This window comes from Corythoichthys intestinalis, chromosome 7 (assembly GCF_030265065.1).
Source record: "Corythoichthys intestinalis isolate RoL2023-P3 chromosome 7, ASM3026506v1, whole genome shotgun sequence".
In the NCBI taxonomy this organism is placed as follows: Eukaryota; Metazoa; Chordata; class Actinopteri; order Syngnathiformes; family Syngnathidae; genus Corythoichthys; species Corythoichthys intestinalis.
Window position 1 is genome coordinate 28,272,169 of NC_080401.1, and position 72,089 is coordinate 28,344,257.

The following is a 72,089-nucleotide window of genomic DNA, read 5'->3' on the forward strand; positions in this document are numbered from 1 at the left end:
TGTTTGAAAAACCATGTTTTAAGCATCCAACTTCCATTTGCTTGTAACCTCTCTTTCTGTCTCTCTTCCTTTCCCTTTCTTGTATTTTTTTTTTATACCTGATTTTTGTTCTGCTGCTCCTAAATAACATTGGAGGGTTCATCTCTGTAAAACTCATGCCCCTGGTCAGTGATGGGCTGGAAAAGGATAAAGACAGAGTATGAGGCCATTGGAGGCAAAAAATGCTGATGCAGCACTTTTGGCAGCAAAAAGAAAGAGGGAAGTAGATAAAGAGATACGCTAGGGGGTTTAAGGAATAGGCTGGAAGCTGAGGTCCTATGGCTGAAATGGGAGGAGTCTCATTTATGACTAAATGATAGACCCGATAACCCTGCAAGCCAGGCTCATCACTCTACTTTAAAGTGACGTTCTAATGGCACCGGGGAGGAGGGGAGGCCAGGGCATCATTAAACCAAACCTTAAAGCTATAATTTGTGTGAATCTGAACAAGCTAGTACCTCATATTCTGCCTCCCAAGTTACTAATAAAGTTGGGGTATTGACACTTATTAAGGAAAGTAGGTAATGCTACATTTTGGAGCATGAGACGGAAGGCAAAACCCTACATGTCTTCGTATCTGTTCCAAGCCTCATCTTTGGCTGGAAGCCTAGAACCTTTAGGTTAAGGTTGACAGGATGATACTGTGGACAGAACTGGCTGGGGTGACTTTACTGGGGTTACTCCGTGTTTCATCAACACAGTACGGTGCTTAAGGGAGAGGACATTAACTTTGCGGAGGGGGTCTATAAGGATACCCAAATATGCAGTTGAGTGCATCAGTGTCTCTATCATTGTCACATCTGTCTTCAACATGACACTTCTAATGGGTGGTGATTAACAATAATGTGTTTCATTATTTCATACACATAATGGCACTGATACAAAGAGCGCTGCTGATCTACAGAAACTATCAAAGTTGCTTCAATGAAATAAAATTAAAAGACAGCAAGAATTAACTGCTTTGTTTTATGCAATTTCCTTTCTGCTTACTCGGAATTTTATGTTGTTAAGGTTTTACTGGCTACTGTGTTTGAAATGAATCAACATGGCAAAAGGCGCAAAACACATTCTTAAAAAGTGTTTTACATTTTATTGAGGCAGCTCATTTTCTTTCTGTGCTCTAGCTCCTGTAAATTTGTAGTCATCTTCTATTTATGTTAGACAGCTAATGGCGGTGTTTTAAGGGACTGCAGCCCAGGTCATAAAAGCTGAGAAATGCTAACAGTTTGTGAAGAAAGCCAGAGTCTCTCAGGTGCCAGCTATCAGGGCAGTCAAGTATGCTGAAACCAACACCATGAATATTTCTATTCCTCCTATTGACATATCAGTGTCTTTATAGTTAGAAATCATCCATATTTTTCCAGTTGCTTCCATAACTCTTGTTTTGCTAGGTCTCATGCTACATATCTGGAGCTGCTTGGTATGTTGAGTGTGAAAGAAGATACACACAAGAGAGTGAAATCTCAGGAGGAGGCACTTGCTACGGCATTCTTATGACCTACTGCACTTTCTATTTTGATGAATGGTCACCTTTTTAGGATCGAATTTTTGTTCAAATCATGTGGGCTTTTTTAATAAAGAATAGGTATGTCACATATTGAAGCAAATAAATACATGTATTTCACCTCATTTCATCTTTAAAAGCAAAATAAAAATCTATTTCAAATGTGATGAAAAAAAATTAAGAAATGTGGTGCACGCATTAACACATTTCAAAATTTAGCATAGAACCCCCTGCCATAAATATTAGTATCAGGTGCTGTATATCAGTCTACTAAAGCATGAGATGAGATCAATTTAATGAAATTCTAACCACAAAAATGATAAAGACCCCTCCTCCAGCCGTCTGTCTGCAAGTTCGTCCATCCATCTATCCTGTTCTGGAGACAATACCAGCTGTCTGCTGACAGAAGCTCCAAGCCCAGGTTCAAACTCAGAACTTGTTTGCTGGAGTTGTGTTATGTATCACAGAGAGAAAGACATACTAGGGTAGGGTAGCAAGTGCAGACTCAACATGACAGTCATGTGAAAAAAAAATCACCCCATTAAATTTTCAGTTCTTTATTAAGAAATGTTCACATATCAATGTCTGATCTTGTTTTTCCTATATCTCTGGAAAAGAAAGTGATTTAATTGCAGGTAAACAACAAAAACTATGATTATTTTACTCATTAAACCAAATATATCAACAAAAATGCATATTCCAACTGAAGAAAAAGGACACCCTACCAACTAATCGCTAGTGTTACCCCCTTTGGCTGAAATAACTTAACAACGCCTTTTGTAGCCATCTACAAGTCTTTGACATCGGTCTGAAGTAAGTTTGCTCAACATCCAAAGCAGAATACTTTCAACAGTGACTCACTGTTGAAATGAGAGAAAACAGCATGGTGAGATCAAAAGAATTGTCTGAGGCCTTCAGAAAGATGATTGTTGACACTTATGAGTCTGGTAAGGGATTTCAAAAGATCTCAAAAGTATATAAAATCTGCCATTATACAGTCCGGAAAATAGTCTACAAGTGGAGGACATTCAAAACAACTGCCAACATGCCCATGTTTCACCTCGAAAGCAGACCCCAAGATCCCAAAAGAAGTCTCCAAAAACCCTAAAATGTAATCACGGGACCTACAGTAGGCTCTTGCTATGGTTGATGTGAAAGTGAATGCCTCTACAATCAGAAAGAAACTACAAAATTTAACATTCATGGAAGGTGTGCGAGGAGGAAACCTTTGCTCTTCTTGGAGAATGAAAGCCAGAAGTTTGCCAGAGTGAATGTAGACAAAGACCAGGACTTTTGGAATGATGTTCTTTGGACAGATGAATCTGAAATTGAATTATTTTAAAGGCGCTCCAAAAGAGGAATGAGTCAGGATGACTTGGATCAAAAAGTTCAAACCCAAAGCACTCCAAAAGGGAGGAAAGCTAAAAACGTGAAACGCTCCAAAAGGAGGAAAAAGTCAGGATTACTAGGATCAAAATGTACAAACACAAAGCGCTCCAAATGGAGGATAATATACAGGATAACTATGAAAGCTATGACGAGAGGCTGACGTGACTAACCTGAGTAGAAAAACAGTTCTGCACAAGACAAGGGAAACTAAGGCAATATATACACATGCGGTAATGGGGAACAGGTGGAAACAATAAGTGATTAAGTGACAAGAGGAAGGGCAAGTGCACAGACACCAGGAGGGTGAAGCCTTTAAAATAATACAGGAAATGACATGACATGACATTGGGGAAGATTTGCTGCAGCAGGACCTGGCCAGCTCAACTTCATAGAATTCACCATGAATTATATAGTGTATCAGAGGGTGCTTGTGGAACATGTGAACATATCTGTGAAAAAAATTAAAAGCTGCAGGGAAACTGGCCCTTGCAACATGACAATGACCCAGCATACTAGTAAATCCACCAAGGATTGGCCGAAAAGAAATGGCGAGTCCTGGAATGGATGAGTCAAAGCACATATCTTAATCCCATTGAGATGCTGTGGGGTGACTTCAGGCAGGCTATACATGCAAGAAACCCCTCAAACATCTCATTGTTGAAATTATTCTGCGTTGAGGAGTGGGGCAAACTTTCTTCAGACCAATGTCAAAGACTTGTAGATGGCTACAAAAAGCGTTGTTAAGTTATTTCAGCCAAAGGGGGTAACACTAGCTATTAGGTGGTAAGGTATCCTAACTTTTTCCTCAGTTAGAATATGCATTTTTGTTGATATATTTGGTTTAATGAGTAAAACAATGATAATTTATGTTGTTTACCTGCAATTAAATCACTTTCTTTTCCAGTGATAAAGAAAAACAAGATCAGACATTGATATGTGAACATTTCTTAATAAAGAACTGAATATTTAATGGGGTGTCCTAATTTTTTCACTTGACTGTATACTGTATATCAAACAACAATGAGGAACAACTATGATAAAAAGTAACAAAGCAAAAAAACTGAGGATGAGGATGACTGAATCTGTTATATTTCGTGGGTTGAAGGATCCTAAAAGTGGACATAAGATGAGATATGAATGCAGACGTATGCAGGTTTATTTGACAGAGTTCATGTGCCTGGGGTGTGCAGGTGGGCCAGCTCGACTTGGTGAGCTGCAGGCATCCAGAAAGCAATCAGGTGGGCGATCGGTCAAATGGGTCAAGAAAGAGTGAGGTCAAGAAAGCCGGGAACCTTAGTGGAGCACACAGGGCAAAGGCAAAGGTCGTTGAATCAGCTAGTAAAGAGGTACTCGGACAAGAGCAAAGGTAGGTTTACCATTGGTCCTAACACAAAAAGAACGAGAAGTACACAATACAACTAACAGACTCAGCCAAATAGTCGATCCAGTGACGAGGTGGAGTTGGTGACTGGTTTAAATAGTGATTAGTTATTGCCAACACATGTTACTGCTCCACCCATCTAACACCGGACATGTATTCAGCATTGACACACAACCATATACACACGATACGCGTAGATTTTGCCTCAGCGAGGTTGGGCAGTGGGCAGGAGACCTAACAGATTGAGTAGAAAGAACACGACAACATGACATCACAGACCTTACCATGAACCAACCAAAGCTCAAAGAAAGTAGGGAACTAATTACAAGCAAAATTACAAGCAACCAGGAAGACCTGGACAGTACACGAGTGACTGGGGGAAGATGATTGGTTAACACAAGGGAAGGATCTAACGAAAGCAGGTGAAAAAAAAAATAATTAAAAGACAAGAAAAAAAATCAAGGAAAACAAGATAAAGCAAGGAGAAAATTAAATATTAAATAAACACAATCTCCATGTCACAGATGTTCTCTATTTGAGGGAGGTGGTCTATAGAACGTATTCCTCATCATGGACAGGGGTTCCCTATAAATGGAACAACTGGAATGAAAGATTTTTTTAATCACAATACTTTTAGAGGGTGTTAACACTTCTTATTGCGCTAGCATGACAACACAAATGACTCCCTATTACAGTAATGTACATGCTTAAACAAACATGGCTCAGCACTTGTATGGAGCTGATTCTAACAGGCTACAGAAGGAGGAGTATTTGTATTTGTGGGTGGGTGTTGACAGCGAGATAAAACCTTTTTACCACGTTAATAAAATCAGCATTTAGTGTCGTCATAACAACTGTTTAGGAAAAGCCAAGCCTTCATCAAACGAGGGCAATGATGCACTGCAAAGTCACAACCCTTCAGTAAAGCAGTGTGCATAACTTACTGGCTGCTGTCTTGTATACAGTTCAGAGTGCACAGCTGCGTTCGCGACTCCTTCTGAGTGATTTTCAGTGTGAAGTTATGGTGTTGATTAGAGCAGTGACAGGTGCCATGATTAAAATGCCAGATAGTAATAGTGCAGCATTCATGCATTGACAACTTTGCTCTGCATGGCATTGTGAGTGGTGATGTACGACACCATTAGGGTAACCTCAGGGCCCCGGAGGACACTTATCTCCCTCGTCACGTCCTTCACACTTCCCATTCTGCCTCTGACAAAAGGACGCCTGTTCACTTGTCTGCATGCTTATGAATTGTGTGTCCGTGTGCATGTATGTATTTACTGGATATATTCATTCACTGTCCAGTTTAGATATAGACAATTGGATACTTGTTAGGTTTATCTGGAACATTAACTGTTCTTTGTTGACAAAATAATTAAAGGCTGGACTTTGGTGCTTTGATTACAATGAATTCATTACAGTGTATCACAAAAGTGAGTACACCCCTCGCATTTCTGCAGATATTTAAATATATCTTTTCATGTTGAGTTGATTTATTTTCCCCTCAAAATAACTCAAAATAGCCATTAATATCTAAATCCCTGGCAACAAAAGGGAGTACACCGCATGGGAACTACGTGCATCCCAAATTGTCCAAATTGAGTACATCTTGTCATTTTCCCTCTAAAATGTCATGTGACTCGTTACAGGAGTGCTGTCAGTATTGCTGCAGAGATTGAAGAGGTGGTGGGTCAGCCTGTTAAGTGCTCAGACCATACGCCTCACTCTCCATCAAATTGGTTAGCATGGCTGTCACCCCAGGAGGAAGCCTCTTCTGAAGACGGTACACATGAAAGCCCGCAAACAGTTTGCTGAAGACATGTCAACAAAGCACATGGATTACTGGAACCATGTCCTATGGTCTGATGAGACGATTAATTGTTTGGTTCCGATGGTCTCAAGTATGTGTGGCGGCGACAAGGTGAGGAGTACAAAGATAAGTGTGTCATGCCTATAGTCAAGCATGGTGGTGGGAATGACACCCCCCCCCCCGCCCCACCACCACCTCTGCAATCTCTTCAGCAATGCTGACGGCACTCCTGTTATGAGTCACGTGACATTTTGGAGGGAAAATGACAAGCAGTACTCAATTTGGACATTTAAGAATGTACACTATGTAGTTCCAATGCGGTGTACTCACTTTTTTGCCAGGGCTTTAGATATTAATGGCAATATTTTGAGTAATTTTAGGGGAAAATAAATTACCTCTATTATATAAGCTGCACACATACTAATTTTCATTGTTTCAAGGTGTCATTTTGTCAGTTTTGTCCTATGAAAAGATATACTTAAATATATGCAGAAATGCGAGGGGTGTACTCACTTTTGTGATACACTGTACTGTACAGTCTTTTGAATAATTAATGTTATTTTTTGTTTTGTTTTGCATTTTTATTGCAGATTGTGTTCCAAACACAGATCTTTGTGCACAATCAGTGCAAATATGTACATCTGTTTCCTCAAATACAATAATAACATTTAATAAAAAAGTGAAAGAGGAAGATGCTCTTTTTATCATTATGTTTTCTAACCTGATCTATGAGACATACATCGCACTACCCTATTGAACACAAGATGAGACTGGACAACTTAGTGAAAAGGTCCATCAAATATATCTTCTCAAGAAATCAGTTCCTGGCAAAAAAAAAAAAAAAAAAAAAAAAACCTAACAAAAAAAGCAACAACAATAACAAAAAATTAAAAAATTAAAAAAATAACAGTAACATAAAGTACACAACAATTTTTGCTAGGGTTACCTGGAGTTTTAGGCCTTTCAAATGTACACTATAAAAAATATTTTTGTTTTGCATTTTTATTGCAGATTGTGTTCCAAACACAGATCTTTGTGCACAATCAGTGCAAATATGTACATCTGTTTCCTCAAATACAATAATAACATTTAATAAAAAAGTGAAAGAGGAAGACGCTCTTTTTATCATTATGTTTTCTAACCTGATCTATGAGACATACATCGCACTACCCTATTGAACACAAGATGAGACTGGACAACTTAGTGAAAAGGTCCATCAAATATATCTTCTCAAGAAATCAGTTCCTGGCAAAAAAAAAAAAAAAAAAAAAAACCTAACAAAAAAAGCAACAACAATAACAAAAAATAAAAAAATTAAAAAAATAACAGTAACATAAAGTACACAACAATTTTTGCTAGGGTTACCTGGAGTTTTAGGCCTTTCAAATGTACACTATAAAAAATATTTTTGTTTTGCATTTTTATTGCAGATTGTGTTCCAAACACAGATCTTTGTGCACAATCAGTGCAAATATGTACATCTGTTTCCTCAAATACAATAATAACATTTAATAAAAAAGTGAAAGAGGAAGATGCTCTTTTTATCATTATGTTTTCTAACCTGATCTATGAGACATACATCGCACTACCCTATTGAACACAAGATGAGACTGGACAACTTAGTGAAAAGGTCCATCAAATATATCTTCTCAAGAAATCAGTTCCTGGCAAAAAAAAAAAAAAAAAAAAAAACCTAACAAAAAAAGCAACAACAATAACAAAAAATTAAAAAATTAAAAAAATAACAGTAACATAAAGTACACAACAATTTTTGCTAGGGTTACCTGGAGTTTTAGGCCTTTCAAATGTACACTATAAAAAATATTTTTGTTTTGCATTTTTATTGCAGATTGTGTTCCAAACACAGATCCTTGTGCACAATCAGTGCAAATATGTACATCTGTTTCCTCAAATACAATAATAACATATTTATTAAAAAAGTGAAAGAGGAAGATGCTCTTTTTATTATTATGTTTTCTAACCTGACCTACGAGACATGCATCGCACTACCCTACTGAACATAAGATGAGACTGGACAACATAGTGAAAAAGTCCATCAAATATATCTTCTCAAGAAATCAGTTCCTGGCAAAAAAAAAACAAAACAAAAAAAAAACCTAACAAAAACAGCAACAACAATTAAAAAAAAAAAAAAAAAGTACACTAGAAAAAAACGATATTTGTTTGTAGTAATTATGATCCATAAAAATTGTATGAATTATACTAAAAGTATTTAGGTGAGCAAGTGAACTGTATTAAATTGGTTAAAATTAACTCTCTTTACCGAATTTTAATCAGTATAAACTTCAACTTGAACAAACAACACATCTTCCTTGAAACTGAAACGAGGATCGTTTCATTTGGTGAGACACTCCAACTTGGATGGCATTGTACAGTAATGTGTAAATTTGAACTTACTGTTTCTTTTAAAATTGACACTGTGAAAACATTAACAGGCCTGCTATGCTGCATGTTAGATTAAGAAGCCCCAAGAGTAAAAATATTTTTATATTTTATTCCTGGCTTCCGACAGTCATGCCTGATAGCAAGCTAAAAGCAAGCTGTTTTTCCAGAGCATAGCAACATGAGTTGCTCGTAATAATGGACTTAATTTGAAACATTAACCTTATTGTCTAATTAACTTTTCAGTTACGGTGTACAGTATTGTCTAATGTTTTGCCCCTCAGTGTGTTGGAGGAGGGAGATGTGGAAAACAGACTGGATAGGTGCCCTCGAGGACTGGAGTTGTGTAGTGCATTTTTGTATAGAATGTGTTTATGTATTACATTTACATTTATTCCTTACATTTATTTGCACACTAATTTCATCAGAGTATTTTGCATTGTAGTTTAACATGCTACAACATAGCACTCATGAGGGGTTCAAACATCTATGTTACAGGATTTTTGCCTCATTTGCATCTCATACTGAAAGACGCTTGATACACTCGTGTTGTTTACTGTTTATTTAAAACTGTTCTTAAACTCATGTTGTTTGCATATTACTTATTTTGGACTGTTGCCCTGTTGTTCTTCACCCAACAGTTAATACTGTACTTGAACTCGTATTATGAGGAAAAAATGTTTGCATGCAATTTATGTTGAGCAGACAATTTCGCAAATGTTTAATGAGCAAATTGTGAATAAAAAAACAGTTGACAATCAAATTTTTTCTTGTGTACAATGCCTTCAATGTAAAACAAACCTAATCTACAATAGTAATAATTAAGTTGATATTTGATTTAATACTTATTAAAAACATTCAGTAAAATATATAATACAATAAACTACAACCATGAGTAAATAGTACTCAATTTTAATAGGTATTAAGTGATATAATCTGTGTCAAAAGGTTAAGTAAACCTTACCCAAATTATTTGAGTATATTATTGTTGATGCATTTAGGTAAAATTTACGAAGTAAAATTGGCTAAGCTTTACACTATCAAACTGAGTGCAAAATGTTACCTTAATTTTATTGAGTAAATTCTATAGGTTGTTTTTTACAGTATACTCTTCCCATTGTCATATGTCTTGTGAATGACTTGGGAGACATGCTATACTTGTAAAAACACTCAACACAACAATTGGTCGCCTCCAATATTTGCATCTGGCTTTAATGTAAATTTTAGGTCACATTCTCATTCTGTTTCTGGATGCCATTGAAATATTGAAATATTGAATATGTTTAGCCTTTGCAAACTTTGATAAAAGGGGGCAATCAGGTTCAAAATTGGTCCAATTATTGGTATGCTACGGTTTGTGTAGACACTCTAATCTAATTTAGCACCCAGGACAATGCCAATGCAAGTAAAACGCAGCAAAATTGTTGCAGCTAACAGAACTCTAATTTTAAATATGCAATAATTTGAAAAAGAAACTACCTCTAAAACAATATTTCGCTGGTATGGAACGTTCTGCTTCTGATTAAAATATGTTTTAATTATAATCTTGGTGTATTTTTACTCAAATATCCAAACACTGATTAGATGGATGGCTTTGAACTTCAGCGCAGACATTTATGATGCCCTGAGGACAAACTACAATCATTTCACTGATCATTTTAATGTCATCCAATGTCATCACCAGGTCGTGTCATCAGGTATTTTGTGTTGGTAATTAGCTAAGGTTGCTAACAGTCTAGACCAAAATATGTTTTGGTCAAAATACTACTAAATGAATAATAGTAGTAGCATTATTAATAAAACCTGATAGCCAAACTAAATTATTCATGTGGAGAGATGATCCTGAGTCTTTACATTCAAAAAATGTTGTTGCCAGTGCCCAGCACAAGTCCAAACCATTTTTGCTGTATGTACACACATAGAATCCACCACCAGATATGATAGTGAAGTCTATGGTACACACTTTTAAAAGCTCCTGATAAATTATTCAATGTGTCATATGTGTTTTCTGTTTATTGGTTTCACCCATTGCCATATTTAATAGCACTATGTGTACACAAAGTGAACTCTGCTGCTGTAAACACCTCTTCATGGCCACTATTCTAGCCTGTCGCACTGCACTAGGCAAATGTTTGTGCGAACAACTCTGTAAACATGCCCATCCTGAGGGGGTCAGCCAAGCCAACTAAACTGACACCTCTGCAAATGATACGGCAGTCATGTCATCGGAAGTGTAAAGCAAAACTCAGTTTTCCTAACGAGTTGAACCCAGCCAGAAGGACCATGGTATCCCCTCTTCAAAAATACACCGGCATGTAACCCCTTAATTATTTCAGTGGGCTGAATTTGAGACCATTGGGTTCTTAAGGTTTTGCATAGGGCATGAAGTCGTGATGCTGAGGAATAGCAGGATAGAAACATGAGAAGTGGTGGGGCACAGTGGGAGAAGGGGAGTCAAATTTTACAGGATAGACACACACATTTGCAAAAACTGCTGTCTCTGTCTCTCCTGGTGTTCCCATTATTTTCCAATGTTGACAGTAAAACTTCTCACAGAACCTGGATGAAAAGAAAAGTATGGAAAAGTAGATATCATAGTGTACATTTCTGGCTCTGTCCAGTCCAAAACTGCTGCGATTTTGTGATTCATTTGTTGCGTTGGCCTTATTGGGTCAGAGGTTGCTACAGTATTAACAAACATCTGAATAAATTATCTGATGAGCAAAAGAACCCTAACCATAAAAGAAAAATGCATTGTTTTCATATACCAACTATTGGTATAGGTTCTTGAGAGTGAGTTTGATCAATAGCATTGAGTTACAGGGACACCACTACTGGGTTGAAAAATAATTTATCACTCTATAAAACTCACCATTTCTGTTTGGATATTCAAGATAAAAAAGGTGACACCAATGTCATAATATTCCCCCTCCCCCCAGATTATGACATTGGTGTCTCCTTTTTTATCTTGAATATCCAAACAGAAATGGTGAGTTTTATCGAATGGTAAATTCTTTTACACACATATGTATGTATATGTATATATATCTATTTATATATACATTTGGTGGAAAACACAGAACACAGGCTGAAAAAGCAGTTTCTGCTCTTGCACCCCTCTTTAGCTGATGTATTTTAAGCAAAAAGAACTGTTGTGTTTGATAGAACAATATGCTTATATGCCATCATAGCGGTTTCATGGCGCATTAAGCCCCCGAACTATTTTTAATTTGTCAGTTTTACCCTGGAGACCCCTATTTACAGACACAGCGCAACCACTTTTGTTTCAACCCAGCCATAAAGATAAGGTAACATTCATTTATTATTTGAAATGTCTATCATTTTTAGCTTAGGATCATTAATTGATGTCTAATATTTAATTTTAAAAAAAGAAAAAAAAAAAAAAACTTTAACAAAAATTATTCACTCGCATATTTTAAACTTTTGAACAAATTACGTCACAATGAAAAAAATAGTGTCTTTAAATAGTTCACAGATATCTACCTCATAACTGTCGCTTAATTGTATTTTTTTTTTTGTTACTGTCGTATTTTCCCCGATATTTTAGATGATGAATAATCGATCCAAACAAACAAAAATTGGGAAAAAAAAAAAAAAAAAAACAGTTAAAGTGGTAAATATTTGAAAAAGAATATCTCGACCATTCCTTGATGTCTGCGATTTCTTGTTAATAACCATGTTTCACCCATAAAATCCGACAATAGTCTGGCTGTGGCCATTCACAGCTGTGGGTTGACACTCGGTGATACATGGAGTTTTTGGATTGAAATAAGGTAAGTACGCGATAATATCTCATTAAAATAATGGTATCTTTAATTATGCTCCCTCATGCTCTCACCTCGAGTTAGGGTTTAGAGGTTTAATTTTTCTTTCTTTTTTTTTAATATAAGCTTTCCAATGATGTATCACACATGCATTTAGGATAATTTTGAAATTGGGCCAAATTGGGGGTCTCAGAGCGGAACTTCAAGTCACTTGAGTGTTTTCCGCCATATATGTATATGTATTGTCGTATCTCAAACAGGATTTTCCCATAAGAATACATTATAATTCCATTAATTCGTTCCACAGCCCGAAAACCTAAACTAAATCCTTAATATATACTGCTGGTACTATTTCAAATAGCAGAAGAGCAAAACAAATAAATTATGAATAAAATAGGAATAATAATATAATAATAGTAATAATAATAATAATAATAATACCTGTAATAATGTAACGAATCGTGGTCTAATCAGGTGAATGTGTTTTGCGAGGTGTACCTGAATGCACCGTGTGGCTGACGTAACCGAGTGAGAGAGGACTTTTTATTTTAACTTTCATGTTCAACCGCGGTGGACAGTAAGTATGTTGTGTTGCACAAGTTCCGAAATAAATTATTAAAAGCCTGATGAAGTTGGCGATTTTTTTGGCGCTCAAACGATCATATTAATTGTCACCTTAACTTACATAGACTGGCAAAAGGAGGTCAGAGGTGGACCGTCGAGATCGTAGACATTCTATGGCCGTATTGTCAAACCAGTTCACGGACACACACACCACGTTAATATTTTTCTATCATTTCCATCTTCATTTCAATGGTAAGCCTCACCTTTTTCTTTTTTTCACCACCCGCAGTAACATCCTTGGAACCCATGTTGAAATCTCCTGTGCGTCCGTCTTGTTTGTGGGAAAACAAAGTAACTGCGGCCCTGTCCTAAATCGTCGTATTTCGAGCATGTCATTGGATGTAGAAACAAATGGCGAGTCAAATTTTACGTCGGATGTCGAAAAGATTGTGTGTCGAAGCGGTCGTATGTTGAGGTACCACTGTATGTATATGATACAATGAAAAGTTGTTCTGAAAGTGAAATGTGAAAATATTACAGGAGAAATTATAAATGTGCCTTTTTAGCATTATCGGAAAATAAGAGAGGTACCGTATTTTTCGGACTGTAAGCCGCACTTGAGTATAAGTCGCACCAGCCAAAAAATGCCCAATGAAGAGGAAAAAAACATATATGAGTCACATCGGAGTATAAGACTAATTTATGGGGGAAATTTACTTGATAAAACCCAACACATGGAACAGATATGTCATCTTGAAAGGCAATTGAGAATAAAAATACAATAGAGAACTAAATTCGAACGTGGCCAGTATGTTAACGTAACATAACAATGAAAAGTTATTATTGATATAACTATAACATAAAGAACATGCTAACAAGTTTACCAAATGATCAGTGTCACTCCAAAACACCAAAATAACATGTGAAATGATATAATAATGTGTTAATAATTTCACACATAAGTCGCTCCACAGTATAAGTCGCACCCCCAGCCAAACGATGAAAAAAAACTGTGATTTATAGTCCGAAAAATCTGGTACATGTAACAATCAATCAGTTAATAATCTAGTTCCAATGTTAGTTTTCTGAACATAAACATGCGTGAAGTAATAAACTATTCCTTCATTATGAGAGATTGATAATTAAAATAAACTTATCAGATTGGTGTTGTTTCTCTAAACATTTTATTTAACAAATGTAATCCGAAAAATACAAATCAATAAAGACAATATTGACTTAATGAATGACACTTACCGTTCTTATTATTTCCTTATTATATTAATTCTAACCCCTGAAAAACAAATATTGCTTGTAAAATATAAACATCCAAACTGAATAGTCTTTTTTTTGGTCAAAAATGAAACCTCTGAGAAAAGGATATTTTAAATGTAACATCTTTTCTTCTTCCTTGCATCCTACTTAGTGTGGTATTAAAAGTGAAATATTAAATGACCCACAGTGACTGCGGATTCCAAATGGTGTGTCCAAAAGGAACATCTCCGATAAATCATACAGCGAAACCTGAGTCAAAGGCTGTTGTCAGAGATTTATTGGCAGCTGTATTTTTCTAGTGTCACCTGATGTCCCCTAAGACTTAGTCAACGTCTTACATTGCTTCTACTCATACCAACTGCACACACACGCACACATTTCTATTCCATCAACTTTTAACGTGTGAGTTATTCGATTGAGATCAGTTTAAATATATGGACATCAGCACACATATCTTGTTAGCAAGGCAGTACTGACACGTGATACACAGTTAGCCCACCCATTCCTCCTCCCAGCTAACGCTGCAGTTGGTTTCGGGAAAGCAGTTTTGTCTTTAAGACCAGATCTGGCGTCCTGGTGGCTCAGCATGCTGAGACATTAGTACAAAGATGTCAGTTTAGATTCACTCTGACAGTTGCTAGACTTCCTCAGTTTCCACTGACCACGCAATGTCAACTATTTGAGGAACAACGGACAAGTGAGTAGGGTAAGGGTCCAGCGAGAATGAAAGGGAGTCGTCAAGATTGTAACATAATTTGAATAACATGCATTTTGGGAAGGATTACTATCAACTATCTTGAAAAGTGGATAGCAAATTCACTGTTACCTAAAAAACATACATCTTTGTTTATTGAGCGCTGATCTCCTTAGAAACTGTAGAGGAGTACTCTGAGCGAGTAGACCACCAAGCAGCCAAATTTAACTCTCATCATCACCATGCTGCCCAACTGTCATGTGCATTCACGACCTCTTTCATGCCTCAAAATGCCGTCACTCTTTCTCTTCTCATCATACCATTTCCCCTGCAAATTTGTGTTAAATAGGCTAATACGTTATCGAGTTGTCACAGAATTTGTTTTCTGACCTCGGTGAACTTTGACATCATTACCCCTAAATGAAATCACCTATTCCGTTTCATATCCTGAAATTTGTTAATAATCACTTGACTTGTTCTTGAGTTATCTTCAACACAAACATACAAAGAGACAGGCATATGGAAAAATATACACAAAATACTCACCGTCCACAGGTTTCACCTACTTGTGGAAGTAATTACAGCACGCCATAAGAGTAATCGGGATTCAGGATAACCTACTTTCTGTACTCAATGTGTCTTGAAAAAGTTTACTGTTTTCAATCAGGACCAAAAAAATTAATGTCCACCCATCCCTTTCCCCTCAGGGGTCACCTCAGCTAAAGAGACAATTGGCATGATATATTGGGCATACAAGTTTTTACGCTGGATGCCCTCCATAGCACAACAAGTGGTAATGGAACTCAGGCCTCCAGGATGGCAGCTGGGTGCTCGGACACCCGAGTGCCAAAAGGTGAAAGTAAATGTATTTTCTTAAATTAGAAAGGTCAATTGTTTGAGGAATGAGAATTCTTGATTTTACCACCGAAATGTCGCAGTTACTGTGATTTGAATCATCAACAGGCAAACAATGACAGCTGGAAACCTTCAGCTAACCATCATTTATGTCACAGCAGCCTAAGAAAAAAAAAAACAAAAAAAAAACCTGTAAACTCGTTGACAGTCAGCATTTTTTAAGCTACCCATATAGCAAAATATACCGTATTGGCCGGAATATAAGACAGTGTTTTTTGCATTGAAATGAGACTGAAAAAGGGAGAGTCGTCTTATATTCGGGGTCTAGACATTATACCCATTCACGACGCTAAATGGCGCCAGATATCATTGAAGCGAATGCTGAACTTGAGGAGTAATGTTCTGTCATGACAGATCTCAGCTACTCTCAAGTTTAACCAGTTTGCATTATTTTATTGCAATGTTTTTCCTTATTCAGATTTGTTTCAAGACTACAGTTACTGTTAGACCTCACATTGATGGTTAATGCAGTTATTGCAATTTTGTTGTTTTATCACAATAGATTGGTTTATTTAAATTTCAAAAACCAGAAGCCATTCATTTACGAATGTGATTGCACTTTAGTTTACATATTTAAATGTTTAGATATTAAGATTTGAATGAGGCAAATTGCATGCTTTTTCTCTCAAATACATTGTTATAATCATTTGTTTCAGATGTACTGTAATGATTTTCTGTATAAAAATTAATTTGGTGTTCAAAAAGTCTTTTTTTCAAACTTGAGTCTTGAAAAAGAGGGGGTTGTCTTATAATCAGGGCCGTCTAATATTCGGGCCAATACGGTAACTGGAGCGGACATGGGCCCGGATGTGGCACACAATACCCAATCTGGGCCAGATTTGCATCAAAACCGTTTTTAGTATTAAATTTGGGGTCCATTTAGTTCAATGTATAATACTGTATTGTGTTTAAACAGGATTTTTTTTTTTTTCTATTAAAAGCAATAATAACAACACACATTGTTTTTCACACCATTTATTAATGCTTACATATTAATGCACCATAACAATACATTGTTATTTTCACATAATATTTTAACTGGAATATGCAACTCCACATTAAAGATGACATATTTTTAGACTGTAAACATATTGTATTTGTTAAGGTTCTGAGGTAATGGGGGACCTAAGCACAGAGACAGAGGCAAACTGGCAGTGGTAACAAGAGTTCATTGACGATGAGAGGGAGTGGCAGATAGTGTCTGAAGAATCCAATTGGCAGTTTGTGACAGAACAGGTGAACGGGCAAGCAGGCGTTCTGGCAGGCAAGAACTTGTTTAATAATCAAGCAGTGACTTCAAAATGCGATTATGACTTTGAATAATGCTAAAGATACACGATAATATCGGTTAACGATAATTATCGGCCGATAATGGCAATTATGACGTCACACAGATAATACAGATTTTTTAAAAATCAACCGATAATGCAATCCGATAATTATATACTTGATTTAGCCTCCAAATGTGCGCAACCAAGCAGTTTTCTCCACTTCTCCACCGCCGCCTGCTCAACCCCTCCCCTCTCTGAAGCCCCTGTGAGAGGAGGGGTTCATGAGTACTGCGTCATAGAGGAGGCGGTGTTAGACATCAGTGTTGAGGCACTCTCACTAGCGTGCGTTGCTTTTCCCGTGTGTGAAATGAAATAAACGACGCTCTCGCCATCTACAAAACAGTTCCACGAGGCGTAAAGAAAGCGTCCTCATTGAACACCACTAACACTAACCCAGCAGCCATTTAAAACTGCATCACAAAGATTTTTGGAACGAATACGAGGCTGCTGCTAGCGCGAATGCTAAAGCTATTGTAAACACAAACTATAAAGGAACCTACGGGGCTTGTGACGATACAGAGACGCTGCTGTCCTCCCAGAGTCGGGTTGTTTGGGAATGCAGCCCAAAGCGGGTGGTAAACTCCCATCTATGGCTAAACACCTCACAAGACCGATAGTCGACAAGTAGCTGTCTTCCTGTCTGCCCTAGGCGGGCAGAGCAGAGCCCTGCAATGAATATGCCGCAGCGAGCCGGCCGGGGCGGGCGGATATCCAGTACGAACTTAGCTGCCGCCGCCGCCACTCCAGTTCAAGACAGAGGCCTGGCGCGGGTGCTAATTTGGCAGCCGGGCGGACTGAAGGGCACATGCGGGAGGAAATTCCCGAAATGACCCGATAGCCAAACCCCTGGATGAAAAAATAATGCATTTTATACGACCACGATTCATCGTGAAAGACATGCCAATCACATCAGTTTTACTACGGACATTTACACAAGTGATGTCAAGAAAGCATGTTTATCATGACGGCACAGTGGTTAGTTGATCATTATAACATGCACCAAACCACACAAAGAAGTCCTCCAGTCAGTAATGCATTCAGTACGCTTTAAATTTATGGCGTCTTAATCAGATCATTCTTCTTAAATCTAGTGAAATAATTTTCCCCATCTTGTTTGAGTGTTGAAGACTAGTTAACAGATGAATGCGCCAGATTATTCCACTTACTTGAACTAAATATTGCCATTTGTTCTTATTAAGCCCAAACATATAAAAAAAATGTCATTTTTCACCTAAATCAATTCTTCTTAAATCTAGTGAAATAATTTTCCCCATCTTGTTTGAGTGTTGAAGACTAGTTAACAGATGAATGCGCCAGATTATTCCACTTACTTGAACTAAATATTGCCATTTGTTCTTATTAAGCCCAAACATATAAAAAAAATGTCATTTTTCACCTAAATCAGGAAAAAAAATGCTTTCAAATAATGTTTTGGACCATACATATTCTTGAATAAAGAACATTTCTGACATGTTTTTTTTTTTTTTTTTTTTTTTTTTAGGATTATGTATAATAATGTATTACTTAAAATAAGGCTGTTAAGCTTATTTTCAGCTGGCTATTTTTCTTCAAGAAATCTGAGTGAAATATACTTGAAGTGCTGGCAGTTAATTTCACTTGTTTCCAATAGATTTACACTGAAAACAAGAGAATTTAACTAGTTTTAAGGAGTTGTGTTTTTTCTGCGTAGTAATGTTATACGTTAGGAATGGCTTACTTTTAAAGGCATTTTTGTGCAACTTATGTATTTACTCTAAGTAATTGTTGCCAAAAGTTTACCATTACACAATGTCGGACAATCTGTCTTTATTTAGATGTTGGAATTTACTACTTGTTCACATTTGATGTTGGAAAAAAGAGCAATAATATTTTTGCACAGTAATATTTTCTCTTGTGTATACTTTAAAATTTTACATAAATCTTTTAATAAAATTATCGGCTTGACATTATCGGTTATCGGTTGGAACGAGGAGGAAATTATCGGTTATCGGTATCGGCTGAAAAATGCATTATCGTGCATCACTAAATAATGCATTTACCATACGAATTTGCCGTCGCTGATGTGTCGTGACTCCTGGCTGCTCTTCTGTTTAGTTGCCTTTCAGGTGCCGTCACACGTCGACTGTTAAATTTCAGATTTTGAGTTCGTCCAGTCTGCACGGTCTGCCCCAGAACAGTGCGTAACCTATCATTTGGACTGTCATAGTGCTGATCCGGGCCGCATCTAGTGCACTGATGTTAAGCGGGCGTGATTGCTATACGGATGTGGTGAGCTGAGGCCGAATTCGGCACACAGTCGTCTGATATTGGGTTATGGCTACAGAGCTCAGAATAGTTGATAGGCCAATTTGTTTGAAAAAGAAAAAAACCCTGTCATTTGTATGCGTATTGGTAAACATACTGCCCCCAAAATTGTAGCCCAAATAAAATACAGTATTTTTTATAAACATTATTCAAAAATAGAGTTCATATTCACATAAAATGTTTGGATGACGGAATATGACAAGGTCTTAACAAAAAAAAAAAACAAAAAAAAAAAAGCACCCTGATATGAATTAGGAGATACAAATATTACCTCTATACATATATATATATATATATATATATATATATATATATATATATATTTTTTTTTTTTTTTTTTTTTTTTTTCTAAATGCATGGCACAAAAAATATAAAGACTTTTTTTTTTTTTTTTTTTTTTTTTTTTTTACAAACAATGAATTTCATCATTGGAATATTAAATATTAATCCTAAAATAAAATTATGATGCAGGAGCAATTATGGTAACACCACAGAATTACTATTTTGCCATGTTTGTTGTTTGTCTATCTATCTATCTATCTATCTATCTATCTATCTATCTATCTATCTATCTATCTATCTATCTATCTAGCTAGCTATCTAGCTAGCTAGCTATCTAGCTAGCTATCTAGCTATCTAGCTATCAGTTTTCGCATTTAATTTTTTTTCATCATTTTAATTATTTAAAATATTCTTTTTAATAAAACACAAATTTAACCACATTACTTCAGTCAGAAACCATTGTTAGTTGCTAGCTCCCCTCCTACTATGCAGTATAACAAGGAATGCCTATTAAATGTTATGCATCTCACTTTGAGATGACCCGTTTCATTAGAGGAGGTTGATTGACAAGTGAGTGCTGTAGTGGTAATGATACGGCGTAAAGCAGTCTGTGTGTGTTACTGTAAGTAGCAACACATAAGTTTAACCTTTAGCTGCTTGCTGAAAATTGAGCTGAGAGAACAGCTTTGGTGAAACATACACATGTAAACACACAGTTGCAACTAGGCTGAACACACATACACTACTTTGCAAGCTAGTGTAAAGTAAGCTGAAAAGCGATCTTCCCTGCTAATTCTCATGAGTGACAAAAAGCAGCCCCAACGGTCTTTCTTCTCAGATAGCATGAGGGAAAATCTTTAGATTCTGGGTATGTCAATTTATCATTGCAATCCATTGTCAGTCCATTTCAGGCATTTTACTCATTTTACAAAAATATATAGAAAATTGTGTTTTATGACTATGTAAACATCAAATGAAAATTGTATTCCTTCTTCATCTGAAAATAAAGTTACTTAATGTCTTTTTTCATTTATTCAGTAATAGACAGTAGAGCATAAGTTTTTTCAGTCCCAAAACTAGCTAAAACTAGAGAAACACTGAGTGTGCAGACCTCCGTCTAAGCAGCCAAATTCAATGTGGCCCTGTGACCTTTGACCATATGACCTCAACATTTAATCACCTATTCTGTTTCATATTGCAAACATATATATATATATATTATCTTTATTCCGGAATCTCACAGTGGGTCCATAGCACACACACACCAACAAAGAAAAAAAAAAAAAAAAAAAAAAGAATACCGTACATACGGAGACATAATAATAAAGTGACTTGAAAGGAAAAAAAAAAAAAACAGAACAACGAGGAAGCACTGGCAATCAGTGCACAACAAACAGGCTTTTGTGCCAATGGCACCACAGGCTCGAACTAAATCTAAAGCTCATTGTAGGGTCTGTTAAATTCATTATAATATTATTTCCAGACTCATTTAGCCGACACATGAAGCTGTACATCAATTTTCTTAAAAGCGCTTTAAATGTGGGTAATCCAGAGCTAACAAATAATTGACTGGCGCTGTACCATCTAGGCACACGCAGTAACAGCCTCAGGGCATCATTGTAGGCTACATTTAGCCTCTGCATGGATTTAGCTGTGTACCTTGACCACAGGTGAGCTGTGTAAAATGGTGTGCAGTATGCCTTAAACAGCGAGGTCTTAATGTGGGGGGAGCACATAGAAAATCTTCTTTTGAGCATATTTGCCTGTGCATAAAGTTTACAACATTGACGATGAATATCCCTGTCATCCGACAAGTCTTCAGATATGAAGTGGCCGAGGTATTTGGCTTCATTGCAAATATTCATAGCTATTTTGCCAAGAAAGAACTGAGGGAATATAGCCGCCCTATCTTCTTTAGAACGGACAATCATGATATTACTTTTCTCTGCGTTATATTTGATGTCAAAATGATCACCAAATTCGGAACATATCGAGAGTAACTCCTGCAAGCCAGCACTGCATGGGGAGAGCACCACCACATCATCTGCGTACATAAGATGGTTAATGACAGTGTCTCCTACAACACCTCCCGTATTACACTTATTGAGTCGGCTGGATAAGTCGTCCATGAAAACATTAAACAAATATGGAGAGAGAATTCCTCCCTGTCTTACACCATTACCTACTTTAAAGCAAGCAGAGACCGAGCCACCCCATTTTATGCGAACAAGTTGATTTGCATACCAGAAGGCCAGAATACGGATTATGTATTTGGGCACCCCTCTTTTTGCTAACATAAGAAAAAGTTTGCTGTGATTGATCCGGTCAAAGGCTTTCGATGAGTCAATGAAGCATAAAAACATTGTTGAGTTTAGGCTTCGATATTTAAATAATAGCTCCTTCAGAGCAAATATACACATGTCGGTTCCATGTTTCCTTTTAAACCCGAACTGATTGTCGCTTGTCGAAATAAATGAAACAATTCTGCCCAGTATGATTGACTCTAGAACTTTAGAGAGCACACTGGCCAGGGCAATAGGTCTGTAATTATCTTTACTATTGATTTTACCAGCCTTGTCTTTTAAGATAGGCACGAGTTGTACTGCCATCATAGAGTCAGGTAAGATGCCATGCTTAAAAAACCCGTAAAAACACAAGGCAAGAAGAGGGATTATTTTCTGACTGGCATGTTTTAAATGCTCAGCTGTAATACAATCGGCACCACCAGCCTTATTGTTTTCTAGTTCAGTAATAGCTTTGTGGATTTCATCCGGGGTTATCACTAAAATCTCACTGAGGTCAACATTATCCGGTATGTATATATCACTCTTAATACAGTTAAACAGCTCATAGTAGTGCTGTCTCCATAATTCCGCAATGTTATTCGAGCCACATACTCCGTTAATGTTAAAAGGTAAGGGAGCTTTACACTTATTCAATATTTTCACCTCTTTCCAAAAGTCACAGTATCTATGATTACTAAGTTTGCCAGCAAGGGAGTCTGCCCTCATACTGGCCTCATTCCTACTAATAAAACGTACAGCAAGCTTAAACCTTGCATTTGTGCGCTTTTTATTCTCAAAAAGAGGCCCACATCTAATTCTGCCAGATGCCGCCCATTCTTTAAAGGCTTGCCTAGCTGCTGAGTGAAGTTCAACCACATAAGAATTCCATCCAGGCTTGGCATGAGGAATTTGCCCATTATTGTTATTATGTAAAGTTTTACCAGAGTCATATAGGCATTTAACGATGAAATCATACAAGCTGCACAAATCTTTGCGATGCTGTATGTTTTTGCAGTTTATATCGCAACATAGTAGAGTTTGCTTTGGTAATAACACGGAATCTAACAACATATCCGTTTTTAAGGTGTACTTGCTGATTGTCTCATTTGTTAGGGCTGACCAGTTAAGTTTACTAAAGCTGGCTCTGCTTTCGTCTGCGCTTATCATTGGTATTTTCTCCACTTTGACACACATTAATAACGGAATATGGTCAGATGTAGCTAGATCGTAGCAAATTTTCATACTCATCAGTGAGGCATGGGCATCTGCCGTGGATACGCAGTGATCAAGCCAAGATACAGTATGCCACACATCACTAATGTACGTGTAGCTGTTTGCAGGCAATAACAGTTTGCTGGAGATAAGCAGGCTATTATCATTGCAGAAGTGTAGCAAAAGTTTCGCAAAATTGGAAGACCCATCAGAGATGTCTGCATTATAATCCCCTACCAAGAACACGCTGGTTGAGCCACATCTGTCAATAAAAGCATTAATACACGCCAGTCTGTTACAGTATTCGTCCACATTGCTATATGACTCATAAGGCGTGTAGATATTAATAATAATAAATGATCTCTCCGTACTTTTAAACTCAATGGCTATCGCCCAGTCAACATCAAGTCTTAACACTGACACAACTGGGTCAAGTGTGCAACTCCACAGTATTGCTACGCCCCCAGGTATTCTCCCACGCACGAACTTGTCCCTGAGATCGGTCGTTGATTCTCCAGCTCCGTGGAAGTTTGGATGCAGCGCATTTAGCCCATCAAGTTCTTGTTTGGCTAACCATGTCTCCTGTAAGCAGAGAATATCACACTCCTCTAATAGCTTGTCTACAACAATACGTCGCGATTTGTCCGCTGCACTTTGCCCAACGCGCAGGCCACGCGCATTATAGGACACAATCCGTATCATAGTTACGCGGATACGAGCGCTGGGGCAGCTATACCCGGCATCCGATCATCCTCGGCTGGAGAGACTATGGGCTTTCTAGGCTCAAAGTAGCGGCGTATAAACGTCCCAGCTGGCCATAGCCCCGGATCATACATATCAGCCACTTCCGTACACTCCGCAGTTACCTGAAAGGAGCTGAATCTGGTCTGGGCGGTCGCGATCTTCCGGCAGATGACCACTCGAACCTTTTTCTCAGCCAAGTAATCCTTAAGTGTATTGGCGTCAAGTTCAGGGTCAAACCTAGTGGCGAAGATGTTCACCAACTTAGTTTTGACCACCGCGATGGTAGAGCACGCACCGGTGCCGACGATCCCCAGCTTCCTCCTCTCCCGTCTGGCAGGCGCCCCACCGGTCCGAGCCTCGGGTCTGGCGGCTCCTCCAAGTTCGGGAGTTTCTGTTGGTCTCTGCCGCCGTCTTCTTACCACCTCGGACCATTGTGGACGTGAAGTGTCGGTGTCCGCTTGCTCCTGCACGTCGATGGTATTCGTTGTTGTTGCCACAACGGCATCCGGTTGTGGGTAGCCATTCTGGCTAACGTTATGCACGGCTTCAATCGCAGATACCCGACTGGCAAGTGATACAGTCACATCTCGCAGCTTTTCACAAGCGCTCGTTTGAGCCTCGATGGCACTTTTCACCCCGGTCATGTCCGAGTTCAGCTGTTGTATCCGTCCCAGTAGTGAAGAGACGTCAATGTGATCGTAGCCAATAGGCGGTAGCTCGTCCAGGTGATATGACACAAAGCGTGGTATGTTGTCCCCATATTCGTTTAGTAACCTCAGACAGGCTTTAATATTGTTCGAGTCTTTTTGCGGTCCTTTGTGTGAGACACAGCGTTGCGTGGTGGAAGGGCACAGCTCAAACAAAAGTTTCTTGGAAGACTCGATCCACTCCGTGCTGAAATAGCTTGTGGCCAACATGACAATATCATCATGGCCCAGAGTTCTCATTTTTATGACGAGGAAGTTTAACAGTTCGTCCTCTACTATAGTTTTACCGCTGGTTGTTCGGTAGATTTCAGGTTTAGCTCGCGGCGAGACTGCAGCGGAACGGCCTGCCGGCGGCACCATCTTGCTTCAATGCTAAATCCAGCTGAAGGCCCACATCGTTCAAGTTTGAAAATAATCAGTTTATTTGTTCTTGAGTTAGACAGACACACAGACATATGGAACCAAATACATAAACTCGGCTCCCATAGGTTTCACCCACTGGCGTATGTTTCATAATAATCCATTTCTTCGTCCTAGAGTTCTTTTGAACATAAACATATGGACAAAAAAAACCAAACAAACAAACAAAAAAAAAAACAACAGACATACTACCGAATTAAAACAAAAACCTCTATTAGTAGAGGTGCAGTAATTAGTTTTTTGTTAAAAGATATTTTTAGATCGACACTGATCTTGAGGCTAATACTCCATCATACTCCATGGCCCTGTTCAGCAGTGTATGACACCAACAAAAACAATGAAAACACTCATTTGATGGCAAACTGAAACTATTTACAAAAAAAACAATCTGCGGTGTGTCATTGGTGTGTAATTTTCACATTTGACACGGCAAGCACTCATTAAGCTGCATTCTCAACGGCCGCGAAATAAAGCGAGTCAACGCGTGATGCGCGCGTTGCCGTCGCCAGACGCATTCACACCGACGTAGCGAGAAGTCAAAGCCAGCGAAACTGAACAACTGAACAACTTTCGGTTCAGCCCTTGTTGTGTATCCGGTGGAACCATTCAGACACATAGTATTGAAAAGATGTCGATGGTCGTGTGACTCGCTGCTGTAGCGAGTGTTAACACATGCACACATGTTAAATAAACAACGCGGTTTAGCGCCTTTGTTTGATACTCCGCCTGCGACTCCTTTCCTAACTCGCCACAGTGGTGACCCCCGACGCTCATCTCGCCGAAGTTTCCGAGGCTGAACTTTTCATTGACTTTAACAACATGGCGAACGCTTCCGTTCTGAAGCTACCGGAGTTTTGGGAGTCGGCCGCGGCCACTTGGTTCGCTCAAGCAGAGGCTCAGTTCGCCCTCCGCGGAATTACTGACGACGCCACGCGTTATTACCACGTTGTGTCTGCACTTAGTAGTTCTACTGCCGCCAGAGCTGAGTTTTATCACATCCCCGCCTGAACTGGATAAATATGCTGGCCTCAAGACATACCTGCTCAAGATTTTTGAACTGTCACGGTCCGAATGTGCTCGGCGCCTCCTCACTATTCCGGGCCTTGGGGACAGTAAACCATCCGAGCTCATGGAGAGGATGCTCAACCTGCTTGGTTCGGAAGAACCAAACTTCCTTTTCATTGAGTTGTTCCTTCGTCATTTGCCGCCGCACGTCCAAACAGCTCTCGCTAATACACCTATTACTGAGCCTCGGGCTCTGGCGGAGGAGGCTGACCGGTTCTTCCTGGCCACACATCGTTTCGCTCATGAGGTGTTGGCCCCGACTCGCACCTTCTCCACACCAGCTGCCTTACCTCAATCTAATAGTGTGCGTGCTGCCACTGACGGCCGGTCAAGAGCGGGTTGGTGTTACTTCCATGCACGTTTTGGTCCGAAAGCTAAAAAGTGCCACTCCCCTTGCACTTACGTGTCGGAAAACCCCAGTGCCTGCGCTCAGTTGCGGCCGTGAGTGCAGGCGCGAGGAGTAGGCTGCTGTTCATCCAAGACGCCCTCTCGGGACGCAAATTCCTTTGTGACACCGGCGCCCAGAGGAGTGTCTTGCCGGCCACTGCGGACGACGCTGCCGGCGGGGTGTACGGCCCACCCTTGTCTTCTGCCAACGGCACCCCCATCCGGACGTAAGGCACCAAGTCCGTGGAGTTGTGTTTTGGGGTCAACGATTCTCGTGGGACTTTGTGACTGCTGACATCTCCTTTCCCCTTCTTGGTGCTGATTTCCTGTGTGCTCATGGATTGCTCGTCGACGTTAAATATGGCCGCCTGGTGGACGCTTTGAATTTTTCCTCATTCCCATGTGTTCGCGACGTGGGGACATTTAAGGGTCTCAGCGGCTCGCTTTCTGAGGACGTTTATCAACAGCTCCTCCGTGAGTTCCCCGGCCTGACGAAACCCACCTTTTCAGCCTCCACGACCAAGCACGGGGTTGAGCACCATATCGAGACCCATGGGCCCCCCATCCACGCAAGAGCCCGACGTCTCAACCCAGATAGATTGGCAGCCGCCAAATCTGAATTTGACAACATGGAACGTCTCGGCATCATTCGCCGTTCGGACAGCCCCTGGGCCTCACCACTCCACATGGTCCCGAAACCTGACGGTGGCTGGCGTCCGTGCGGGGACTATAAGCGCCTCAATGATGCAACCACACCTGACCGCTACCCAGTCCCACACATTCAGGACTTCTCTGCTCACCTAGCTGGTAAAGTGTTTTTTTCCAAAGTGGACCTTGTGCGGGGCTACCATCAAGTCCCTGTGCTACCTGTGGATGTTCCTAAGACGGCCGTGATTACTCCTTTCGGACTGTTCGAGTTCCTCAGGATGCCGTTCGGCCTGAAAAATGCTGCCCAGTCGTTCCAACGGCTGATGGACTCGGTGCTCAGAAACTTAGCTTTCGTCTTTGTGTATTTGGACGACGTCCTCGTCGCCAGCTCCTCCGAGGCGGAGCACCTGCTGCACCTGCGCGAGCTCTTCACGCGCCTCAGCCATCACGGCCTGATCATTAACCCGTCTAAATGCGTTTTTGGTGTGCCTTCGATCCAGTTCCTTGGCCACCTCATCACCAAGGACGGCGCCGCCCCCCTTTTGTCGAAGGTGGAGGCTGTTTCCGCATTCCCTCGACCTCGTACCGTCCGTGGTCTCAGAGAGTTCCTCGGGATGGTGACCTTCTACCACAGATTCATCCGCCGCGCTGCCCACATCATGCACCCTTCGTATGCGGCCCTCAAAAATGTGGCCCCTGACCACGCGATCGACTGGTCGTCTGAGAGAATTGCGGCCTTTGAGGACACGAAGGCAGCTCTGTGCCAGGCGGCCATGCTGGTTCATCCACGCCCTGGGGCTCCAGTCGCCCTCACTACCGACGCATCCGACTTTGCCGTTGGCGCCGTTTTGGAGCACCAGGTCGGCAGCGAGTGGCAACCTCTCGCCTTTTTCAGCCGGCAGCTCGTCCCCCGGGAACGCAAGTACAGCACGTTTGACAGGGAGCTGTTAGCTGTTTGGTTGGCAATCCGCCATTTTCGGTTCCTCCTGGAAGGGCGTGCTTTCACGGTTTTCGTCGACCACAAGCCGCTCACGTTCTCCTTGTCTAAGGTCGCCGAGCCCTGGTCTGCCCGCCAGCAACGCCAGCTGTCATTCATCTCGGAGTTCACTACAAACATTCGCCACATCGCAGGTAAATCAAATGTGGTTGCTGACTGTCTCTCCAGGGCCGCCGTCAACACTGTGCAGCTGGGACTGGATTTCGCTGGCATGGGTGCGGATCAGGCCTCCGACCGTGACACACAGGTCCTCAGAGACTCTGACAACGGCCTGCATCTGGAGGAGGTTGCGGTCGGTGACTCAGGCGCCAGACTGTGGTGTAACACCTCTATGGGCAGGCCGAGACCTTTGGTCCCGCTTGGCTGGCGCCAGGCCGTTTTTGACGCTGTCCACAGCCTCTCACACCCCGGCAGGAAGGCTTTTGTGTGGTTGGTGGCTCAGAAGTTCGTGTGGAGGGGGTTGAAGAAGGACGTGCGTGTTTGGGTCGACTCTTGTGTGGCCTGTCAACGTGCTAAGGTGCACCGCCACACCAAGGCCCCGTTGGCGCCTTTTGTCGTTCCGCTGAGGAAATTCGACCACGTAAACATCGACCTGGTGGGTCCGCTTCCCCCGTCGCAGGGATTCTGCTACCTTCTGACGATGGTGGATAGAACGACTCGCTGGCCTGAAGCAGTCCCCCTAGTTTCCACGTCATCGTCCGAAGTGGCCCGAGCGTTCATTAGCACGTGGGTTGCTCGTTTTGGCCCCCCTGCTAACCTCTCTTCTGACAGGGGTTCCCAGTTCACCTCAGAGCTCTGGAACTCTGTTGCACCTGGCCTTGGGGTCAAACTACACCGTACGACGGCGTACCACCCACAAGCTAACCGGCTGTGCGAGAGGTTTCACCGCTTGATGAAGGCCGCTTTGCGCGCGGCTTTGACTGACTGTAATTGGGTCGACAAGCTTCCCTGGGTCATGCTGGGGCTTAGGACGGCCCCCAAGGAGGATCTGCAATGCACTTCTGCTGAGCTCGTTTACGGCCAGGTGCTGAAGGTGCCTGGGGAGTTCATCCCGGAGCCTAGTGTTCCCTGGTCTCCTGCCAAACTGCGCTCTTCGTTGCAGGACGCTGCCAGGTCGTTCGCCCCCGTTCCCACGTCCCAGCACGGTTCTCCTGTTTCTCACGTGCCGTCCAAGTTTGACGCCCATCGTGGACCCTTGCGCCCTCCGTACGACGGGCCTTTTTCGGGTGCTTCGTTTTGATGACAAGACGTTGGTCGTGGACGTGGGCGGCAGACCGGAGTCTGTGTCCGTGGACAGAGTTAAGCCTGCGCCCGTGGACGTGGCCGGTCCGGTGGAGTTGGGCCGGGCCCCTCGACGTGGCCGTCCGCCGGGGTCCCGCCCTGCTGCGTCCTCTTTTGACATTTCTGGGGACTGTTCGGTCTCGGGTTCCTTGCCTTCCTCTGCCCCTTTTTCTTGTTCTCGTAGGGGTCGGCGTATCATTCCTCCCCGTCGGTCGGATTTTGTCTATGGGTGAATTCTGCGGGGGCATATGTAGCGAGTGTTAACAGAATTCACCGGCGGAACTTATGTTGGTGCGTTGCGTGGTTTCTGTGTGGACTTATTTTGTTGAGGGAACAGCCGGAAGTAGTGGTTCTCCCGCGGCTTGCATGTCACAGATATACAGCTAATATTTGTTGCTGCACACATGTTAAATAAACAACGCAGTTTAGCGCCTTTATTTGATACTCCGCCTGCGACTTCTTTCCTAACTCGCCACACTGCTATATATTTGCTGTTAAAACTTTGCCGAAGGAGAAGGCAAAGCCAGCGCAGGATTTGGGTTCACAGCACAATTCGAGAGCGCCACCAGCTCGGTGAATACCACCGGCTGTTCAGCGAATTGCGCCAGGATGAAAGCAGCTTTCAGCGGTACACCAGACTGACCGTGGCCCAATATGACAACCTATTGTCTCGTGTGGGTGACCACATTTACCGGCAAGACACCAACTACAGGCTCGCCATCTCTGCTGGTGAACGCCTTGCAATATTCCTTCGGTGAGTGGAACCTGTGAAACAATATTTGCCATTTCCAAACGTTCTGTTTGAAATAGGTCAACAATTAACCCATTGACGCCATAATTTAAGAATAAAATGGTTTACTTTTGGTTCTTGCTTTCATTATGTGCCAAATCAAGTTGAAATAGTACATTAAGATACATTAAAATACTACTAATAAATACTTTTTTAAAAATTAAAAGAAATATGTTTAATTTTATATATGCAAATGGAATATGAATGTTTATTTTGTTGTCCTTTAGTCTGGCATCTTTATTTCCTTTGTGCTGTAGCTGTTAAGTAATTTAAATTTATAGTTTACAGTATTTTTAATTCACTTATCTTTCCAATGTTTGGATCAGTTAGGTTGGCTTTGTTCCAGTTTTCTTTGTTTTATTATTGAAATATTCCTTGTATTAAATCTGTGTGAAGTTGTCTTGTGAAGTCATTCTTATGTACAGTAAATAGTGTGGCATTCTAATCGCTTCTCATTTTATGTGTTGCAGGTTTGTGGCGACTGGGGACTCGTACAGGTCTATTGCAAACAGTTTCCGTGTTGGGGTGTCCACGGTCTCAAATATTGTGCCGCAAATTGCAGCAGCAATTTGAGAGTACCTGGTGGGAGAGTTCATGGCTGTGCCCAACACTGAGGGATGGAGGTCCAACGCCGTAGAGTTCGAGCAGCGCTGGGGTTTCCCAAACTGCTGTGGAGCCATAGATGGAAAACATGTCATCATAAAGGCACCTGACAACTCTGGATCACAATTTTTCAATACCAGTTGAGATTTCTTGTCTAATGTTGAGCTGGACAGTCACGAGGAGCTACATCAGCATGTACAGTAACCCAGAGATTGCTTTGTCATCTAATGGATGGGTGAATATGAGCCAATGTCAAATGCTTTGAGCACCTTAACCGTGTAGTTAAAAGTGATATATTAAAGTCCTCTCTAAGAGTGGCGTGATTTCTTCTTCAACATACGGTGGCCAAGAAGGGTCAGGCAAAATGCCAAAGTTCAAATACTTTGCAAATAGAAAAAAGTACGAACTCCAATTGCAAACACTTTCCAAAAGAAAAAAGAGCACAGATGCAAACTGCCACAACACGATCCCCAAGTCCTAAAGCGTGATTACAAATTGGCGAAAGCATAAACCCCAATTGCCACAACATGACAGCAAATGACTCGCAATACGACTAGAAATGGCTCACAAGACAAATGCAAAAAATAAAATAAATTAAAAAAATAAAATAAAAAAAAGGACGACACTTTCAATATTGCTATATGTGCTTTGTGACCATCTCTACGGCCCTCTGTGAAGTTGGCCCCTCCCCTCATCAGACGCTTATTTATATGAAAATGATTTTACAGAGCAAATCTCACTCATCAAGTCTGAAATGTATTAAAAAAAATAAAAAAAATAAAAATCAGAAACATCTGATCGTTAAATCAGTTTGTATTTCATCATAATATACGTGTGTGTGTGTAAGGTAGAGAATGACAGCAAACGCACCTCTATTCCAGGGAATGTAAAGAACCTCATTCACTGGTGCCAAGGAGTCAGCAGTGTTTATACATTTTACTAGTGCATTCTGCCTTTTTTCCCAAAGTGTGCTTGCACTTGGCCATGAAATTACAAAAACCTGGCCTAAAACGGCCTTTTGCGCAGACTCTCACTGGTCTGGGTTTTATATGGTATGAGAAAATACGGGTCTCAAGTCTTGAAATAAATCAAAAGACACCTTTGCCATCATTCAGTGGCCACTGTTCATTCACAAGTTTTACCATAAAAATAATTATAGGCGAAGACTCTTCCCCACTTGTCCCCAGAGATCACATACTTGACAGAAAATGTCGTTGCTAGTACTTCATGTTTGGATTAAGGCTGGGACTTTACCGCGTTAATTTCGATTAATTAATTATAAAGCTTTTGACACGTTAAAAATTTTAACGCAATGAATTGTTTCAATTCCATTTGTCCACATGCGGAACCTTCCTACTCACGTGTTTCTGGTACGCCAGTAAATCTGACGCACACAAACAAACGCTAACAGTAGCAATGATGGGAGGGACGTTTGGACAGTTAGGGGCTAGTTATTCCCTATGAAACGCGTTCTGATGGGACAATGGACAAGAGCATCATTTTGTGCAAGCTGCCGACGCAGCCGCGCCCCTTCTTCGTCCCCCTCTTCTCACCCGCCCTTTAACCAGGGCGCGGTGGCGGCGAGGCACCCGGCGGGGTCGGCTTGGCGGTCGCGGTTTCACCCAGCGGGCTGCCTCGGCCGGTGTTCTGTCAAAATTTGCTCCCTTATAAAATTTTGCTCCCAAAGCTTTTGTGGCGCTGAAAACCCCCTCTTTTACATTCAGTTGGACTCTCAATGTTATCCAAAGTGCTAACTAAACTACTGGACTGTCTCAGGAAATTAGAATACACAATATTCTAATTTTTTGAGACAGTCCTGTGTATATATACAGGACTGTCTCAGGAAATTAGAATACACAATATTCTAATTTCCTGAGACAGTCAGGAAATTAGAATATTGTGTATTCTAATTCCTGAGACAGTCAGGAAATTAGAATATTGTGTATTCTAATTTCCTGAGACAGTCCTGTATATATACACAGGACTGTCTCAAAAAATTAGAATATTGTGTATTCTAATTTTCTGAGACAGTCCAGTAGATACATCATAAACATACATGCGCAACACGAAAATGGCTTAAATTAATACTTAACGACGCGGCAAAGTTATTAACAGTGAGAGCGCGGAGTGCAGTTACTGTGTGCAGCTAACATGGTAGGATGTGTCTGAGAACTTTTGTACATGTCTTTACGTGATGAAAATTAAGTAAATATTCCTTTCTTTATGAAAGTTTGTAGTGTTTACTTTGGAATCGCCGCATTCGCGGCCATTTTTAATGTTACGCGCATGCGCAAAACCCGCAAGGTAGCAATTTTTGATGGGTTGCAAATTTTGTCAGAACACCTGTTCTAAATTTTGTCAGAACACCAGCGCTTGTGCAAGCTGCTATACGATGACGAAAAGCAGACCAAAGAAGACCTATTGAAGTCTGTCGAGTATGTCGGTTTGACACGGGACCACTGGACTTTCTTGAGCAATTCTAATTATCTCGGCGTGACCGCACATACAATGCAAGTCGTCAACAATGAATGGCATTGGCGTCTTTCGTCCTGACTGTGCAAAAAGCCAACGACAGACACTAAACAGTAAACTGTGCAGACCAGTTGTTTTTTTTTTTTTTTTTTGGTAGCTGCATCCTGGGAGATTGAATCAAAAGTCACAACAATTGGTACGGATTGTTAAAAAAAATTATGTTGAAGTGTTGCACTTTACTTGTTATTTTCTTGCAGTTTAATGATCAGTGTTTACATTTCACTATTTGAAAGAAAATGTTTGGCAATATTTTATGCCTCATAGTTTTATCTTGTAACTACTGAAAAGTAGTTAGTTACTGTTTTTTAACTGTTTACTTATCTAAAGAAAAATGTTTTCAAAGAACATGAATAATCCGGGTGCCTGAAACACTTGAAACCTGAATAGCTGTATGAGCACTTTGACCAATTGTTTGCTGATGACATTACATATTAACAGTAATAAATTTGTTAAGCTCAAAAAGGCCTTTTTATTGAGAACATGATTTGTTTTTTAAATTTATGGTTTTCAATTAGAATGCGATTAATTAAAGACCCTGTAATTAACTCGATTAAAAATTTTAATCGAGTCCCACCACTAGTTTGGATATGACGGCGGATTTTCAAATCATTGGCAAAGATAGAGTTTTAAGTTGCTCAAGCTGCAAATCAAAACACACTCCTTATAATTAAAGCATTTTTTTCTAACCATTCTGCAAAATTGCCTACCATCCGTCTTTGCGACTGTCAACATGCTGGGTGGTCGAGAAAGTCCTCACTGATCACTTGCCTTTATTTAGCACACACTTCACACTTTCTACCTAATGCTCATCTCCCCCCTTTCACTTTCTTTTTTAACACACATATACACACACACTGAGACACATGTCACCATAAACCAGGTTTTGCTGTCAAGTTGCCTGTCACCATGCTTGTTCCCGGGTGCCATATATGAGCACTCTCAGCTGTTGAACCACAATTAACCTTGCACACGTTGTGTTCTTCATGGTTGTACACAGACACCCACACATGCACTTCTACACATAGTTTGCACTTTTGGTCTTACTCCTTGTCACTGCTGTTGCCTTTTCACTATCAGCTCACTGCAACCTAATCTGTGCATCAGGGTTTCATTCATTCTGTGTGTCAGTGTGAAATGTCACCAAGTTAGTTTACAACATTTGAATGAATGCTTGCATCTGCCATTCTTTTCATATCGCATGCTTATGTTTCACCTCTGGTAAACAATAAAACCAAAGTATTTTTAAAGAGCATTCTAATACTTTTTAACATTCCAAAGATTTGTTTCAATTTTAAATTTCATTCTATTGGAAATACAAATTTTATACTGTATGTTAGGTTGACCATATTTTGATTTCCAAAAAGAGGACATTTGGCTCCGCTTCAAGGTACTTAAATTTTACTAAAAGTTCACTCAAAGGTGCCTTATATAACTTAATATATTTAAAGTGTGCCTCCTCCGTTTTATAGCCATATGGTACATAACCAAAGAACAATTCAAATTCTCAGAGGTTACCCAACAGACTTTATTCTTCCAAAATAATAAGCAAACAATAAAAACGCAAAAAAAATAAAAATAATAATAATAATAATAGTAATAAAAAAAAAAAAAACGAATTAAATAATTATAAAAAATAATAATACGTATTATGCAGACCCATGGAAATGTAATCTGGTCAATGCGCACACAGTAGGCTATGTGCCAACTAGACATTTTTTAAATTACTATCACGACAATTGTCGTTGACAAATTGTTGTTCACACTCAATTGTTGTTTTCATTTAATGTTCTAGATTTCACGCAAACAATAATCGAAATAAATTGACAAACTATTCAACAGCACGTTTCCAAACGCAGTCGTTCAATACTACATTTCCTATAATGCCTTGCGCAGCTCAGGTCAGTGATAGCCGAGGCAAAATCAAACATTGCTATAAAACGTTACAATCATCGGCAGCGCAACGATGCAACACTAAACGGGATTTTACAGATCACGCCAGTACAAATCTCCCACAGAAGTCCACAGTTGCCAAAAAGTAAGTTTAACAAGTGTACCTGTAGCCTGTGAGCTCCTGTCATGACGAAGGATTGTTTGTTAATGAGAACTGACAGTTAACGCCATGATAAAGCCAGTCTGTGACGGCGCACGCATGCGCAAAATTAAATCCAAAGTTGAGTGAAGGTATTTTCGACTTAATTACTGTTTTGGGTACATGAGAATTTGATTACATATGGATTGATTGTAAAAAAAAAAAAAAAAAAAAAAACTCTTAACAACTGAGCAGGCTCTATGGGAACACGTCACAGGCAGCACAGTACCGTAGTATTCTGTCTAAAGTGTCAGTCAATTTCAACGAACGCTAATTGGTCCCGTGAAAAATCATGAAAACTGGACATTTTCATGAATTTACAAAACGCAACCGGACGCCACGGATAGCACGTGAAAAGTGTCCGGGGAAAAGAGAGCGTTTGACCACCCTACTGCAGTGTTTTTCAACCTTTTTTGACTCACAGCACGTTTTTACATTGGAAAAAATCTCGCGGCACACCGCAAACCAAAATTGTTCCAAAATTATTTTCTGTACAGTATATTTAATTATAGAATAATTTCTCAGTATGTATACTTACTCAGTGTGAAACTTGAGCCTGTTTAGATGAACACAAAGTCGATATCCTTATTCTTCAACGGCTCTCAGTCTCTGTTTTTATTTAATTTTTTTTAATAGCAGTTAGGCTTGAAAAAGCTCAGAATTATCAGACAGGGGGACTTGAGCAATGTCTTTAACCACATCAGGGCCGAGCATCTCGCAGACAATGGCTTTGCAGGCAGGTAGTAATAATGTCTCCGTCACGGTGTGGGACTTTTCGGATTTAGCAACAAGGTAACTGCCTTTGAGTGCTTTCTCATTTACCTTCGTAGTTTTTATCAAAAAGTTGGCTGTTTCTCTGTGTTTTCACAAAGGCGAACAAAATAGTCCATCGAGTAATTTTGAAGTGACGGGTGTTTAGTTTGGAGATGACGTTTAGGAGAGCTGCTCGTGTTGCGTTCAAGAACTGCTCGGATTTCTAGCCGTCAGCCATTTTGCTGTCGTTGACAATGTGTTGGAATAAAACACAGGAGGAGGATTGACGGGCGTCACATATGGATAAAATAGAAAGGACACTTTCGAGTATATTGACACATGACGAGTCTAACCAAATAATGTGCAGTAGACGTGCTGGGGTCCACATTGTCGCGGACAGCAAGGTCGTTGATGGCTAGAAATCCGAGTAGTTTTTGAACGCGACACGACCGAGAGCTTTTTACCCTTTCCTACTTCAACTCCGCCCGACGACGTAAAAAATATATTGTAATAGCCCCAAATGGGGAAATAGAAAGGAGAGGAGCCGGTGATGACTTTCCCACTTTATTGTGGCAACAATTGAAAATAATAAACAAAATAACAGCGGCATCCGCAACATGCGACCGCTAACTTCGCTCTCACGCCGTTCTCCCTCCCTCCTAGCTTGCATCCCGTTACGTCACCACTCTGCAGTCTGAAGGCCCCTTCAAGGGCCCGCACGGTTACAGACATTACAAAATGTATATTCATAAATGCGACATTAGATAATTTCTCGCGGCACACCTGACGATCTCTCATGGCACACTAGTGTGCCGCGGCACCCCGGATGAAAAACACTGCCCTACTGTATGTACAAATTATTTTTGCCAACTATATCTCATTCGGCAACTAGTAGGCCTAATAGTGAATAGTAGGGTAAAAATAGATAACCAGTCAATTACACACATATTTATTATTTTGTATTAACCTCAACCAATGTTTATGGAATGTGGTAGAAAACCTACATAAAAGCACAGGGAGATCAGGTAAACACCATAAAAAAGGTCTCAGGTGGAATTCTAATCCACAACCTTCTTGCTGTGGCAGACACTTGCTGGGGTCTGTCAATATAAACACATTACAATACCATTATCCCAACCTTCCAGTCACTCCATCACCATTTCCAAAATAATCTGATGGAGATATTACCTAAATCTCTGGCAGGCTGTGGACTGCTAACTAAATGCTAATATGTGTCAGAGCATGCCTGAGGATTTATTACTCGCCATCTGCTCACTAGCGTACTGTACAATGTTAGCTTTGATCAAGACCACCCTGTTCATTTCTCCCAATTGCTCATTTGAAAAGGAATTAGCACAAATTAGCAAATTCTTTTGGGTTTCTCCAAATCAGAACTCATTTTTAGTATTCGTGTAAGGAGTCATTAATGTAACTTGGAGAGGATTTGAGTGTTTATGTCTCTATATTTGTTTTCAAACAGTCCAACCATACTCCTTACTGCATTCGAAATGATAATTTAAAACTGTTTTATGACAATGATGGTTGCATTAAAATAACAGTGTAAAGAAAACCCACAATACCAACCGATACCTCTTTTGGAAATCAGAACACCCCACAGCAGTGGTCCCCAATCTTTTTTGCACCACGGAGCGGTGTGATGTGGACCATTTTTCCCATGCACCAGCAATGTGTGACAGAAAGGGGCTAAAAACAAACATTAAGTGCAGGGAAAATGCAACTAACCATACACTGAATAAACTTTTTTTAACAGCAGCCTCCCCGAAAACTTCCTTGGTTGCATGCATAATGAGTTTTTTTTCAATCATGAAAGGTTTATTGGCTTTAGCAATACGGTTCGCCACAAGGTTTGATGCTCTGAGTGCATTGGCTTTTCCCCGATAGCTGATGACGGTGCCAAATCCGGGTTTGTGCCAGGTTCACATATCAATCACGTCTGTTGAACGCCTCAGTGCGCCAGATGCAGATCATCAATCTGAAAGTCCAAATGATAGGTTACACACTGGTCCGGGGTGGACCGTGCAGACCGGATGCGCTAAAAATCTGAATTTTAATGGTCGACGTGTGATGTCACAACAGCGCGCACTCTTAACGTGGGCATCAGATGTGACACTAAACAGGAGAACACGCAGGATTCCAGACACGTCATCTCGGCGTACGGAAATTTTTATGGCAAGTGCTTTATTCAAAGTCATAATAGTGTTTTGAAGTCACTTCTTGACTGCTAAACAAGTTATTCAATCGAGCGTTAAAAAAATGGCCGGTGTATTCAAGTGATCTGCCATGTCTACAAGTTAAGTAATTCAAATTTTTTTACATAACAACATAAGGAGGGAGACAGCATTTACTCTGTGTTGCTATAAAAGTTTCAATGTTTAAATACTATTATTAAAATTGAGCCCCTCCTCCTTGCGTTTGTGGATTTGTGTCACTGCCTTGATTGCACAGATGGGTGAGCCTCGGACCAGGTGCCGCTCATCATCGTCAGCAGCTTACTTAAACCGGTCCTAGGCCTCACATCATCACCAGATCAACAACTCTCCTACAAATATGTGACTTTCAACTAACAAAGAATTTTGTAATCCTGATACTGAGCTCATTTTTGTGTTTTGCCCCCCTAGATCCTGCCTGCCCGTTCACCTGTTCTGTCACCAAACTGCCCACCGGATTGTTTGGACACAATCTACCACTCCGTCTCACCGTTGATGAAATAGGTCCCCCGTTACCCCAGAACCTTAACAAATATAATATGTTTTTAATAGTCTAAAAATGGTCGTCTTTAATGTGCAGTTGCTTGTTCCAAATAAAATATTTTGTGTAGAGACAATGTAGTATTTTTATGTTGTTGTATGTCGTATTACTATGTTAGGATTAATAAATGGCATGAAAAAGAAGTGATGTCATTTTTGCTTTTAATAGACAAATCTAATTTGCAATACAAACACATTACAGTATGATACATTGAATAAAATGGACGCCACATTTAATACTTAGAACGGTTTTGATACGAATCCAGCCCAGATTGGGTAACGTGTGCCATATCCGGGCCATACATTAATGTCGTGTCTGCTACTTTGGAAAACTGGTTGCTGATGGGGCAAGTGACTCCTTACCAAGTTTGGACCATTGTTCAAAAAGACACTGGGGCAGATCCGTTTTACGAAGTTAGGCCAGAATTTGCAGTGCATCGGGCCCATGTCCGCTCCAGTTATACTTTATTATCTGGATGGTAATGTCGTCCGAAGGAGCTCCTCTGTGGATTTTATATCAGTGTTATATAGTCAGGGCCTTCAAGGCCTTCTCAACTGGCTGAAATAGAATCAAAACAAGCACTAACCACTATTTAAACTTACCTTGATTATATTCAATTACAGTTATTCATTTCCGACATTCTGCAACCATCATAGCGTGTCTGTTTCTTAACTTCCCAACTTCCTGGCATATCTACTGCATGTACAGTAGATTTTTTTTGTTCAATCGGGTTGCCAAGGTTCATGCACATAGCCCATAGAGCATGCAAGAAATACTGTATGTAAAACTTTAAAACTCAAATTTTTACTGATATTGTAAAGTATCATTACGCTGCTGTATTTGGTATTTTTTCAAGTAGTTTAATAGACTCTTATTCAGCGAAAATAAAATCAATGGCATATTTTGTATTTGAATTTTTTTTTGGAATGTCATGTAGGATATACTAGCTCCTTAGTATTTCTTGAACACAGTGTGACATTTAATAGATGTCACATAATTAACTAACCATTTCTAAGTGATCTATATGGATCTGTGAGGGAAAATAGTGAACTTTGTGGAGAATTCCATCCAATCCATCTGTCTAAACAAGTTTATTCTAACATTTGTCTTCCCCCAGATTCCTCTCGGCCTCGGGGCGTGCCTAATGCCATTTGATGAAACAGTAAAGATTCTCCATATCTTTTCGTCACGAAAAGGCTAATTGCTGTTCTGTAGTCAGATTTACATCCTCCCTTCTCTCCTTCTTTCGCATTACCTGTCTCTGAAGGGATGTATGTTATGATCCTTTGTCAGAGAAATCAATCCCTATCAATTTTAAAGTTCAGATTTTTATTTCATTGCTTTTAGTGCAGCAAAAATGACTATTCTTGCTCTTTTTGTCCATAGCTCCATGACTTGTTCCATCTGTGGCCGTATTGATTGTCATCATGTGGATCCCCTGTGGATTATTTCCCCCTACCCCTCTGCGGTCTCTCGGCTGTTGTTAGCAAGTGCCTGAAGACATAGCTGAGTTAAATAATGCTAACAAGAGCCACACATCTATGTCTTTGTTGCCTCCTGGCATTAAAATGTGGTCGTAATTGTAGTGTCTCCGCTATGTCTGGCAAAATACTAATAAAGTCTTGGCTAATAATGATGGCCTTGGTTGCCTCATTATTATTTCAGTACGATATAATTCATTTTTATATTTGTATATCGATTTATACAACAGTGTTGTTGTTGTTAAAGAAAAATAAATACAAGTATCCTTTCATTGGATCCAAAATTGCTCAAAAATAGTCACAATAAGGCAGTTGATCAGTTTCATTCCTGCTATCAGCAAAGAAAGTAATGGTGTCAAATTAAAAAAAAAAAAAAATTATTATTATTATAATTATATAACTTGTTATTTCAAAATTGCAAAACTTTTTTTTGTTTGTGTAAATAGTTTCATAATGGTCACACGTTTCATTGTGCTTTGTTTTTTTTTTAATCAAGTAGAGGCTTGAGTTTATATTTTTGTCGAGGAAAAACTTGCTCTTACCAGCCCTGTTTTTAGGTTCTTTTTAGGGTCAAGCCTTGCTAACAAGTCTTACTGACATCCCACAAAGTTTCTTTGACTCTTTTTGATTTCTAACTTGTGTCAGATAAACATTGAAGTGCTGAGGTAAAGAGGCTTTGACATCCACACGGTGTGTAAGTCATATTGTGTGTACCGTGTGTACAGTCGCCAAATCGTAAACTAATGGTTCAGCGCTAACTGCTCACTAAGTGGGTGGGACAAGGATGGCCTGACCTCACTGGCCTTACCACCAGTCCCCTCTAACAGCTTTGGCCTCGAGGTCAGCTCAATTTCCCCACTGCTGAGTGGTCATTACGAAGCACAGCTTTGATAAATGCCCACACGGCTACTGCTGCTGTCCTGCTGGCCAGAAGCGCTGCACATCTCTAAGTTGCAGAAATCTCCTGTACACTCACATGGGCACTAAAGACGAAAACAACAAAAAATACAGGGGAAATAAATGATTGAAGATAGTAGAACTAACAGAAAAGTGAAATGAAGAGGACAGACTGAATCCAATCAAAAATGAATCAAAAATGGAATATAGTTGTATGTCTGTTCAGGGGTCATGTTGTTTAGCAACCAAAATGACATCCGGTTTTCACCCAGACAAATAAGTACGATGAAACCATGATGGTAAAGGAGGAGCAATTGGGGAAGACTTGTTGTTACTCGCACTTTCCTAACAGGGACATTGTGATTCCAAAGCAATCCCTGGTTTCTCAGTGAAACATACTCTCATAAAGACCCAGATCAATACAAGTGGCAGTTCATCTACCAACAACAAAATCACATTGAGACTTTTTAAAACATCCGCAGTCAGAACGCCTTTTCAGACTGAGACTTTCAAATAGCGGTCCCTTGAGACGTCAACTCCATCGGTCATCATCATTATCACAATAAAAGCTAAATTGATATACAGTGATCCCTTACTACTTCGTGCTTCAAACTTCGCGTCCTCCATCGCAGATTTTTTTTTATCAAATAATAAATATTTCAATAAATGCTGTATTTTATAGAGCTGTTCCAATCCGATCACGTAGTCTCTCACTCTTTCTCCTGTCGCTTTTCAGTGCACAGGAGTTGCTTGTTAAAGTTAACGTCGATTGACAACATTAAGGTTTAATCTTGCTAGATATGCTTGGAAGGTGAAAATTCAAAGCGCCTCATGCGTCAATCATCGTTGAACTCATTGTGTAAGTGAGAGCTTAAGCGTATTTTACTTGACTCACTCAATGAAGCATTTAGAGCTGAATTGAATACTCCAGTTACTCGAGTTTAAAAACTGATCCGGGTAATTTTATTCGCCTCGAGGAATCGTTTAATTTTGCCAGCTCTAAGCATCACGTTTTGCCCTGACTACTTTTAATCCGGGTCAACGTACTGACGTCACGTATGTAGAGAAAGAAGCAATAATACCTGATTTTAGCCGCAGCCGCTACAAACTATGCCAACGTTGCTACAAACGACGCCCGCATGATGCTACAGTGGTAGTAGGTAGCGTCTGATGCGTCTCATAGATATCACATGTACATGGAAATATATATCTATACGAAATTACAGACTCAGACGCGTTAGCCCATGTATATAGAACTAGATGCGAAATGGCAGACTCACCATCGTTAGTAAACAGCGGCCATATTAAAGCAGTAGACTTCTCAGCGCTGATAAATAAGATTAACGTTAGTGTACCATAACTTAAGCCCTGCGGAGGGCTAGGTCACTATTAATTATGACTACTGTCGATGCGTGGCTAACGTGTCTAACATACAGGCTTTATTTAATCCGAAAACACAACACTGCAGAGTGATAAGGGTGTAAAATACGAACATAATAAAGCTAACTGTCAATTTTAGCTCAGTAGTCAATGCTGGATAAAACACTAAGTAGCACTGCTGCTAATGAGCTCTAATACAGGAGGTATCATACATTTATTTTGAACAATGCAAAAACTCAAAATCCTATCAGGACTTACTGTATAACTTAGACTAACTTAAAACTTACCTAGAACTTAAAAATAGCTTGACACAAATGGAAATTCAATTAAAACATGTGGGAGTTTTTATGCGATGTGTGTTGTCAAGCGTAATGACATTTTTAGGCAAGAAATAAGATTTTTTTAAAAAAATAAGATCTTACGTTTTTTAAGTGAAAGCAGTGAATTTGTTGTTGTTTCTTATAAAATCTGAGATGCAGTTGTTGGCTGATTTCAACAATGTACATCGAAAATTATAGTAAAAGGACAGTACTTATATACCGCATTTTATCCACATAGTTACCATGCCTAAAGCGCATACCTTAGCACACATTCCTACACCAACGGTGCTGCTGCCATGCAAGGCACTGCCAACCAATTGGGGGCAAATTAGGGTTCAGTGCCTTGCCCAAGGGCACTTTGAGAGGGCCCAGTCAACCCAGTTGAACCGCTGTCCCTTTGGTCCAAGGACAACTCCAGCTACCAACTGTACCGCGGCCGCCTTAAATAGATATACTGATTGTCTGAAAATGGTTCAATATATTCGGTGAAATGTCTTGTTTTCCCATGTATATTTATTTTATTGCTCTTTACTTCAAAAAAAAAAAAAAAAAAGTTTTATCCGATTACTTGATTAATCGATAAAATTTTCAGTCGAATACTCAATTACTAAAATATTCGATAGCTGCAGGCTTAGAAGCATTTAATGAAGACAAGCATAATTCTACTTTATTCTTGTTTAAAAATAATTCAGTGGGACAGTAACATGTTTGAAACTTATGATAATTATTACATTTGAAATTCTTAAAAACCATTTATTAAAATATATATGGCGGAAAACACTCAGGTGACTTGAAGTTCAGCTCTGAGAACCCCAATTTGACAAACTTTCAAAATCGTCCTATATGCATGAGTGATACATCATTGGAAAGCTTAAAATCTCTATTTTCTGAGGGGGAGGGGAATTTTGAACAGAAGGGCATTTTTTGACACATTAAAAGTAGGTCAAATCAGGTGAGTGAAAAATAGACATTTTTGAGACCTTAGAAATTTTCTTTAAGTTTCTCATTTAAAAAAGGGTTTTGGACTATCAATATGCATGCACTAAGACATGTGGGTGGATGTACAATAATAAAGCAAATAGGTGTGTGAGTAAATGTAGATTTAATTTAGGCCTGTGTTTTATTTTGTAAATAAACATGGCTAAACGGGGAGTTAGCTGAATAGTTAATGATCACTTTACTGCATACAGTTTTTGATAAAGATACACGATAATATCGGTGGCCGATAATTATCGGCCGATAATGGCAATTATGACGTCACACAGATAATCCAGATAATAAAAAATTCAACCGATAATGCAATCCGATAATTATATACTTGATTTTGCCTCCAAATGTGCGCAACTGAAGAATTCAGCACGTCGCCTCCTCAACCCCTCCCCTCTCTGAAGCCCCTGAGGGAGGAGGGGTTGAGGAGGCGGAGTTACAAGACAAGAAGTAGTTGAATATTATGGCGGCTGTTACTAAAAAAACGACGCTCTCGCCATCTGCAAAACGTACCGTATAAGTTCCACGAGGCAGAAAGAACGCGTCCTCATTCAAAACCACTAACCCAGCAGCCATTTAAAACTGCATCACAAAGAATTTTGGAACAAATACGAGGCTGCTGCTAGCAGGAATGCTAAAGCTATTGTAAACACTAAGTTAAACTACAGGGCTTGTGACGATACAGAGTCGGGCTGTTTGGGAATGCAGCCCAAGGTGGGTGGTAAATTCGCATCTAAGGCTAAACACCGGCACTACTGGAGACCGATAGTCGGCAAGTAGCCGTCTTCTGACGGAGCCCGCCGCTCTGGCCAGTCCGGCAGGCCGCCGTATGGCGAGGCGGGCCGAGACCGGTTCCCCGGCCTTTGGACCTCCGGCGAACACCCCGGTTTCTCGAGCGTTCCCCCACGGCGTGCGAGCAGAGCCAGGACCCGAATACGCCGCGGCGAACCGGCCGGATTATCCGGGACGAATGTAGCTGCCGCCGCCGAGCCGAGAGTTGTTTTTTTTTTACCTTAATGACCCGAGAACCAAAGCCCTCGATAAAAGAAATAATGCAGTTTATACGACCACCATTCTTCATGAAAAAGTGATGTCCGGTAAGCAAGCTTATCATGACGGCACAGTGGTTATAAGATAATTTAAACATGGAGAAAACGAAGTGAGCCAGTCAATAATGCATTCACAATGTGAAATGACGAGCGGTCAGATAACTTTGTAACGCTGCCTTTATTTTCGGCTTAATAAAACTCAGGCACAAAACAACACGCACGTGGATGCGAGCTCCAACTCCGTCCAAATAGTACTGCCGTGTAGCAGTTTAGCTGCTGTAATGCAAACTCATGAAAGCCGCAAATGTAAACAAAGCGCTCCAGAATGGGTACATGACATCTCGCTCTTTTGAGGTAATCATTTTCACAGTGTGCAACAAAGCATTAGCAATCACTTTTCAAATTATTTAACTTATTTCTCTGCTCAATTACAGTCACAGTAGGTAATCAAATTCTTAAATCGATATTCTGTAGCCACAAATATTATTCAAAATCTTTCCTTCTTCAAGTTTTTTTTTTTAGGATTAAGTATAATAATGTATTGCTTAAAACAAGGCTGTTAAGATTATTTTCAGCTAGCTATTTTTCTTCCAAGAAATCTGAGAGAAATACACTTGAAGCGATGGCAGATAATTTCACTTATTGCCAATAGATTTACACTTAAAACTGACTAGTTTTAAGGAGGTGTGTTTTGCAGCGGATTAATGTTATATATGTTAGGAATGGCTTACTTTTAAATGCATTTTTGTGCAACTTAGGTATTTACTCTAAGTAATTGTTGCCAAAGGTTTACCATTACACAATGTCAGACAATCTGTCATTATTTAGATGTTTGAACTGACGACTTGTTAATACTTTATGTTGAAAAAAAGAGCAATAAATTATATTTTTGCACAGTAATTTTTTCTTTTGTGTATACTTTAAAATTTTACATAAATCTTTTAATAGAATTATCGGCTTGACATTATCGGTTATCGGTTGGAATGAGGAGGAAATTATCGGTTATCGGTATCGGTTGAAAAATGCATTATCGTGCATCACTAGTTTTTGATTTGGCTTTATTTTAATCTGTGCAAAGAAAAAAACATTTCCAGGGGAATTTTTGGGGTTAAATTCCAATACCATAATATTTTAATGTTTAAAGTGGGCTTAAGCATCAAAAGTCGAAAAGATAATGGACAGTATGCTAGTCAGTTAACCTGCTATGTCCATAATTCTTACGCTCGCGTTGGACTGCAATGTACTGTATGTTCCTTTGTGGCTTTCCGGTAGGCAAGGCAAGGCAAGGCAAGGCAAATTTATTTATATAGCACAATTCAACACAAGGCAATTCAAAGTGCTTTACATCACATGAAGATCATAAAAATCACATTTAAATCAATACAACGTAAAAACCAAGACAAAAGATCGCATTTAATCACAAATAGAATAAAAATAAATAAGTAAAAATAAAACAAAAATATAACAACAACTACTAATAATAATAATTGAAATCAGCAATGGAGATAAGCACAAGAGGAATAGAGAGCAGGTAGATTGAAATATATAGCCAGTTATGGATATGCAGTGCTAAACAAAAGCGTTTTTAGCCCTGATTTAAAAGAGCTAACAGTTTGAGCATACTTCAGACGTTCAGGTAACTTGTTCCAGAGGTGAGGAGCATAATAACTAAATGCTGCCTCACCCTGCTTGGTTCTTGTTCTTGGAATATGCAGAAAACCCTTTCCAGACGACCTTAGGGGTCTAGATGTCTCATAGGAATCTAACAAGTCAAGCATGTATTTTGGTCCAAGGCCATTAAGTGTTTTGTAGACGAGCAGTAGTATTTTATAGTCTATCCTTTGACTCACTGGAAGCCAGTGTAGCGATTTCAAAACCGGTGTAATGTGGTCCAGCTTCCTTGTATTTGTAAGACTCTGGCTGCAGCATTCTGTACTAGCTGCAGCTTCCTGACTGATTTTTTATCAAGACCCGTCAATATACCGTTGCAAAAGTCCAATATGCTGAAAATGAATGCATGCATAAGTTTTTCCATATCTTGTTGAGTCAGAAGCCCCTTAATTCTGGTTATATTTTTTAGGTTGTAATAAGCGGATTTAGTGACGGACTTTAGATGGCTATCAAATTTTAGGTCTGAGTCAATAATTACGCCAAAGTACTTGATTTGTAGCTGTAAGTGACATTGTGCTAAGTTGCCTGCTTATCTTTGACCTTTCCTTTTTTGGCCCAAAAATTATCACCTCTGTCTTCTCCACATTTAACTGGAGAAAATTCTGGCACATCCATTCATTGATTTGATGAATGCATTTACTCAGGGAGACTAAGGGACTATAATCATGTGGGGACACAGAAATGTACAGTTGTGTGTCATCTGCATAGGCGTGATAGGAGATGTCATACTGTTCCATTATCTGAGCTAACGGAAGCATCTAGATGTTAAATAAGAGTGGTCCAAGAATTGACCCTTGAGGGACTCCACACGTGAATTTGGTTCGTTCTGACTGATAGTTTCCGATTGACACAAAGAAATCCCTATCATGTAAATAGGATGTGAACCACTGAAGAATAGTGTCAGTAAGCCCTACCCACTGTTCCAATCTGCTGAGTAGTATGTTGTGATCAACCGTGTCGAATGCGGCGCTGAGATCCAATAGTAACAGAACAGATGATTTGCCTGCATCGGTATTCCGACGAATATCATTTAGGACTTTGATAAGCACGGTCTCGGTGCTGTGTTGTGGCCGAAATCCAGACTGAAATGAGTTAAAAAGATTGTTTTGCATCATAAAAGTCTGGATCTGTTCGAACACAACCCTTTCGATAATTTTCCCCAGGAATGTCAGATTTGATATTGGCCTGTAATTGCTAATGGTTGAGGCATCCAGATTAGGTTTTTTTAGGAGAGGTTTTATTACTGCAGTTTTTAAAGTCTGTGGAAACTCTCCTGTTTGGAGAGAAGTATTTATAATCTGAAGTATGTCTGGGGCTATGCAATGAAAAACAGTTTTGAACTCGAGGTGAGCGCATGAGAGAGCATAATTAAAGACACCATGATTTTAACGAGATATTATCGCATACTTTGCTTCTTTAAATCCAAAAATTCAGTGTAGCATGTATCACCGAGTGTCATGACACAGCTGTGAATGGCCACAGCCAGACAGTACGTATACACTGTATACAGTATACAGTACGTATACCGTTTTAAAATGACAGCTGTCAAAAGGGAAATAAAACAATTCAGATTGACGTTTGCCAAGAATTTTTAAACAGTAGGCCTACTGTACAAAAAAAGATTAACAATTAAAGATACAATTTTTTTTAAAGTACCGTAATTTCCGGACCATTGAGCGCCCCGGATTACAAGCCTCACCCGGTACATTTTTAAAGGAAAAAGCATTTTGTACATACATAAGCCTCTCCTGCCTATAAGCCGCATGTGCCCACATAGTAAACTGAAATATTTATAAAGAAATACACAGTTTTCTAAGTTTAAATACCATATTTTAACGGATCGGGTTATGATACAGCGCGTGACTTACAGGTAAGGGAGGTGCGGAAGAGCAAGAGACGTGCTGTTGTTGCGGGTGTGTCTGTGTTTGTGCGTCGGCTGCTAGAGGCAGCAGTCGTGTGTTGTTCGACGAGTTTCCAAAATAAAGAATTGCAACCTAACTTAACGGGTTACTATTTGTCATCGTTACAATACCTTAACTTTTCTTTCCAAACAGCGCCAGTTACGGCACTTAGCTGACTCCTCAAGCTCACTCCTTAGCGTGTCGTCCTCTTCGTCACGCAGCAGGACGGCTTTTCGAAACCCGTTGGTGATGGTGGATTTTTTTCACGCTGCTCCACGCTGTCAGACTTTTGCAAAAGTTGCTCTTCGCATACGGCCACATTTGTAAACGATCTGACGCCGCTGGCCAGTGGCGCCCCCAGGGGGTGGCCATGGCCACCCCTATAAATTTGTTGGCCACCCCATTAGCCACCCCGCTTGCCAGTATATCGTTAGATTGTTGTAGCATCAGTTATGCATTTCATCCCAAATGAATGCATTTATTTTGTTTTGTTAAATGTAGGGCTGTCAAATTTATCGCATTAACGGGCAGTAATTAATTATTCTTAATTAATCACGTGAAAATATTTATCGCAATCGCGTCAAGTGAGTGGAGTAGATAAAAGCATTCATTGTGGCCGTGCTTTTAATTGGCAAAAGCTTTGTCATCTGTCCCACAGCAACTATAAATATTGTGGGATGCGACGTGGGGAAGAATGACAGGAGTTGATCTTTTTCAAAACACCCTGTAGTGTACCCAAGGCAGAGAAGATATAGCATTTGCAGCCACCACACACAGTCATGGTTGCACCACTTCCCATCATGCATTTGGGCAGAACAGTTAAGTCGCTACAGTATCATTTACTGAAAGCTCAACAAATACACTAGATGGCAATATTTAGTCACAATATACAAACTCACATTTATCCTTTAAAAATTACAAGTCGTTCTATCCGTGGATCCCTTTCACAGAAAAAATATTAATAATGTTAATGCCATCTTGTGGATTTATTGTTATAATAAACAAATACAGTACTTATGTACAGTATGTTGAATGTATATATCCGTCTTGTCTTACCTTTCCATTCCAACAATAATTTACAGAAAAATATGGCACATTTTAGAGATGGTTTGAATTGCAATTAATTACGATTAATTACCTTTTAAGCTGTGTTTAACTCGATTAAAAATTTGAATCGTTTGACAGCCCGAGTTAAATGTACACCTTATGCCTAATATATACATAGCACAATAAAACAGAATTGTTGTGGAACTCAAAATGTTGACTGGATAGTTACGAACTATGCACATTAAATCATTAGTAACATCAAATATTACACAATACACCAAAGTATATCAGTAGCCGTGTCCTTAAGTCTTTCTGATAGTTTTCCCCTGACCTTTTAACTGCAATAATATAATGAAAACCTAAAATTAATTATGGCTTTTAGTTTTGGCCACCCCAAGATTTTAAGTGGCCCCATCTGGCCACCCCTATGAAAAATTTCTGGAGGCGCCACTGCCGCTGGCCATCCAAGCTTTCAATTCAACTCGGCACGTCATATCCATTTCTTCTAGCATGATGCAGGTATGCTAATTCTTGCCTGGCACGGCCAGACTGTTCTCCCTGTGTTTTTCAAACACTGAGAGAATAGTCTGAGACCCAGCCCATTAACGGCCTCTCGAGCAAGTACAAAATCAATCGATAAATCAGATTCGTTTATTTGCGTGACGTGTTCTTAACGAGCGGCGTCACTCTTCCGCGTCGGAAGTCGTCTCCACAGATGGCGAACAGGAGAGCCGAGAATATGTTCCAATCCACAGTAAAATCAGTTTTAAATTACCAAAAACACGTCGACACAAGTCAGTGACAACAGTCTGTCTCGCGCTAGCCATGTTGAATAAACTCCGCTCTCCTCGTATGTTTACTTCTGCGCGCAAGTCCCTCGTCCCGCCCGTCGCTGATTGGTCCACTCCGCTGTCTGTTTGCTGTGGCTTGCTCCGCCTTGAACATTTTATCCGCTTAATGGTGGCCAGACTCAATAGCTGGAACAGCGGTGAGTCTGGAGTACCAGGCTATGCTAATTCTACTAATGCACAAAGATGAGGGTCTGCTACTTTTATTCGTGCACAAAGCACAAAGTTAAAATACGGGTAAGAGTGCCAACTAGCGTCTTCCTCGACACATATATTCCACGTGTCTTATGCTTGCATTTTATGCTCGAGCGCTCCTGGCGGTCGTTAGAAAAATTGATAAATTGGCCGCATCATTGCATACGCCGCAGGATTCAAAATGAGGGAAAAAAGTAGCAGCTTGTAATCCGGAAATTACGGTACTGAATAGTTACAAATATAACCATCAAAAGATGCGAAAAATTAATCACATGCTGATACTTTTTGGCAGGCAGAGAAGAATGTATAGTACTAGTGACGTTTTTTGTTTAGTTAGAAATCAAAGAAATTGCTTTTTGGCCATGTGGCAGTCATTTTTACACCTTTTGAGCAGGTTATTCAAACATGTAAAATGTGCGGAACATGTGATTCATGCACAGTTGAAAAGATGAATATTTGGAATGTTTACAGTACTTAGATGTGAATAAGCAACAGATCTCACTTACTGTTATTAATGACAATCTCACTGCACTCACCTATGGGCTTAATGAGGATAATCGCTGCAGTAAATTAATGGATGTATAATGCTTTACAAGTGCTGCAAAATTTTATTAAATTGCATATAGTCTTTACTTTGCATATGAGAGCTGCTCTTCCTCCATCTTAAACACACACACTAACACACACAGTATTATGTCCATCCTACCTACTGAGAGATCAGGGAGGATTTGTAGGTCTGTGAAAATGACCAAGAAAAACGTTTTCTGATAAATTATTCACAATCCCACAATCCCTTTTGGGTAGAGTATTGCATCGCACAGCGTGGCGCATCACACCTACACTGCCTCCGTCTCTCCTTCTTTCTCACTATCACTCAATGTGCCCTTTTGCTCACTCAGTTGTCTGTTTCTTCTTTTCCTCATCCTTTCACTTGAATTCTGCAACGCCAGGACTAACGCCCCCCAAGAGAAGGACCAAGTTCTTGGGCAAGCTGTCGCTGATAATGGTGGCAATTAATAACATGTCATAATACTGCAGGGAGAGAGCATGTGTGTGCTTGTTTCCCAAGGCCACAGGCTGAGTGTCTGTGTTTCAATGGAAAGATAGACTGATGAGGAAGGATCAGAGTGTAAACAACAAATATGTTACAAAAAGTGCATATGTACAGCGGGATGAAAAAGTATCTGAACCTTTTGGAATTTCTTACATTTCTGCATAAAATTACCATCAAATGTGATCAGATCTTTGTCAAAATCACACAGATGAAAAAACAGTGTCTGCTTTAACTAAAACCACCCAAACATTTATAGGTTTTTATATTTTACTGAGGACAGTATGCAAACGATGATGGAAGAGGGAAAAATAAGTAAGTGAACCATCACATTTAATATTTTGTGGACCCCTTCTTTGGCAGCAATAACTTCAACCATATGCTCCTGTAGCTGCTGATCAGTATGGCACATCGATCGAACTAATCTTGGCCCATTCTTCTCTACAAAACTGCTGTAGTTCATACAGATTCCTGAGATGTCTGGCATGAATCACTGTCTTTAGGTGACGCCACAGCCTCCCAATGGGGTTCAAGTCTGGGCTTTGACTTGGCCACTCCTGAACATGTATTTTGTTCTTCTGAAACCATTCTGAAGTTGATTTACTTCTGTGTTTTGGATCATTGTCTTGTTGCAGCATCCATCCTCTTTTTAGCTTCAACTGTCTGACTGACGGCCTCAGCTTTTCCTGCAAAACATCCTGATAAACTTTTGAATTCATTCTTCCATTAATGATTGCAAGTTTTCCAGGCCCTGAGGCAGCAAAACAGCCCCAAATCATGATGCTACCGCCACCATGCTTCACAGTCAGGATGAGGTGTTGATGTAGGTGAGCTTTTCCATTTTTCCTCCACGCATGACATTGTGTGTTACTCCCAAACAATTCAATTATGTTTTCATCAGTCCACAAAATATTTTGCCAAATCTTCTGTGGAGTGTTTAAGTCCCTTTTTGCGAACATTAAACGAGCAACAATGTTTTTCTTTGACAACAGTGGCTTCCTCCCCGGAGTCCTCCCATGCACACCATTCTTGGCCATAGTTTTACATATAGTTGATGTGTGCAAAGAGATATTGGACTGTGCCAGTGATTTCAGTAAGTCTTTAGCAGACACTCTAGGGTTCTTTTTTACCTCTCTGAGCATTCTGCGCTGAATTCTTGGCGTCCTCTTTGGTGGATGGCCACTCCTCGGGAGAGAAGCAACAGTGCCAAACTCTCTCCATTTGTAGACAACTTCTCTGACTATCGATTGATGAACATCTGTGTGATTTTGACAAAGATCAGATCACATTTGATGGTGATTTTATGCAGAAATGTGAGAAATTCCAAAAGGTTCAGATACTTTTTCATAGCACTGTACTTATGCGTACAAAATGTACCGTATACAAGCATACAAAGCAAACACTGTTAATTACTTCTTCTGTAATGCAACAACCATTGGCATGTATTTCATAGTGCTTTATTTAGAAAAAATGTCTTAAAAAAAATTGCATGATAAATGACTTGATCAGAGTTTGCATGTTCTCCCTGTGCCTGCCTGTTTTTTCTCAGGTACCCCTGGTTCCTGGCACGTCAAAATGACGCATGGTAAATAGGTCGAACACTCTAAAGTTTATCTGAGTGTCTACCCTGCCTCTTGCCCTACGTTAGATGAGAAAGGGTCTAGCGCTGCCGCGACCCTTAGCAGGGTAAACTTAACAGATTATGGATGCTATCATAATCTTTAAGGTGCCATGAAAAGATGACTATGCATAAGGGAATGCCCCTTTTTTAAGCAATTCTGGTTGTGACTTCACAACCAGAATTGATTATGATGTTAAACTTTCTAGTGCTACGCTAGCTAGCGCATGGTTACAGAATGACAGAACGGTTACACGGCAACAAAAAATAGAAAGCCTATGTATAGCATGCTAAGAGATTGCAAAAATCATTCTGGGTGTGACATCATCTTCTGTTTGGAAACTTTTACATCATTCATTTTACGTCACACAGGCAAAGCGTGCAGAAACTGTGGAATAAAAGTCTCGACCGCTTTTGACAAGGAAATCGTGCTATTTCGTCCATTCAATGTTAAAAAATGTCTGCCGTTTTGGCGTGTTTGCTAGCACTGTTGTAAAATGTGAAGCTTTGTTTACATTTTATTGAACCATTTATATAGGATCTTTTTAACTGAAGCCACTCTTGGCCAATCACAGACCAGTTGTGACAACCGAGGGACTGAGTTTTGTCACATAAACTGGACCTCGGCCCATTTTATTTAAAAACCGGACAAAATAGCATCCGGCTAATGGGTTGTGCCAGACGCCGGAAACATTACTGAAAAGGCTGAGTGTCCACCCTAAAATCATACCAAGCAAGCAAAGAAAAACGTTGATATTTTAATGGAAATGTAAAGAAGCCCGCTTATCGGTGCCACGGACATTGCACTGCTCACTCCTATGTCCTACGCATTAAACTCTCTTTCCAAAGTACACGGTTGAGGTTGTCCATGAAAGTACCAAGAACTTGTCTAAGTTGGTGTCACAATATGTTTACCCATATACAGTGTTGTCAGTAACGCGTTACTGTAATCGATTACTTTCTTTCAGTAATGAGCAATCTAACACGTCATTTTTCCAAACCAGTGATCTGATTAAAGTTAGTTTCCTTAGTGTCTGTGCGTTACCTATTTTTTATTGTCTCATAATGTATGTAGAATGAAGAATATTGTAATCAATTACAAAGAGCAAAGTTCTCAAAGGCTCGTTTCCATGGTAACCACTTATAGTTACTTCCTGTTTAGGTCCCGAGTCAAGTGTTTTGGAACGAAAAAGGCGTAAGGAACGCGGGTGCACATTTGAGTCGAGTGCAGCCTCCTGTTGAGATGTGCGAGGGAATGTTGATCTGTGTGCGTCCATGAATGTATTTGTCCTTCATTCTGGAGGGTTCCAGCGATAGGTTGAAGCCGCTACATGCGTGGCCGTTTAGTAGCTTTGCCGTTGCAACGGCAGGTAGTCGTCGCTCCAAGTCGGCAAGCATTGTTTACATGATATTCGTGTTGCACATTTCTGCCGTGAGGTGACGTATTCGTTTAACATCTTTGAGATGTGTCGTAAGTCCGAGTGTAAAGTGCTTAGTTGCCGGCGCGCTTTGTGGCCAATTTGACCGCGTGTGTGTACTGCGTTCTTCCGGGTTGTGCGTGGGCTTTCACGCCTGCCCGCACCTTTTTATTTATCGCAATGTTTATTGTATATTTATTCATTTGTGTGTAGTTGATTATTGTGTAGTCAATTTGTATTGTTTTACATTGGCACTGATATGCTGTTAACCCTAACCCGAAGTTCTGAATTTTTGACAGTAGGCTTAATCTTCGAATTAGTTAGTGGGGGGATAATTAGTCGGAGTTGATTTCAACAAATTCCATGCAGTTAGTCAGTTATTTGTTAGTTTCATGGTTCCAGAGTGGATAATCAAGCGCGAGTCAATGGTGGTTGAAATCAACTCAATCGACTAATTAAACTCCCGCTAACTCGAAGATTAAGCCTTATCTGAAAAACTCTGATCTTTTTCTTAAAATTCAATTATCGGCACGTCATTTCCATGTGAAGACATTTTTCTGTTGTCATTCTTATGTTGAGGCAGCGAAGGGAGAAAAATTGTTAAAAAAAATAACTTTGAAAGTAACTTACTTTGTTAATAAAGTAATCAGTTAAGTAACTAGATTCCTTTTTTGAGGTCTAATCAGTAATTAAATTACTTTTCCAAGTAATTTGTGACAACACTACCCATATAACACTGTGCATAGATACAGTACATATACATTGAAGTGAACATGAATCCATGTTTTCACACAGAGAAAAGTGAAAGGGTGGTGGGCCTAGCAGCTGCAAGTATTTCTTCCATGTAATTCTGAGTGGACACAGGTGTTCTGCACACCAGAGGTCACCACTACATATACACATGAAGGTACACAAACACACAAATGCACAAAAGGCTTCAGAGTTTCTGTCGACTGCCAAGCCACAGGCCAAGTCACACCACACTGGCACATATTTACACATAGAGCAATAGCCAATAGAAGAGACTTCGGTTCAACAGTCTCTTGAGGTAGTCACCTGTCAAGTGAAAGGGCACAGGGCAATTCTATGCATCATTAGTTTTACAACACACAAAAAGCATGCATAAACTGACGAGTGTTATGTGTTTATATTGTGGTGTTGTACAAATATGTGCAAATAGTACTTCATTGTTGAGTAACAATATTAGAACACCTGACACATTTTTTGCAATATTTCCTCGAAGTGGTGCTAGTAATTAGCTGTAAAACATGATAACCGGGAATATGAGAGTGAGAGTTTTTTCCTCTCTGTGATCCTGCTCTATGTACATGTCCCTCTCTCCAGGTGCATCAGCATGGCCGGACACTACATGCTTGTTGTATTTCCCTACACTCCTATGCAAACTGCAGCAGACAGGTGCGACTGTGCATGCCAGTCTTTAACCAAGACACTCAATTATTCAAATATACAACACTCTTGGGACGAGACTTTGGCATTTCCTAGGAATGCTGTCAAAGTGATCATTTGACAATGTTAAAAGTTGTTGAGATTTATTTAGAAAGATCCTAATGTCTGTTTTTATTGCGTGGTCAAATCATTGTTGATGATAATTGTTTGTCCAAAACTGCTGATTCGTATGTGTATATGATACAAACTTTGCTACTTTGCTCAAATTACCTTAAAATACCCACAATTGTTTGTATTTTAAATAAGAAAAAACTTCTACAATATCCATAGGAAATCATAATGTCCCATCATTGATAGCAAGTTTTAGAAAAGGCACACAGTATACAGTAAGTAAATGTAACGAGTTACTACCCACAGCTGGGTTTTACCTAGAAATTTATAGCGCTTAGTTTATAAAAGTAAAAAGTTTCCATTTTATGTGTGCACAAGCAGGTGCGCCTTATATGCCTTACTGATATAGAATAATGTACAGTATGTCTGTTGCTGAATCTATCACGCAGCCTACATAAGGAGACAATACGACGAGCTGTCCATCATCTAAGTTTAGGCAGACGTACCTAGTTGATCAGAGATCACTTTTCTCACCGAGACAAAACTAGCATAGCACCGGACTGTTATTGTTTCAGTTATTGTTTTAATCATTTCAAAGTGTACTAACTATGTTAACCATTTTAAGACACATTTTAACCCACTTTCAATCAATCACAATTGCACCTATTTAGGTGCGAGGTTCGTGTCATCAAGACATTATTTGGGATGGCTGGGTTGAGTGAAAGGCCACTTAATCAGAGAACGGAGAGACCGCAGCCACGCTTGTCAATTACATAGTGAGGATGATTATTTGTACCTTAAACATCCTGACGACTAAGAGGTGCTTCCTCGAGTGATACATAAAAGAATGATTAAATAAATGTTCAACCTGTAACACATATCTTGCTACTGTAAACAATAAAAGCAAGTAGAATATTTCTGAGGCATTTGTCATTTTATTGAATGATATTGATGACACAGCTCATGCTCCTTCACATTTCTGCCTACATTCCTCTTTTATGAAAGCTTACAAGTGTTAATCTCATTGTGAGCGCCTGTTCATTAACTCATTACTTATAACTGTTGCTGATCATTTATTTCCTATGCTGTTTTCTTTACCCTGCCTTCGTCCATTGTCACTGTGTTCCTTTTTGTCTCTTTGCTGCACATCACCTGTTTCCCAGTCACAGTGGGACTGTGTGAACGCCATGAGTTAGTAGCAGCTCTTTCGTGAACATGTCTGTGATATTTTTATATATAGAATAGAATAGAATAGAATAGAATAGAATAGAATAGAATAGAATAGAATAGAATAGAATAGAATAGAATAGAATAGAATAGAATAGAATAGAATACTTTTATCTGTCATTATTAGAGCTGCGAATCTTTGGGCACCTAACGATTCGATTACAATTACGATTCAGAGGCTCCGATTCGATTATAAAACGATTATTGATGTACCGCCCTCCTTTTTTTTTTAATTTTTTTTTTTTTTAAATGTTTTGTACATTAGTTTCAACATTGTTCAAAAATCCTCTCAGGCTAAACCAAATGACTATTTCAGTATCAAGTTAACATATAACAGTAAACAAATATACAAAAATAACAGTAAATAAAATACTCCAGTCCTCATTCTGTATCAGCAGCTTTAAAGTACATTCAATGAATTTATTGTTGTGAATCAACCGTTACAGTTGTTAAAACTGCTCCCGTTATTCCATAATTTCCCTTCTGTCTACTTTTGACATGTCAGTTTTAAAACTGTTTCATCATTTAAAGATAGATTCAAGACAAGATTTTGCCGATGTAGGAGTATTTTAGATAAAAAGTTAGATTCGCTACAACAGAGCCTTCTAGAGAAGTCCCCTGCTTTAAGATGGCGGCTGTTTACTAACCTCGGCAAGTCCGTCATCTCTGTTCAATAATACATGTTCTAACACCGCCGTCTTCTGTAATTTTGCATCTAGTTCTACATATATATGATATCTACTGTAGCCGTTTGTTTGTAGCAACTAGCTACCGGGCGTTGTTTGTCAGGTATGATTGTTTTCTTTTATCTAGCGGCATGAGTTGAACATGATATTTACTCTCGGTCCGTTCTCTTTGCGTCCCAAAGACCACGCTGACTGTGTTTTATTCATTCATTCATTCATTTTCCATGCCGCTTATTCCTCACGAGGGTCGCGGAGGTGCTGGAGCCTATCCCAGCTAACTTCGGGCAGTAGGCAGGGGACACCCTGAATTGGTTGCCAGCCAATCGCAGGGCACAAGGAGACACACAACCATTCACACACACACTCACACCTATGGACAATTTTGTTCAATCAGCCTACCATGCATGTTTTTGGGATGTGGGAGGAAACCGGAGTTCCCGGAGGAAACCCACGCAGGCACGGGGAGAACATGCAAACTCCACACAGGAAAGCCGAAGCCCGGGATTGAACCCTTGATCTCAGAACTGTGAGGCAGACGTGCTAACCACTCAGCCACCGTGCCGCTGACTGTGTTTTACTTCCGCTTTACTTGGTATAATTCAATAATCGGAATTTGAAAGTTTGTGAATCGTTCTCGAGTCTTCCACGGCCGAATCGCGAATAATCTAAGAATCAGAAATTTCGCACGCCTCTAGTCATTATACATAGTACAATGAGAATAAAAGTAGCAACTCCCTTCCGAAGCTCCCCAATTTTTTTTTTCCAATTTCAGAAATATTTACATCAACTGATTGCTCCTAACTCTTATTTTGCCAGTTCTATGCTAACATTAATTTGCATCTGTTTGCTATACTGAATAGGGGTGTGACAAAATATCAAAATGGTGATATATCGTGATACTTTCTATCCCAAAAGGTTATCAACAAGCTCCTGCCAAGAATCGAGATATCGTTTTAAAAAGGTGTCACTGTTTAAAAAAAAAAAAAGGGAACCAACAAGTTGCAACCAAAGTCTTCCATCATAAGTGTCTCAGTTAACTAAAAGGCTGCATTGATGGTGCTCGACGCCCAATCATTTAGACTGGGAACATTTGTTCATTCGAAACCAGAGCATTTACTTTTATTCTGTCCGATTTTCAAGGCGTTTACAGGTCACTTGCTGTTCATTTTAGGGAATTTACAGGTCATTTCCTGTTGAATTTGAGTCACTGCCTATTGATTCGTGTGATTCCCAGGTCGCTTCCTGTTCTTTAAATCGAAAATAAACAAGAAGTGACCCATAAAATACCCCAAAATCAACAGGACGTAACTGAAAATCAATAGGCAAATGACCTTAAATGGCCCAAAATTACCTCATTGCCTGTCATTGGTTGCCACTGATGGCCATAGATGTTCAATCTGCTTGAAGTGGGAGGGATGGCAGCCATCCTCACAGTTCAAATGGATTGGACGTCTACCAGTGATAAACTCATTCCAATTCACAGCAGAGGCTTGTTTTTCTGTTTATTAGTTGTCGGTCAGAAAATCATTCTAGGATATTCTACAAATGTATCGATAATCGTTGTATCGTCATATCGTCAGATCATCGTTATCGTGAGCTTTGTATCGCAAATCGTATCGTAATGCGAGGGACCAAGAGGTTCCCACTCCTAATACTGAACCCTTTTGGACATAAGCTGTAGGCGAAGAAGTTGCCGATTTGCTTGCTATTCTAAATCTTAACACCTTGTCAATAGGTCATGTACCACTATCATGAGAGATGCAGCCATTCTCCATCCTTTTTGTTACCATCAAGTCCCTACTCACGTCTTGTGGATGACTTGTGCACTGATGGAACTGTTCCCCTCCTCTTTATTTGAAGAGTCCAGCCCCTTCATTTTGGCGTACAAGGGAAGTGTTGATTTAGTTACCTGATACTAGCAAAGCTGATTGTGAGTCTTAGCTGCCCCAATAGGCAAAGTTTACAAACCTCTAGCAATTTGTACACCCATATTAGTGACCAAGGGAGGTACATTAGTAACTGTCATTGGGCCCTGCCTGATGCACTGCTCTCATGTGACCCAATTCATTGCATTGGGTGTGTCTCAGTGGCAGTGATATATTCCCGCTGTGATTTTATTGATGCATAATCACTCACATCTCTCACAAGCCACAGTTATCTTTACTTCAATAGGCTGAGGAAACAATGAGTGTACCCCACATACGCTTTTGAAAAGGTTATGGTAAGAGTGGGGGGTGTATGTGGAGGGATGGTGTATTGAAAAAGGCTAACATGTTCATAAGACTGATTATTATTGCATAATTTTGCAGTTACTATTTGATTTTAAGTTCTGCAAAAGTCTGTTTTCGTCCGTCATTTGTATATGGCGGAAAACACAGACAAGAGTGAAAAAGCAGTTTCTGCTCTTGCAACCCTCTATAAAATAAACTGCTGTATTTTAAGCCAAAACAACTGTTGTGTTTGATAGAACAATAAGTCTATATGCTGCCATAGCAGATTCATGGAGCACTAAGCCTCCGAACTATTTTTAATTTGTCCGTTTTACCCTGAAAACCCCCGTTTACAGACATCGCGAAAACGCTTTTGTTTCAACCTAGCCATAAAAAGCAGGTAAGTGCTTATATTTATTATTCAAAATGTCTGCTGTTTTTAGCTTAGAATCATTAATTGATGTCTAATATTTAGTTTAAAAACAAAAAACAAAGAAAAAAACGACTTAAAAAATTATTTATTTACATATTTTAAACTTAAACAAATTACGTCACAATGAAAAAATTTGGCGTGTGTAAAAAAGTCACAAATATCTACCTCATCGTTTAATTTTTTTTTTTTTGTTACTTTATGTTAGATGATAAATAATCGATCCAAACAAAGAAAAAGTGAAAAATAACGTTTAAAAGGGTAAATATAGGAATAAGAAAATGTCAACCACTTCTTCTTGTCTGCGATTTCTGCATCGCGACCCTTGTTATATCATCATGTTTTACCCATAAAATCCCCCCAAAATCCGGCTGTGGCCATTCACAGCTGTGTCTTGACAATCAGTGATACATGCTACATGGAGTTTTTGGATCGAAACAAGGTAAGTACGCGATAATATCTCGTTAAAATCGTGACGTCTTTAATTCTGCTCTCGCGTGCTCTCGCCTCCAGTTAGGGTTTTGCTGTTTAATTTTTTTTTTTTTTTTTAAATGCCCTAATGTTAAAAAAAAAAAAATCCCCCAGAAAATTGAGATTTTAAGCTTTCCAATGATGTATCACACATGCATATAGGACAATTTTGAAATTTGGCCAAATTGGGGGTTTCAGAGCGGAACTTCAAGTCACCCTAGTGTTTTCCGCCATATACTGTAATAGCCTTACATAATTTTAGTTTCTAAATTTTTCTGTAATGTGTCTGAAATTTCATGATACTATATTCGTACTTTCTTGGTTGCCATTCGCCCGTATGCCATTACCCATTACCATAAAGTGCAACTGCAATGTTAAATTAGTGGTGAATGTTTGAACATATTAAAATAAGGTTTGAATACAACTACAAATTGTTGCTTACAAGCATTCTCAGGATATGGGTTCCTTCTTTTGTTGCTACATTCATTTGTATTTTAAGTCATCCTAGTATGGCAGTGCGTAACAATATGTTTCCTCAACCAATGAAAGGTTCGTTGAATGAATTCATATTTATTCCAGACAATTGGAAAAGACTATAAGAGCAGTGTAGGTTATGTTGGCTAAATGGACACAAGATTGAAGAGGCAGTCTGAAGCAAAGATGTCCCGCTGATTGTTCCTGGTCAGGATTACTTTTCACCACAGATATAAAAGCGCTGCTCTCTTCCGTCCATCTTCACCTGGCTCAGCGTTCTTGTCTCCAAAGTACATTCTGTTTCCCCTGTGGCTCCCCTCATCCCTTTTGTTGCATGTTTGTTATTCTTATAGCGTGGTGGACAGCACTCACGGTGAAAAATGCATGAGAATTCATATTGCAGCCTTCTGACCTCCAATACAAAATCACAACCTCCGCCCCACCGAGCCGCTTCATCCCAGGCCCCTTCATCCACGCTGTCTCTCTATTGCTCTGCATTGCGTAGCATAAATCAAATCACACAGTGCTCGCTCTCGTTCCCTTGCTCTCTCTCTCTCGCTCAACCCCCAGAGTCATATCCCTTCTCCCTGTGTTACATTGTATTCACAAATTTAGTGGCATTGTAAATACATAAGAACAAGCAACATCTATCAATGCAACTTGCAGAGAGGCTGTGTAATCAGAGCGCCGGACCCATGGCCAGTGATCTCCATTTACCTTGGGATAAATCCATTGGTGTGACCAACACGGCCCCAGCAGCGTGGTCTGACAAATCACCCCAGTCAGGCTATGGCTTAGCTGGGCCTTATTGGCCTGGCTCTAAGTAGTCTTCCCCCTCAACGGAAAGGATGGGACCTGTCAAGCATAGCCAGATTAAAAAGTATACTCTGAAAGAAATGATTTGTTATTAAAGAAAGTCTCAGTGTGAATTTCTAAGAGTGGGAACAAATATGGTTGACAGGAGAAGGGAAGGATATGTTTGCACTTGATGTCCAGAGAGCAATTGTCAATCTTTCTCACTGTCTTCTTTCCTCCTAAATGTTTTTGTTTTGTCCTAGTGGCTCTGTGCACATAATGAAATTGTGTTTTAACATCAGTAAAGAAAGGATTGTTTTAGTCAATTGTAAGTCATATTTTTTCACTTTTATTTCAAACCACAGTATTAAGTCTATGATTCATTTATAAAAACACTCACCAGGAATCAGTGTTGTTTTAATCAAGGACGACGATAACAAAAATATCTTGCAACGAACACTTCTTTCATGACGATGACGAGATGATAACGAGCTAAAAACGTGAGACATTTTATGTGTATTAACATGCATCGTAGCAGTGTCTGTTTGTGTCACTCATGTGACGTGCTGCGCCCCCTCCCCCTTCCCAGACTCACCAGTGTGTCGTCTCCAGTCTCTATGCAGGCTTGCACACACAGTAAGATTTGTTTTCTATCATGGCCAGAGAGAATATGCGATGTTGTTTTAGCCTATAAGGTCTGTCCTGAGTGTTCATCAAACGCTGAATGTAACTTCTATGCATTAGCATAGCATTCGGCGAGCGTCCTCTTAAACTCAACAACATTTTTACATACAGTTCGCAGCGTCCACGTGGGTATAACTGTACAGATGAAAACGTTTTTACTGAACGTAGACAAGAACTAGATGAAATTAATCTTCAGTTTTCGTAAACAAAAACCAGACGAAGACTAATAAGTACCGTATTAGCCCGAATATAAGACGGCCCTGATTATAAGACGACCCCCTCTTTTTCAAGACTCAAGTTTGAAAAAAACACTTTTTGAACACCGAATTCATTTTTATACAGAAAATAATTACAGTACATCCGAAATAAATGACTATAACAATATATTTGAGAGAAAAAGCATGTTATTTTGCTTCATTCAAATCTTAATATCTGAACATTTAAATATGTAAACTAAAGTGCAATCACATTCGTAAATGAATGGCTTCTGGTTTTTGAAATGTAAATACACCAATCTATTAATATAAAACAACAAAATTGCAATAGCTGCATTAACCATCAAAGTGAAGTCTAACTGTAACTGTAGTCTTGAAACAAATCTGAATAAGGAAAAAACATTGCAATAAAATAATGCAAACTTGTTAAACTTGAGAGTAGCTGAGATCTGTCATGACAGAACATCGCTTCAATGATATCTGGCGCCATCTAGCGTCGTGAATGGGGAGAGTAGCTGAGATCTGTCATGACAGAACATCGCTTCAATGATATCTGGCGCCGTCTAGCATCTTGAATGGGTATAATGTCTAGACCGCGAATATAAGACAACCCCCTCTTTTTCAGTCTTATTTCAATGCAAAAAAAAAAAACATCTTACTTTCGGGCCAATACGGCATTATCATCTAAAAATCTAAGACTAAAACGAAAATTGAAAGGGCTGCAAAAACAATACTGGTATGAATAATTTAGAATAGTATTTGAATGATTGTTTAACAAGTTATAGAATCTGAAAATGTGAAATTAACATGCGCTGGCCTGTTTTGTACTATTAGGCCAGGTTCATAATGCAGGTCTTAATGCACGAATCCGATTTTTTTCATGTTTTTCCGTCTCGAGGGAGGCATTAACTTGACAGTCTGAACGGGATAAGTGGCATAGAAGTGGACCATTTCAAATCCAATCTGGGACTCTTTCGTATGTGGTTTAAATCCGATCCGGTCCACATTTTTCAGGAATGTCGCACGTGGTCTGAACTGTCAAGTCTCCCAAATCAGAATTCATGCAACAATTACGTCATCAAAGAGCGAGAGAGACGACGCGCTACGGTAGCGGTGCAGCTAGCTTGCCTTGAACACAGCTTTTTGGGTAGGGGCGGGCTTGACAACAGTCATAAAAAAATAAAAATAGGTTGAGAATAAGCCTGAGAATGATCGGTTTTCTCTCTGCTCAATATGAGCAATATTTCAAGTTTGCTTACGCGGCCGAGTGTTGGGGCAAACTGCCCGTATGTGTGTGTGTGACATGCACGGACAGTGCGTGCATGCTATCGATCCATATAAATTTTGAATATAAGCCTAAACGGGGATTATATATGTCTGTTATTTATGTCCTCCTTTTGGAAATCAAAATATGATCTCCCTGGAATGACGAATGACAGCCAGCATGTGTAGTCATTTGTTTTGATGCTTCTGCGCATGCGGGTCCTCTTGCTCAGCGCGTGTCGGACTGCGGATTAGTGCGCATGAGTAATACTTGAACGGTCTCAGTGGACAAAGGCAGTCTGAACAGGCACGCCAAAGAAACAGATATGATAAAATATTGGATTTGTGCATTAAGACCTGCGGTATAAACCTAGCCTTAGACGTTATGAAAAGTTATGGTCAATAGAGAGTACATTCTTGAAGCCAGTACGTCCTCCAAGCAGGGAAGTGATTCCAATTTAAAATATAGAAATTAATTGATGTGGGGGATGACATGTTTTTGCCACAATTTTGACTTTTTTGTTTTTTTTTAATTTCTGAGTGTTTTTTTTTTTTTTTTAACTAACAGAATAAAAAGCAACACTATTACTTACAATCTTGCATGTTATTGCTGACTTTTGTTGTTTACACCTGCATTAAATAGCTCAAACAGTATTTTTGTGTTGTTGTTTTTATGTCGATCTCAGTCTTGGAAGTTTTCTCTTCCCCCTTCGCGATGAGTTCAGAGAGGGAAGTCTCGTTACACATTTCTATTAAGTTCCAGGTACGAGATGACTTAACAAACTGCAGATTAGATCCATTGTGCTGAATGGAAGCAGATGAGGGACAGCACAACTGTACCATCAGCAAACTTTAACAGGTGACATTTTCGTTGTGAACTTCTGGACTAATGTTCGCAAAGCAGGGCTATTCAACTACATCCTTATTTGTTTGTTTGATTGCTTTTTTATCTTCTGTTCAGCTGCTTGGAAACAGAGGATGGGAATCAGAGTGTCTTTATAGGCTGAACAATTTTGAAGTTCTACATGGGAGATTTGAGTACTCCCATGGTTGTTCATAATGTGTTGTTTATTCGTAGAAAGCAACTGAAGAGAAAATGGCTTGAAAGGATACTTGCAAAAGAAAAACACAAGAAAGAACAGAGGGAATAGTGATATAAAACAGAAGAGTCATATTAATAAAATGAAGTAAAAAATAAGATACGTTAAGGTTCAATAAGGTACTGTTTATGCGGGGGGCGGGGTTGGCTGGAGACAAAATGGTGGACGATACTCCGGTGTCAAAAAGTCGAAATCACGTAAGTCGGGTATGTCGTAACCTGGGGACTACCTGCATTAACCCAATACTGCGAAGGAGCCGTGAATGACCGTTAAAGTAGGAAAGGTGAGACAGCTGTTAGTTTAGGGTGACCATATTTTGATTTCCAAAAAAAGAGGACACTCAGCCTGACCTCAAGATACTTGAATTTTACTCGAAGAACACTCAAAGATGCCTACATCACCCACTTTTTTTTTACTCAACAGGCTTTATTCTTCCCTAAAAAATACTCAAACAATTAAAAAAAAAAAAAAAAAAAAAACGAATAATGATTTTTAAAAAAACTATGTAGTGCAGACCCATGGAAATGTAGTCCAGTCAATACACACACACAGTAGGCTATGTGCCAACTCAACATTTTTTTTATATTGCTATCACGACACTTGTCGTTGACAAATTGTTATTCCCACTTTATTTTAATTCTCATTCAATGTTCTAGATTGTACGCAAACAATAACCGAAATAAACTGACAAGCTATTCAACCAGCATGTTTCCTAACGCAGCAGTTCAAAACTACATTGCCCATAATGCCTAGCGCGGCTGAGTTCACTGATTGCTACCCTGTTTGCGAGTACGGGAGGCGAGGCAAAATCAGACTTTGCTATAAAAGTTTACAATCATCGGCAGCGCAAAGATGCGACACCAAACGGGATTTTACAGATTACACCAGTACAAATCTCCAACAGAAGTCAACAGTTGCCATTATATACGTATTTATCGTAAAAAAAAAAAAAACTCTTAACAAACACAGCTATTTAGAATGTAATACTAGCATTCAACCAAATAAACTAACGCAGAACAATTACGAGACTCATACAATATACTGCATCTCTGTGTACACATTTTCCCTATATACAACAGAAGACACTTGATCGACATTAACAGTAGATAAATTTACAGAAAGGTGTATGGAGCCACGTCTTTTAGAACTCCTTATTGAACTCCTTACTGTAGTCTGATCTCTCGCCAAACCGTCAGTAGATGGTGGTAATTCCCATGAAACAAAGGGTAAACTGCCAACAAAAAAGAAGAAGAAGAAGATCTACTCCTTCTCCCCCCCCTACTAGTAGGAGCCACGTCAACACAGGGAGGCGCTGCCCCCTAGCGGCCGGAGGGATTCTCCTTAAAATTGGTCCCGTGAAAAATCATAAAAACCGGACATTTTCATGAATTTATGAAACCCGGCCGGACCCTCCGGAGGGCACGTAATAAGAGGACATGTCCGGGCAAAAGAGGACGTTTGGTCACCCTATGTTAGTAAGCAATGTTAAATTGCTATGTGTTTTTCCTGTTAATCCGGCCTGTCTTTCTCTTTTGAAAATAAAGTCAATACAACTTTTTGCCATCAGGTACGAAATTTTCCCTACTGTGTTGCAACACGGAATTTTAGGGCTGTCCCACCTGTCAAATCCCACTTTAACCACTGGTCGCACTTAATATGATGTCATACTGACGCAGTATTCCCTGCCTACCCGAATGGCAAACTCTTAGCGGTGGAAACCGATGACATTTTTAGGGTATGGTACAAGAATGTTTTACTATCCTACCTGTACAATACCACTTGTCAAAAACGCAGCTTTTGTAATCTATGCTACATTGCCACTACCAAGGTTATAAAAATGTTCCCTCATTTTGAGTTAATATTTCCCAAATTTACCACCATTAAAATGATTTTAAATTAAATTTTAATTTTAATTTCTGGTTATTGAAATGGAGAAGTTAAGAATCACAATTGAGACTGGGACTGTCACACAATGGCCATCTGTAAAACAAGGGAAGTAATCACAAAAAATAATGATGAAGAATGCATTATTGTAGTCATTCTGGCCAGTAGATTACCTCACGCATCCATTTACCCCCATTCCTTGTCAGAATGCTGGTGGAGGTGATCAAACCTCAGGCCTGTTGGTCACAGACCTTTCAAGGATTTAAAGGACTGTAATAGCTTTCTATAAGGACACAGTCATTGTTTCAGGACTTAGAGGTTATGAGGCACCAGCTGTGGGATGTTTTATGATCACTTTTCAGAGTCTTCATGTTCAGATCATGTGGAAATCAGTTGGATATATGACTTCCTAGTGCAGTGACAGCATGGTTAAGAACAGGACCAGGGCTGAGAAAATAAACATTATTTCTCCGCGGTTCTCCTGACGTTTGTCTTTGAGGCCTGAGATTTAGTGACACTTTAGTACAAAACAGTCGGCAAACGTCCGGCTGTAAATTATTTGAAGGTTGGTTGTATGCGCAATCTTGCTGACAGAAAATATTTGCTGTTTTTTCCACCCCGTGTGTGTGTTTGAATGTATGGCTGAGAGAAATGTGGGCAAAAAGTACAAAAGACCATGTATTTGTTATATCATCGCTCGTAGGCATTCAGTACTTCTGTGGCGACTTGTTAAAACTTTTGCAAAGGACAGAAGGACAATAATACATTTGATATATGTTTGCATTGACTTTCATTGTGTTAATTCTATATTTATGAGATGTGAACAGTTAAACCTTTGCATTGGAGGCAATGACTTTGGCATTTTCTCTACACACTAGCTGTATTTTCTGCTCGCGCAAGAATTAAGTCTGAGCGGGTGTGATCTCCTGATGCTCCTTTTCATAGAACAATAAAATATTCTTTTTAATGTCAGTTGCTTTCTTTCTTTTAAAAGGAACAAGAACAAGTAACAGAGGAGAGATATATAAAAGAGAGAGAAGTCCCATCTGTGCAAACATCCACTTAAAAAGTCCCCCTGCTCATTGCCCTTTTGGAGCTGGACAAACATTTGCTCATCAAATCAAGCTGTTTGCAGATGAAATTCACAGTCATGTTTGAGGGCAGTGAAGTGAGGAAAAACAGGAAAATATTTACCATTACTAAGTTACTCTGAAACTGTGAGCCCTTTGAACTCACACTCATACATTATTACACACACCTCACTGTGCCCAGACATTGGTCCCAGACACGTATGTTCCTTCACATACCTACACACACTAGGACAACACAGCTGGAGGAAAGGGTAGATGTTACAGCATTGTACAGAAAGACGTGTAAACTGAAAAAAAGTCTGTGGAACTACAAATTCCAAAATTGGTGTCGGACTGAAAATATGGCAATCATATTCATTCGTCATTCATTACCTCAATATTCATTTGTTTCATTCATGTTCAAAGAATGCTCATTGTGATTGGCAACCTTCAACCATATATTTAAATTAGTCATTCCTGCAACGTCTAGGAAAATTTGTCTCTGCCCTCCGCTGAGCTGTTGAGAGTATAAACAACTAGAGATGTCCCAATCGATCGGCATCCCGATTGATCAGGTCCGATCACGTCATTTTCAAAGTATCGGAATTGGCAAAAAAAATATCTACCTTAAATAATACCTTAAAAAATACCTTTTTTAAATATATATATATATATTTTTTTTTTAAATTAAATCGTTTTCTAATTACAATATTTACCGCAATTAACGCATGCGCTGCACGACCCACTCACGCATTGTCGCGTTCATTCTATAATGGCGCCGTTTTTCCCATAGAGTATATAGAGCTAAACGGCAGCGTAAAATGAGTAGAGTGAATTTTGGCAGCCTTTGGAGCCTTTTTTAAAATGGCTATAGCCTTACAATCCCTCTCCCAACGATTAGAATAATCGTGGGACGCAATGTGGGGAAGAAAGGTAGTAGTTGATCTTTTTCTAAACACCCTATGTTATTTACCAACGCAGAGAAGATATATCAATTGTTACCAAGACGCACAGTCATGGTTGCACTTCCCATCATGCATTTGGACAGAAGTTAAATGGCTACAGTATCATTTACTGAAAGCTCAACAAATACACTAGATGGCAATATTTAGTCACAATATGCAAAGTCACATTTATCCTTTAAGAATTACAAGTCTTTCTATCCGTGGATCCCTCTCACAGAAAGAATGTTAATAATGTAAATGCCATCTTGAGGATTTATTGTCATAATAAACAAATCTACAGTACTTATGTACAGTATGTTGAATGTATATATTCGTCCGAGTTTTATTCATTTTTTTCTTAATGCATTGCCAAAATGTATATGATCGGGAAAATTTATCGGGAATGATTGGAATTGAATTGGGAGCAAAAAAAAAAGCAATCGGATCGGGAAATATCGGGATCAGCAGATACTCAAACTAAAACGATCGGGATTGGATCGGGAGCAAAAAAACATAACCCTATAAACAACCTTTTGGTCTCTTGGGTTGTCCAATTGGTTGTGACATTTGCAGTTAACAACTTCTCCAAAACATGCATGATTGGTTGATTGAAGATCAAATTCTTTATAGACCTGATTGTGAGTGTGAAAGTTTGTTTATCTAAGGGGCCATTTAGGTGGTGACGCGCCAAAAATCTGACACATTTCACATTTGCATTGACATGGTTCCATCTCCATTTGAATGATGTCGGAATTCTGTGTGAAAACGATGTAGTATTCATGCCAGGCCCTAGGGGGAAGTGCAGTTTTACAAGAAGACAGCCAATGAAGCACTTCCTTGAAAACACCCTCCTCAGCCCGGAAGATAACACTTGAAGCAATGGCATCCACGCAGTTGTTTTCTTTTGTTTCAAAAGGCACAAAAACGCGAACATTCAATATATTTTAAAAATATTATAAAAACAGTCAATTAAAGCCAACGTTCCACCATATTTGCTGCTTTGAATGTTTTCTAGCAGTGACTGCGCATGCCGAAAGTCACGTGTGTGATTGCTGACGTCATCAGAGCGAGAGCGGCCCATTCTTAGGGTTGTGGAGAAATTCTCGCCATCGAATTGTTCCGCTTTGGAGGCCAGAATCAAAAGCTTGCTTTCAGTTTTCCCGATCACCGTGTAAAGGGGAGGCCATTAAGCATCACAATCGTTGCGTCTAGGTCTCGCAGCGTCACCATGTAACCCCTAGATGTGCACTGTAAGGGGGTAACGCACGCTACACGTCACTTCCGGTCATTAATATTTATGACGTTAGCTTCTGTGGCTCTGCTGTTAGCTCAGGGGGGACAAGCTCTTGTTTGTCCCCAATAGGAAATGAATGGGAATAGTGCACGACGGAGATGTTTACAGAGCTAAACCTACCAATTCTGTGCGAAAATGATGTCTCTGGTGAAAATTCACTGGTAAAGATGTGGAAGAACATACAAATGTTCAGTTAAAGAGATGGCTTGAGTCTCTACGGCTGAAAAAGACGGGGAAAAAAACGAGCCGACCTAAGCTTCCCTTAGCTTTTTTATCGACACCTTTTTCTTACGCCACTGACAATGACATTCTCCTGTTTCAACAATCTATCCTTTACTACAGGGGTGTCCAAACTTTTTGCAAAGGGGGCCAGATTTGCTGTGGTAAAAATGTGGGGGGTCAACCTTGGCTAACGTCCTTTACGTAGAACAATATATTTAGGCAAATTTTTGCAAGCGATTCTGTGTGTCACATTTTCTTTATTATTTTTTAAATTAATAATTTCAACAATATCGCAACTAGCCTTTGTGGCGTTCCCTTTCGACTCTCGTGCTCTTGTGAAATACTGCTGCAGTAAAATTAAACTAGCTTCAAGTTGCTTCAATTTATAGCTAAGTATCTTCCCTGTAATCTTGTACATGTCAACATGTCTTGTTTGGTAATATCGCCTCACATTTAACTTTTTAAAACACCGACTGTCTCTTTGCAAATGAGGCAGACACAGTTGTTGCGTATTTTAGTGAAGCAATAGTCCAATTCCCACCTATCCTTGAAGCGTCGGTTGTCGAAGTCAACTTTTTTTTGTTGCTGATTGTCGCCATCTTAGAATATTGGGAGTAAAGGGTCACACAGGGTAATGTTGCTTAGAGTGCTGCCGCCTTTTAGTGGGTAAATGAGGAGCAGCATTTAGTGTGTAAGCTGATAGCAGTACTGCTGACCAATTTATTAAATCTGTGTGCGGGCCAGACGTTATTGATTTTTTGACAGAGGCTGGGGGCCGGAT